Below are 72,089 nucleotides of genomic sequence, written 5' to 3'. Positions count from 1 at the left end.
AAAACATGTTTCAAATCAAACATAATAAACTAAACCTAAATCAACGTAATAAACAAAAACCTAAAACATAAACGATTGAGTGAGGTTGAGAAGGATAGAGAGAACAAGGATTCAGAGTTGGCAACGATTGAGTGAGGTTGAGTTCCTAGATTCAGAGCACAACACTAGTTAGATTGGACCCATGGAGTGAGACTGAGCACCGATTGAGTGAGATTGGACCGATTGAGTTTCTAGGTTAGGTTTTGGGGGTGAACGATTGAGAGTGAGAAGATTCAGGGAACAAAGATTGAATGCAAGTGAGAAGGCATTGAGATGTAATTGGAGGTTAGCTTTTGAGAAATTGGAGATTTGAGAGCGAGATAAAAAAATTGGGTCTTAGGGTTGGAGTGCATTTTGGAAAAGTGAAATGAGAAAGTGGGAGATGAAAGAAATTTACAACGTGCCTTTATAATTTAACAAAAAAACCTGCGACGGTTGCCAAGAACAGTCGCAACAACCGTTTCAAAAATGCACTTTGAGACAGTTATAAGGTAGGGGTCGCTGATGAGGTGTCGCAAATTGATGATTTTCTTGTAGTGGTTATGGAGACATACATTTGCAAATTCAAGTGGTATGGGTAGGGGTGGACAACGGTCTGTGATAGTCGGTTTTCGGGCCGAAAGTTATCACCGAACCAAACTGGCGGCCTTAAAACACCAGCTCATCTCCGCCCGTTCTACGTAACGGTTTTGTTCGGTGTCAGAATTCTCGGAAGCCGGTTTACACAAGTCGGTTGGATGGTTTTCCGATCTATACAAAGTGAAAATAGAAATGTTTCTTCGCATAATTTTCTTCTCTGCACTTCTGTATTTTTACATGGCTGTGTTTGAAGGAAGGAACATGACACCAAGATGTAATAAAATTGGTATATTTAAATAAAAAATATATTAAAATATTGTTACTTTTAAGAAGATTAAGACAATGGAGATGGTAAAGATATGAGGTGACTACACGAGTACATTCATTGGTCAAGGCCATAGACCGTAGAGTTTACACCTATGTTTATTTAATAAATGAATTAAACATAATTTTATATTTATCAATAAAAATTGGTCCAATTATATATTGCCACATGCACTTGCTAGTTCATTGCACTTACTAGGCATATGTAGCCACGTACTGCACAAAACAGTAGCCTTTTAACATTATGAAAAGAAACCAGAGTAAGAAAGGGTCATCTTTTTCCTTCTCACTGTGTTAAATGTCGTTCCATCTCACGTCTTCAAGCTCTCGGTCGGTTTCGGGTATCATACGGATTCAAATTCAGAATCCGCTTTCGACCATACATACCCTTTGAAAATCGGATTTTGGTAGCCGTCCAAACCGTTTAACCCGTTTGCACCGACCCGAGCACCGTCGGACCTTTCGAGACGGGCGGTTTCGGCCGGACGGAGCTTTTTTGTCCAGCCCTAGGTATGGGTATAGTTCTTCCGATTGAATTGAATTTAGATCTTCTCCATTATCCTTAAAGAAATAGAGATGTTCATTAATATAGTTTTATGGGAAAACCTAACTTGTGTCTGTGAGACCTAAGTTAAGAAACTAAATGTATAAGCTTTTTCTTGAAAGTTTTACATTCAATGACTTAAAAATTTCAAAAGTTATCTTTTCAATAGAAAACTTACTCCATCTTTTCAAAAGTTTTATGAATATATAAAGTTTCTTCAAACCTATGTTTTTTTTTCCTTCATACCTATGTTTCTTTCAAACCTATGTTTTTTGGGATTCTTTAAACCATGGAATTTAAATCAACTGTACCAGCCTAATAAAAATCTGGCATTAAAATGATTTAGTGGAGGAATTGCTACACTAATAATGAATTAAAAGAGATGGATTCAAAAAGGATGGTAAGGTTTGAAGAGAGAATAATAAGAATGGATCATGGAAGAAGTTCAAAGCACCATTGAAAGTTACATAATAAAGAAGTACATGAATATGAATGAAATTTATTTATATAAACTAATATGCTGTGATGAAAGAAAAGAAAAAATGAAAAAGAGAGCCACATAACATAACTATCTACCTATCTATCTATCTATCTATCTATCTATATATATATATATATATATATATATATATATATATAGGGTGTATCAAGTGAGAGGAGTTTTAAAATGAGAGATGAGAACATTAAAGGACAACCCTTGGATTAAAACAAACTTGTCAGATCATATTTTTTATTTAATTTGGATATATCCCTTCCAATCCTCATCCATGCGCAACCTGTCTCTTTTTCTTATTTCTTCTTTCAGTGTCATATCTTCTCATCTATTTTAACATCCTCTTCTCTTCAAGAATCATCCATCAAATAATTGTTCAACAATATATTTTCAGTTTCAATTCTTCATAGATTGAAAGAAAGAAACAAAGCGAAATACAACATCACTTCAATTCTTCAATCAATGATTAACTGTTTTGCTGATATAATTTTCAATTTCAATTCAAGAAATAAAATGAACACCAAACAGTCAATTGCAGGAGGTTCTAAAATTAAAGGGAGCTTGTAAATCGAATACATTTTATAATAGTAATTACCTTTTTTTTTTCCTTCTGAATTTTTAATTGTTTGATTTCAAGCATGAAAATGAATTTAGAGCAAATCTTAAAATGCAAGCACGTCAAACCACCGTTACTAATTTATCAATAAAGGAGATAACAAGTAAGAAAGGAGTTACTGATTGAGAAGAAGAAAAAGGGATAAAATATGTGAGTTGAAATCCATAGTTTGCAAAGGGTCATGAGAAGAATAAAAAGTGAGAAGAGAAAGGAGGAGTTACAGAGTGAGAAAGAAGAGAGAGAATGCGGTAATCAAAATGAGAAGGGAGAAAGTAACTGCTGGAAACATGTACGTGAGTTACACGCGCGCGTAATTTTAGATAAAGAGACAAAATTTGCAATTTCAAGGTAACACAAGATCTAAACCGTTAGTTTTAATCCAAATGGTTAATATTTAATGCTCTCGCCTCTCATTTTAAAACTCTTCTCACTTGATACACCCTATATATATATATATATATATATATATATATATATATCTTTGTAAAGGAAACTTGAGTTGTTCTCATGCAAGCTTTATGATGATGTGGCACACTAGAAAAACTTCCTATCATTTCTCAAATCTTTTAATTTCATCTCTAATTAAACACACCACTCATGCAAGCTTTATGATGATGTGGTACTCTAGAAAAACTTCATATCATCTCTCAAATCTCTTAATTTATGTTTTATTTTATTGAACTTAAGCTTAAGTTTTAAAAAAACTTCCACCCTTTCTTATTCTATTAATAGTTATATCTGATTGAATAGTATTAGTTATATCTGATTTAATAGTATTAAAAGTAATCTATCATAACAATACTGCTTCAATAAAAATTGGAATCTATCTCTATCTCTATATACATGTACTCTATATAAAGTTTCTTCAAACCTATGTTTTTTTTCCTTCATACCTATGTTTCTTTCAAACCTATGTTTGTTGGGATTCTTTAAACAATGGAATTTAAATCAACTGTACCAGCCTGATAAAAATCTGGCATTAAAATGATTTAGTGGAGGAATTGCTACACTAATAATGAATTAAAAGAGATGGATTCAAAAAGGATGGTAAGGTTTGAAGAGAGAATAATAAGAATGGATCGTGGAAGAAGTTCAAAGCACCATTGAAAGTTACATAATAAAGAAGTACATGAATATGAATGAAATTTATTTATATAAACTAATATGCAGTGATGAAAGAAAAGAAAAAATGAAAAAGAGAGCCACGTGACATAACTATCTACCTATCTATATATATATATATATATATATCTTTGTAAAGGAAACTTGAGTTGTTCTCATGCAAGCTTTATGATGATGTGGCACATTAGAAAAACTTCCTATCATTTCTCAAATCTTTTAATTTCATCTCTAATTAAACACACCCACTCATTCAAGCTTTATGATGATGTGGTACTCTAGAAAAACTTCATATCTTCTCTCAAATCTCTTAATTTATATTTTATTTTATTGAACTTAAGCTTAAGTTTTAAAAAAACTTCCACCCTTTCTTATTCTATTAATAGTTATATCTGATTGAATAGTATTAAAAGTAATCTATCATAACAATACTATTTCAATAAAAATTGGAATCTATCTCTATCTCTATATACATGTACCCCCCCCCCCCCCCCCCCCCCCCCCCCCCGCGCTTTCTAACTAATCTCTCATACTTATGCCATGTGGCTCTCTTTTGTTCTTGATTCTTTACTAGCCATTCCTTATTATTTATCTTTCATTTCCCATCAGGTTGCAGAAACACTCCATTTACTTCACTTCTTGCATGTTACAAAATGAATGCATTATAAACCATTTTATTAATATGAGGAGTTACATTTTAAAATTATTCATATTCTTAATCAATCCTCTTACACACACGAATTTACTATTAAGCTCCTCATTTTTTTCTAAGCTTATATATATGTTGCTTATGTTATTCTTTTCATTTCTTCTTCCATTTTATTTTTTGATAGTTTTGATTTTCTCTTCAAGCTTTGTGTGTCTGTGTTTCTATTTCTATAATTTTTCGTATTCTCTAATGGATATTTTTTGGAAAAATGGGGAGTTTTGTTGAAAGGACAATTCATATATGAAATGGTGATTGTATTTTTTCATTGAAATTAAAGTCTTTTTTCATTATTATTTTTTATTTAACATTGTTATGAGATCAAGAGTTCACTAAACATGTGGAAGGAAGCATATTAAAAATGCATAAAAAATGATGGAGGAGGATTTGGATGGATCTTAAGAAACTCAAAACTCTCAACACCAAAAATTATAAAGGGTCGAACAAGAGAAAGTAAGAATCTTTATCCATATGTGTTAGTTTAATTTGATCAAGTATTTGTGTCATTGTAATAAGAGAAAATACTCTTATTATATTTTTAATTGAATAGTTTCTTATAAGATCAAGTATCCTAGGTAACTAATTGTAGAAGCACACATTTATTCAAGGCCTAGGTAACAAATTGTAGAAGCATGCATCTATTCAAAATTCTAATGGAATGTTCTTGATCTTCGTGAAATTGGAGAGTCAAAATCATGTTTTGATCATTTACATGAAAATTTAACCCTTGACCATGGAATTGACTGACCTTCATACTTTCCATCCATTGAGTTTCCTACAATTAAGAGTAATTTTGGGTGCATCTTATGAAATTGTCTAACTATACTCACATTCTTTTGGGGAAGTTTTATAATTACCTTATTTTAAGGATAATTAAATGACTTTATTGCCATTTAGTTGTTTTCTTTTAATTAAGGTTTAATAAATTTATTAGCAATATTTTTCGATTTAATTTAATAAAGTTTATATGGATTTTATATATTTGAAAGTGTTTCTATCAATTATTGTCTTCTATATTTATATTGTAAAGTTTGAGTTACTCTTAATATAGCATTGTGATGATATGATACCTCAAAGATCTTCCCATAAATTAAATTTGACTCATTATTCTTAAGCTATGATTATGCATATGCTTCACCTCTAAAAAAACATTCTCCCATATAATATAACTTCTCGCCCTTTCTTATTCTATCTAATCTATTTAATATAATAATTATAACAATGCAAGTAATTTTCAGGTGCAAAACTTATCATCCTTTCTTAATATATTTATAGTTATTATTTATCCTCCATTAAAAAAGGCATAGAGAGTAGAAAATGTGAGAAAGAGTTAGTAAAAAAAAAGAATGAGAAATGAATTAAAAGAAGTGTTGGGAATGATTTTTTTGGAGTGCAGTGTTGGATTAGTGGAGGATGCGAGGTAATTATGTAGCGTATAATTGATGAGTTGTAAACAAATAATTTCGGTGGTCTATTTTAATATATTATAAGTTATGGGAAAAGAATATATGAAGATTAGGAACCATATTAAATAAATTATTATTATTTTACTTGAACCATTTAAAATACAATGTAAATTAAGAAAAAAAATTATAAGTTGTCATATTTTTCTCCAATCTAATTGTTAAACTAAAATTAAACACTATGAAATTTTACCTATTTAAAAAAATATTGTGACATTTTACCGTAAACACATTGAGATAAGGAGTCACTGTATTAGAGATCAAGTAAATAAAGGGAGACTGAAACCGCTACATTATCCTACTGCTATATATGAAGCAGACGTTCCAACAAAATTTGTGAAGCATGACAAGTTTGAGGAGTTGAGGAACAAGATGAGTGCCGCATCTTTGGAGCATGTATCTATCTATCTATCTATCTATCTATCTATCTATATCTTCTTCTTTTGTAAACTAAATTTGACTCACTCTAATGCTAGGATTGTGCCTATGTGGCGCCTTTAAAAAAGGTTTAATTTCTATTCTCTAATTATTCTATCTAATAAACTAATCTAATATGTAACTCCTCACTTTTTTTTTCTTCACAATAATGCTAACTCAATCATACAATAATACATTAGAATACAATGGTTATGATCTCACTCTAGACAAAAAATAACAAAGACGTTATGTTAATGAAAATAAACATCGTTGTTTTTCCATAGCCATGTTTTAAAATCTAATAGTAACGGTTTATGCACCTAACACGCTATTTAGACATTCCATAATTTCTTACATCATCATCATTGGATGTATCTCTTAACATTCCTTCAATTATAACCTACAAAATGAAAAAAATTTAAAGTGTACTTTTTTTTTTAATTCACACTCACCCTTGATAACCACAACTTACGCCACATTCATTTTCACTCAATTCCGGGATGTTTTCACCATGCCTTCTATTGATATCAATTTCACAACAAATACTTTTCTACACTTTTGTTGAAAATTGGTTGGTTATAATTTTTTTTTTTTTTGAAAACTCGGTATCCGATCGAAGTATCGACTAATCCGAGGGGACAAATCCCACCGCCCACTTGCGGGGGCTCCGTTTAAAGTCAGAGCAAGCTCTCGTTATAATTTTAATTAAGGGCTATTCTATTAGCCTTCTATGTATAAATTTCGGTGGTGTTGTTTTGGTTTTGGATCATCATTATCACTTTCTTCAATCAACTCTTGAATGATACTCTTCAATTTTGTATCATTATATATTGAAAAAGCACATTATTTTCTTAACAAGATTGATGTTGTGTTTCATTTTTAGAGAGAACACATTATTTTTTTAACAAGATTGATGTTGGCTTTGTTATAACAAAGTCACGTAAAGAAATTTAAGCAATTGGTTTGATTGGCAACAATATAATACATTTAAAATATTAGAAACAATATTATATTTCAAGGTGGGATGGTTAATGTGGGAAAAATTGATGGATAAAGTTAAAAGTATTGCTCGGGTATGGTTCTTGCGCAAATTAACCCGTGCAACGCATGGATTATATACCTATATATACATGTATTCTAAACTACACTTTGCTTACATGTCACCTTACAATTGCTCATTTTCTAACTTATTTTCTATAAACATTCACCATGTGGCTCTCTCTTTTCTTTTTTTCCTTTTTTCATCTATTTACTAAATATTTAGTATATTCATTCTTATAATTTATTATGTAACTTGTCAATTGAACTTTGTAACTTTCCACTCTCCATTCTTACATCTATTCTACTGTATGTGGCTTTTTTTTTTTTTGTTGATTTTTTCATCTACGGTTACAAATATTTATTTTGTTAACTCATTCCTTTCAAAAACAATAAAAACAATAAAAAAAAACTACTAACACATTGAGTGCCGCTTTATAATTATATATTTATGTGTTAATTGATTAGCCACTCTACTATTCATTTTCCTTACGTTAATATTTTTTTTTTCTCATTATCTTAGATTCATAATCCATTGACATTCACAAAAAAAAAAGATTCATAATCCATTGACATTCATATTATTGTTCTAAATTTCTACAACTATAAATTTGGATTCATATTCTATCTAATCTATATCTTCTATCTATGTATTATGTTGTAGTTTTGTCTTATCTATCTATCTTATATACTATACTACATTGTATTCTAAGTTGGAGTTATTTTTATGCAAGAATTTTGATGTTGTGGCATATCTAGAAAAGCTCAAACTCCCTCTCCTCTATTGTACAGAAACCTTAACATTATCCCTCTCTTGAAAATTTGTCACCATTACACCATTAATTTAATAATGGTGCGTTTAAAGTCTAATGGTACAAATTTGCATTGAATATGTTAACTTTAGGAAGCTCCAAATTCATTTTTAATTTATGAACGTTTTTGTTTGTTATGAAAATTAGAGAAGTTATTCATATATAGATAGATAGATTAGAGAAGTCCACTATGTATTCCTCATCCACATCTTTTATTTGTACAAAACGTTTTAATTACACTATTGGGGTATACTTAATTATTTATAAAAACACACTATTGAAAGGTCCATAGATTATGAGAGGTTGGATGTTGAATGATCTCAAGTTTAATAGTCATATGGAATGACCATTATATGAATGATAGTGGCTTTTATTTTTTTTTTGTGGAAGTGTATTTGTCAAAAATAAAACATAAAAAAAGGGGCATTCCGAGAATTGAACTCGAGACCTCTCGCACCCTAAGCGAGAATCATACCACTAGACCAAATGCCCTTTTTGTTGAATTTTTTGTATATATCACATATTGTACTCATTTAAGAGTCACCTAACTATTTTTTTTTTCTTCAATAAGGGGGCGTTTGTTTGAGGGTTACAAAATTTATTCCCAGGTATCAACTTTCCTAGGAATGTGAAGGTTAAAATTTTATTCCCAGGAAAATATAGAAAAAAGTGTTTGATTAATTGTTTAATTCCTGGGAACTTTTTTTAAAATAATTCCAGGGAACAAGTAAAGTAGGTTTGGTTTGCAATGTAAAATCCTGGGAATGACCATTATAATTACAAAAATGCCCCCGTTGTATAAACCATAAATCTAACCTGTATCAGTGATCCTTCTTTACACTCCAATTTTGCTGGTAATTCGTGTGCAAATCAATTGAGAAGGAGTAATGTTGTGCCTTGATTAAAGATGCTGGTAAACCGTAAAAATGAATTAACTTGTGGAATTTTAGAGATTTTTAAAAATATCATGAAACATAATCATTTTATCTATGCATATTTGTTTGGATCTTGTTGTAAATGTATTCCAGGAGGGAGGTTGGTTTCTTTACATCATTTCGTAAACGGAACTTATAATTATAGGTACACATAGGTATCCTATATTCATGGCTGGAGAATCATAATTATGTGTTAATAAAGAAGCACTCAACATAGAAATGATAAGTTATACAATTTAATTTAAGTGGGAATACAAATTTACCAGATCCTTTGATCTTGCCAACAAGTTCAATAAGTTCATGTAACCTCTTTAATTAGTTGCTACTTTGCTGAATTGTATAGGATCTGTATATTTGATGCACACTGTGTTGGTACTTGGTAGTCACATGTTTAATTGAACATATATATTGTTCATCCCAACTATGTACGATCTATTAAGCACGGATACGGACTCCGACACCAGACACGACACAGACACGTCGACGCCGTTAATAATTTGAGAAAATTATATAATTTGGTATAATTATAAGTGTCGGTGTGGGACACAACACATGTCCGACACTAGGACACATCACGTGTGACACTAAAAAATGGAAAAGAAAATGTTGTATAATGTAAAAAAAAGTCTGTGACCAGAGTGCACATGAACCTAAATTGAAGAAGATAAGTTGGAATTCTCCCATGAAGAAAGTTGGCACAAAAAATGGTTAAATTTATTTGAGCATGACAATTTTTGCTTATGTTTGAAAGATGGAATAAAGTTCATATTTTTAAAGTTTGAGGATTTTATTTACATTTTTAATGTTTGAGCACTAAAAGCACATGATCCTAATCCTAAGTTGGAGGGAGTAAATTGGACTTTTCCCTAAACAAATACAGTTAGACTACAAATTCAGTGCCAGCAGATAACCACATACATAGTGAATAGCTTGGTAATAGAGGTAAAGAAAAAATAAAAATATACCCTATTGAGATCAGAGTGAGGATGTATTGGTCAAGGAGTTCATGAATTGTTCGACTACCATGCTCTTGGAGATCAAGAAACAAGCTCATTTTTTAGAGTCATACAATAGATGTTGCTACAATCAGTCAACAAATTATGCAGAAATTACATGAAATTGTTCAAATGTTTTATATGTAAAACAATGTGCAGTCTGTCACGGATTGCAGCAACATACCAGCATAAACACTCGTCCAAGCACAAGGTATACCCGGAAACGCACAAGAAGAATACAAACAAAACTACTGAAGCAGCGAGATAATAGAAACAATAGTAGAAAGAAGAAAAGAAAAAAACCAGCCAAAGCAGGTCGAAAACAACGCATAAACCTGCACTAAAAATTGGACATACCAGCCTCAAAACTAAATGAAAAGCAATAGCAGCCACAAAAACCTAAAAAATCATAAAAGTATGGAATGGAACTGCACTAAATTGCAGATCCGACAACAAAAACAAGGCTGAACCTACACTGCTCTTTATATCATCAATGATTTGAAATCAACCCCTAACAATAAGCTGCAAGCTTCAGTTTCACATGAAGCTTCAAGTAATGATAGAATCTTATAACAGTTTCTGAATAACCCTATAAACATTATAAACCTCATAAATCATTGTGAGTTGCGCTAACAGAATTGTTTGTCATGTATTATGCTTTTGGATTTAGCTTTAGCCAAAAAACCTTATCATCGTTGCACTTAATGTTAAATTATTATTACAAAACTACAAATATAGCAAAATCACAAACACAATAACCATGATGATAATGACACCCACATTTCTTCAATAGGATCAAAATCATCAACAAGGTCAAACAAACCATTTTTGCTAAAAATTATTCAGGCATCTAAGCAAATATCAAATCAGCTCTTAAAAATTACAAATGGTTCAGTGTTGAGAAAAAGCAATAAGCAACAACAGACACTAGAACATCATAAAATACTCTCTGCAGCAAACAAACATCAGCAAAAACCACAATACAACAGTGCTAAAGAAAAACACATGGCAGCAACAAAAAAAAATGCAATTAAAGCAAAGCTGGTACATAGCTGAAATGAAACCAGAAAGCCTTCACATACACAAATTTCCTATAGCCAACTCAGAACCTGCATAAACCACTCTGATCCAATTTCCAATTCTGCTAAAGAGTGACAACAAAAATTATAAACCAGGTAATTCTTTGCATAAATTTTACACCAGCCACAACCTGTTGAAATAACACCAGCCACCACTGATGTTACACATAAACATAGAATCAGTTCTCTCCCCATCTTCACTATTAAAGAAGATTGCAAAATCCATAAGAACAAACTAAAAAAAGACACTAAAAACTAGTTATGCATAAACTGAAACTAATACGAGACCAGCAAAATCACTTTTTCAAAAAATAAATCAAAAGTTGCACTAGTAACATATCCAATATAGTAAATAAATTTAAAGTATAATCGAAGTGATTATACAACTAATAAAGACCATAATAACAGATTCAACTAAATAATAAAAGGAATTAAAGACAGTGGCTACTGAGTTTTTTTTTACCAAATTCAAAAAGCATTGAACATTCTAAATTCTACCTAGAACCATTGTTACTCAAAACAATGTCCACAAACCGCTTCCTCAATCCAGGAGTATCCATTGTGAAAAAATAGTCTCAAAGGTTATTGTCTTTGGTGATAAGCATACCAGCCATTAGCACTTCTGCATCAGAAAGTCCTTCAATTTCTTTTAAAATAGAGACAATCTGGTTACTCCTATCAGCTGTGTGTTTCTCGTGCACAAAACAAGAAGTGAAGACTTGTTTCATATTCTCAACACCATTAGCATAAATCTCACCCAATTTGTTCAATGAATTTGACATGCTATCAGAAGCATCATCGTTATACTTCACCCTTTTTCCCCCACGCTTTCTGGTCCTATAATTAGTAGAATCACGTTGTGGCTGGTTTGTTGGATTTGAACCCGGAGCAGTAGTGTTAGCTGTGGGTGTTTCTGGCATCTGCGACTCAAAATTCTCATCATCATCATCATCATCATTCAAATTAATTCTTGATCCGCCCTCTTGTGTTGATTGAACATTTTCCTTCTCCATCTCAATAGTCATATCAATGATATCTTCTGTTACAGTACCAGCTGCTTTATCTTTTCAAAATACAATATCCAAGCTATCATAGTGTGGAAATGGTTTGTTATACAAGCCAACTGCGGTAGCGGTAGGGTGAGACTGCATTAAAGGAAAAATTGTTTAGAAATATAAATTTAATGCAAGAAAAATTATCATGAATTTATCAATTGTGGAATAGTATATCTTATATTACCTTGCACCATTGACGATAAATCTCCTTCTATACTTTAATCATCTTTTTAGCATCATTCCACCCAAAACCACTTGCACCTGGACCCAACATATCTTTGATTGCAGAATATTGTCTTTTAAGCAATTTCACTATTGATTCAATATGTGGGGTAGCTTTTAGTGTGCAACCTGGGAATTTGTTGTGAATATATTTCTCAAAAGCTTTAGTATACCCAGGTTTAAATGAGTTTGCATCAGCCTTCCAACCCTCGTCCACTAATTTCAACAAACCTTCCACCAATACTCCATCTTCTTTAGGAGTCCATTGTCGCTTTGTGATTCTTACATTTTGATTTTCAGACGACCCGTCCATCTATTCAACAACTCAACAAGTGCGTGCATGTCAAAATATATAACAATAAACAATAAATAAAATCATATTACAAGTACATATTTTACAAATAAAAACTCATAAAAAGAAACATATTTGATTAATAAAACTTTTAAATCAAAGTCAACAGTACACTGAAAATAAAAATTACAATCAAATTGAAATGTCAAATAAAAAACATGAAAATTTTCAATGATTTCCACCTCTCCAGCTATTAAATATATCTAATGAAAAACTATCTCTCCATTGACTCCATGTCGTACTTGGCTCCACCGTAGTTATCATGTCACTGGACATGACTTCATCAGAGAACTCATCATCTCCTAAATTCAATTCCAAAGGATCCAATGCCATTTCCTTGCGAATATGATTATGTAGAAGACAACAAGCTGCTATTATTCTTCCTTGAGTTTTTACAGGATAAAATGACTTCTCTCTCAATATAGCCCAACGTCCTTTCAAAAGTCCAAAACATCTTTCTATTACATTCCTAGCTGAAGAATGTTTCATAATGAAAAATTCTTTAGGTGTAGATGGTTGTAATCCATTCCTCCACTCACTAAGGTGATACCTTTGACCTCTATAAGGAGTAAGAAATCCTTCTCCATTCATGTATCCAGCATCACATAAATAATAATACCCTATCATAAATAAAACTGAAGTTAAAATCCATAAACTATGCAAGACATATTTTATTTTTATATTAATTTATACTATTGTACCATGAGGAACCTTTAAACCATTTGGTCGAGAAATAGCATCTCTAAGGACTCTAGAGTCAGCAGCTGATCCCTCCCAACCAGGCAAAACATATATGAATTGTAAATCTGGTGAGCATATACCTAACACATTTGTAGCTATCTCACCCTTCCTTGTTCTATATCTACTTTTGTCAGCTTCCGGCACATTGACCTTGATGTAAGTGCCATCAAGAGCTCCTAAACAATTTTTAAAGTATTTCCATCGTTCGTCTGTGTTGCCCTCCAAAATTGGTTTAGGTTGTTTTAATAATTCTTTATGACACTTCAAAACTGCCAATAATACATTACTGAAATGCCTACTAATCGTTTCACATGACCTAACAAATTGTCTTCTAATCAATCTATTCTTAACATGATGTGCCAATATATGTAAAAACATGGCCACCAACTCCTCCACACACATGTGTCGAGTAGGAAGCAATCCACCAATAACTTGCAACATGTCACATAGTTTATGGAAAGCAGCTCTATCCATCCTTGTATTTTCAATGCAAGCCAAATCACTTATGTAAATAATTCTACGAAAATGGACTTCTCTAATTAAACTTCTTTCATAAAAATTCCATGACCTTTTTTGCTTTTTTGAACGCTTACTTAACTCAAGGTAGCATAACACAATTGTCATCAACATAAAGTAATTCAACATCTCCATATATATCATAAACATTGCTATAATTTTTTTCTTCTTTTCACGTATTTCCATCAAATGTGTCATGATTAAAAACAAAAAATTGCTGCACATCATAATACTATATTAGAGACATAGGAATTACACCATATATAACATTCTAAACAGAGCACAAACATCCAAATACATAGTGATTCCAAATTTGACAAATCTCACTTTCTTAGATAATATTTCACACTTGGGAATATCATGATGGAAAAAACAAAAGAATGTCAAATTGTGCACAGAGATATAACATTGAACATCATACTACTTGACTTAGATTATGTACCACATCTTACAGATTTTCACTATCAAATTGCTAAGTTTTAACAATACAACTAGGAGCTCAGTTGTTGTATCCTATGGCTACACGGTTCCAGGTAAGGCTGGACAAGGACCCGCGACCCGGCCCAACCCGGAAAAAACCGAAAAAAACCCGAGCTGAGTGGGTTAAAGCGGGTCCGTGAGTCAAACGGGTCATAAACGCGGGTTCACAAGGGTATACATGGGTGTAGGCGGGTAACGGACCTTCACCCGCGGGTACCCGAACCCGCTCGTATTGGATTGTTAAAACGACGTCGTTTTAATATTGAAGAGTGGGGAGACATACTCACTAACCCTAGAAGACTCATTCTTCATTTCATTTCTTCTCTCGCCGCACACACACACTCTTTCACCTTCCTCTTCAAACCCTAGTGCCAGTGCCGCCGCCGCCGTCGCTTCTAACCACAACCACCTCACCATCAAATCCTCCTACCAACATGAATCACCACTTTCCAACTTGATTCCCTTTGTTTTACGCCTTTCTCTGTCACTTAAAACAAAGGATTTAAGTGACAATCGAACTTGAATCATCCACGAACCCAGATCTTGATCTTGTTGACTCTCTGTGTTACTATTCTCAAATCAAAGGTTAGATTTTCTCTTTTTAATGTTTATCATTTTTTCTTATTTTTGTTCGATTTAGGGGTGTGACTGTTTTTATTTTTTGTTTCATGAATCACGTCTTTGCTCTGCATATGCTTCAGATTCAAAGGTTAGATATTTTGTTTTTAATTTTCGTAATTTTTATTTTTATTTAGGGTTTATGAATTTCTGACCACGTGCTTTTGTTTTTGTTTCATGATTCACATCCATGCTCTACATATGCTTCAAATTTAAAGGTAAGATCTGCTGTTTTTTATGTTTGTATTTTTATAACCTTTGATTTAGTGTTTCTGACTATTTGCTTTTGTTTTTGTTTCATGATTCACATAATCTCTGTCCCGCGCATGCTTCATGTAACACCCCGACTTCCCAACAATTATATTTATAAATAAAATCAGAGTTTAAATCAACAACGGAGTGTTACACTGCTTTTCAAAATTTCTTAAATAGAATATAAAACTATTTAATTTAACCTCAATAAATTGCAGCGGAATATTTTTCGACATTAAACATCCTTCACTAAATCTGGCACGAAGGCCTCAACATAATTAATTTTCAAGGCTTTATTCCATCACAATAAAATTCCAAAGACATGTTCCAAAATTGATACATAAGGAATGAAAATGAATATATCTAATCCCCATCCCGAACGTATCAGAGCCCTAGACAGTTGAGCCACCGCACCTACTACTCAGAAATACCTGCACGTTACCCACGGTCGAGGCAACATTCAAACAGAAGGGGTGAGATTCACAAACAATAATAATAGATGTATATATAATCATCAACTGCATTTAACAACTTAATTAAATAAACATAATTAACAATATATAATCAACAATGATATTCATGATTCTTCAACTTTAACAACACTTACTAAATCAACCAATAGTGACAACAACGACTCAATCTCTCCGTCAACGACAACGACCACTACATGGTCTACAACGACATCTACAACAACCTCAACAACTACATCAACAGCAACTACATCAACGACAACCTCAACAACAACAACTACAACGTGGTACTATTTTCAACGTGTTGAATGACTAAGCATTCCGGAGCATAAGCCCCCAACAATTTGAATGATGAACATTCCAGGGCATAAGCCCTCAACGGTTGAATGACAAAGCATTCCAGGGCATGAGCCCTCAACAATTTGAATGACAAGGCATTCCAGGGCATGAGCCCTCAACGGTTGAATGATTAACATTCCAGGGCATGAGCCCTCAACGGTTTCCTAATCATGAAGGACTCAACTTGTGTATATCAGCATACAACTCAACTACGACAACGACAACATAGGCAACGACAACGACCGTGCATAATAACTATGACTCACTCCCCAACTCGATCAACATCAACCACCTATGACTCCGTTACTTGGAACGACAGCTCGCCACTTACAACTCGAACCAACACATTGTTCATTCTAATTGAATGCAGTTAAGTATAAATCAGCGATCATTAACAATCATAATCAATCAACGGCAACACAACAGTATACGACAGCATGATATAACAATATCTTATACAATTCAATGATGTCTAGCATTTTCACATAATCTAAGTATTACTTATACAATTTTATCACATTAATAACCTCAATTTGCCATGACCAGCTTCACAGTTCATCATTTATATCCTATACGTCTTTCATTGTTATCCCAAAGTTCAACTCACAACTACTCGTGTGACAAAACCACAAGAAACCTAAACACGGCAGTCTGTAAAGCACTAGCTCGCGAGGCGAGAGCCTCTACTCGCCACGGCGAGTTGGGGTAAAACGCTCAAGAATCCATTCTGTCTCATTCCCGTGTTCAATCTCATTCTAAAACTTTGCCTAATCATTAGAGTACATGTTCAGGCCCTCATAAACATCCAAGGTTAAACTCACAGCTCAAAAACACAAAATCTTGCAAGCTCTCTGCCCACACTCGCTACGGCGAGTAAACTTTCTCGCTATGGCGAGCTGCGAAATGCAACTCGCGAGGCGACCACTCCTGCTCGCGAGGCGAGCGATGATCTTCATCACTCGCTATGGCGAGGTTCATCACTCGGGAGGCGAGCGATGAATAACAGTACGGCCAGGTTACAGTTTTTCTCAAAAATTCACCCAAACCCATTGTTCTCACCTTAAAACTGATTCTAAACACCAATATATGAAACATCTAAGGTCTGTTCATCATTACTACATCAATTCACCCTAATTCCATCATTTAATCATCAATTCTCATCATAACCCTAATTCCCAATTATCCAAATTGTTCATAACTTTTGTTAAAACATAATCAGAATCATATACACTAAAATTAATGTAAGTTAGCCTCACCCTTACCTTAGATAATCGAAATCGCAGCCCTTCTTTGTTCTCTTCCCTTTTCTTGACTTTTCTCCCTTTTCTCTGTTGTACGTAAAAACTGCTTCCCTCACTTCTATTTTCTAATTCTTTTATAAATATAATCTTCCCAATATTCACTTTACTCCCCCTAAGTTTACTTAATTCTCGTAAAACCCCCAAACTCCAATTAAATCCTATTTCTCACTTATTCTATTAAATAATAAAATAGTCATTTAATAAAATATACCACACCACAAAATCAACGTAAATCATTTAAAAATCATATAAAAAGACTTTAAATCAACTAAAAATAATTAAATAAAAATGGGGCGTTACACTTCAAATCTGAAGGTTGGTTTTTGTTACATTTTTCATATTTTGAGCTTTGATTTTTTCACTTAATGCTTCTAACATTTTTTTTTTTTTTGTTTCAATCTTATCTCTGCTGCTTATGCATCTGCTGAAGATTTGAAGGTACATATAGTTTTGTCCCATGTTTTAACCTTCGATAATAAAGATATCTCTATGTATCTTCTATTTCACCGCTAACTGATCTTTTGATATTATGTCTAGGAAAGATGAATCAAGAGGTTAATAGCATTCAAAGCCCAGGTGCAAGGACTGTAGCAAGTGGAGGAGTTAATGAACAAGGAGAGCATTGTAAGTATATTATGTTGCCTTGTCATTTGTGTATACTGTATGGCTGCCGAATTGTTGATGCTCATGCTTGTTGAGTTTATTCATGGCTTTGATGCACACTTTGTTAAATTTATGCATGATTTTTAATGCCTATGGCTGCTGAGTCGTTTATGCTCATGTTTGCTGATTTTATCCATGTCTTTATGCACACTTTGTTGAATTTATGCATGACTTTTAATGGCTATGGCTGCTGAGTTTTTTATGCTTGAGGACAGGCTAAATGATTACTATACACACTTAAAACTTTTTTACACACCCTTAAACATTATTACAGTCATAAAGTTGGGGTAAATGATTAATAAACACACTTTAAATCTAATAAACACACTTTATATCTATTAATACACACCCTTAAATATTTAATACTCATCTAATAAATTTTTAAATAATGAAGCTGGTGCGGCAGCATCAACTCAAACTATGATTAATGAAGCTGGTGCAGCACCATCAACTCAGGTTGCTGGACCTGAACTAACTAATACTCAACCATTAAAGAAGAGAAAGGCTAATGCAAATGGTCCTAGGAAAACAGCGGCTTGCTGGGAACACTTTATAAGGTTACCTGATAGTGAGGTTGACAAACCAACTGCTGCTTGTAAACATTGTCACCAAAGATACCTGTGTGACCCTAAGACTCATGGTACCACCAACTTGAACACACATATGACTAAATGTCATATCCTTCAATGTTTTCTAAAAAATGGCCCCAACCAAACCATTTTTTCATATCCAGCTATTGAGGGTTCTAGTTTGGTTCCGGTTAGCTCTAGATTTAACCAGCTTGCTTGTAGGAAGTCTTTGGCAGTTTATATAGTTTTAGATGAGAAGCCATTTAGGACAGTTGAGGGAGAAGGATTTAAACACTACAGTAATACGATGCAACCTTTGTTTATTATTCCTTCTAGGAGGACAATTGCCAGGGATTGTTTTCAGTTGTACTTGGATGAAAAACTAAAATTAAAAGTTTTCTTTAAGTCTGACTGCAACAGGGTAGCACTTACTACCGATTGTTGGACCTCTCTTCAAAACCTTAACTACTTGACCCTTACGGCACATTTTGTGGATAATGATTGGAAGTATCAAAAAAGAATAATCAGCTTCGCTGTAATCCCAAACCACAAGGGTGAGACTGTAGGTAGGAAGATTGAAGAGGAGTTTAGGGATTGGGGGATTAGATGTGTGTCCTCTGTAACTGTTGATAATGCATCAGCTAATGATGTAGCCGTGACTTATTTGAAAAAAAAGATTAAAACAATGAATGGGCTGATGGGGGATGGGTCTTGTTTCCATATGAGGTGTTGTTCACATATCTTGAACTTGGTGGTTTTGGATGGTTTGAAAGAAAAACATACCTCCATTACTCGTGTCAGAGATGCTGTTAGGTTTGTAAAATCTTCTCCTCAAAGGGTTGCCAAGTTCAAAGAGTGTATCGAATTTGCTGGAATAACATCTAAAAAACTAGTGTCTCTTGATGTTTCAACTCGTTGGAACGCAACATTGTTTATGCTGAGTAGTGCTATAAAGTTTCAAGTAGCTTTTGAAAAGCTTGAAGACGAAGATTCTAGTTATAGGGAATACTTTGGACCTGTTGGTCCACCAACGAGTGATGATTGGGAGAATGCAAGGGCTTTTTGTGTTTTTTTGGAGATGTTTTATGAGGCAACACAATTGTTTTCAACCTCCCAACATGTGAGTATACATACAGCCTTTCACCAAATTTCCTCAATTTATGTTGAGCTGAAGCGTGCCACTATGGACTTAAACTCAATTTTTGCAAGTGTGGGTATGGAAATGATGGCTATGTACAACAAATATTGGGAGAACATTGCTAACATGAACAATCTTTTGTATTTTGGCACCATCTTTGACCCGCGATACAAGTTGAGATATATTGAGTGGGTTTTTAATAATGAAATGTATTATGATAGACCTGTGTTTGCCAAAGAGTTGGTTAAATCTATTAGGGAGAATCTAGATAAATTGTACTTTTGGTATAAGAAAGCCCATGACCCGACTATCAACAATGCACAACCACTTGCTAGTGGTAGAGAAACAATTACCCATGTTGAAACCAATACAACTGTTGCCGCCCGCCGCCCTTCGGATATGGCAAGGGCCAATGCTTTTGACCAACATTTGGAGGAGCAAAACTCAATTGACCTACAGAATGAGCTTGATGGGTATATTAACAGCAAGTGTGTCAAGCGGACTGATAATTTTGACATTCTTGTGTGGTGGAAAAATAATTCAAGTCAAGACCCCATTTTATCTACCATGGCAAAGGATATTTTGGCCATACCGATGTCTACAGTTGCTTCAGAAAGTGCTTTCAGCACAGGGGGGGAGAGTCATAGAAACCTACAGGACCTCTCTAAAGGAAGAAATGGCAGAGGCATTAATTTGTACTTAAAATTGGTTGAAACCGTCGTTCACTTACTTTAAAGACTTGCAACTTATGGAGGAGACTGAGCTTTCTGAAGACATCATAGCAGGTGAAATATTTTTATTATTGCTAAACAACAACCATATAATAAATTTAAATGATTCTAAAAATTTGCATACTTGAATATGTGTAGAGTTTCAAAAAATATCTGTTGGAGAAGGATCTGCAAATGCAGCTGCTGCTGGTTGCTCATCATCACAACCACCTGACTGTGTATGATGAATTTGGATGTAAGTTTACATATTTTTATGTTAATCTTTTTTACAGTTTGAAACAATTTAATTTTTGTTCAATATTGTCTAATACTCTGCTTTTCTTGCAGCTTTTGATTTTTTGGCTTGGCATAACAACTTTTTGTCATAGGTATATTATTAACCCTCTTTTAATCTAATAATATTTACTTATGTTGAAATCCTAACATATCTATATCTATTTTATTGTGTAGTGTTGTTGCCTTATGCATATAATTTAAAGGTGGGATATGAATGTTTTTTTGGACGACACCAACCTTGTTATCACATAATGTTGTGACTTTTTGAGCATAAGTAGCAGCATAACTTTTGTGATTATGAGCAGCTTTGGAGGTATAAAATCTCAATTTATTGTTTTTGTTTATTACACAACTGTGTTTGATTTTGTTCACAATAAAATCTTAATTACATATTTCTATTTTGTTATCACAAGGACTATTTTGTAGCTGTTTTTACTATTATGGCTATGGCTGATTTGGAGAACAGTTTGTTGAGATTTGAATCATTGGTACTGCCTCAGGTATGGTCTGATGTGGGAGTTTTTTCTGAGTGTTTTTATCTGCTTAGTGGGTCTGTTTGTTGCTGGTAGCAGCGTGAGTATTGTGTTGGTTTTGAGGCAAGTATGTGTCTTTTTGTAACAAGGGGCCTTTGGCTTTTCTTTTGATTTTCTCTTCTTTTGGTTGAATACCGATATCATCTAATTTTGATTATGCAGAACCAGAAGATTAATTTGAGTAAAATTGAGCAGCTTGTGATTTTCATTTGTTGATAATATGTAGGTATTTTTCCTCAAAGTCTTGTGGTTTGAATTGGTATCAATATTTTCATCATTTTTATGCTATTGGCTTACTATTTTTGTATTTGCAGCTTTTGTTAAGCCTGCCATTGCTCTCTATTGATGTGCAAATTTGCTTTGAATCTCAAAGTATCAAGATGCACTTTACTTTGGATGATGTAAGTATTTTATCAAGTTTAGTTTATTTGTTCTGGTTGTATAATTATAGTTTATCTAATGTCTTGTTTTTATTGTGTAGATGGTGCTCCATTTGAATTAACTTGATATTGAACAATGCATTATATAATGCATAATGCTGCTACAGCTGATACTAAAGACTTTTATTTTCCATCTGGATGATTGTACTATTTAAATCTTTACAATGGGCTGCAATGTTATTTATGCATCTCCTATCCTTCTTTATATGTATTGTGTGTTGTATTGATAATTTTAACTTGTTAGTTTTAATCTAGTACAAATTTAAATGTCATTGTTGTTTGTGTTTGATAATTTGAAAGATGGTCAACAATTGATCCTCTTTGTTTTAAATATCTAGTTCAAATTCTTAATTTCACATTATAAGTTAAAAATCCAGCAAATCTATATAAACGTGGCAGATGGCCTCATTTTTATATATAAAAAAACACAACAATTTAAAAAAATTCAATTGGGCTTTCAAAATCATGTTGGGCCAGATAAGGTCCAACCCGTATATATCTGCCCGGTAACCCGCACAACCCGGTAACCCGAACCCGAACTACCCGCTTACTAGTTTTGGGCACAATTGGGCCAGAGGTTTGAACCCTTCGGGTTGGGATGGGCTGCCACTTTGGGCCCGAACCCGCCCGATGTCCACCCCTAGTTCCAGGTACACAATGTATTTAATGATTGAGATTATGAGCACTTTGATACTCCACATACATATATAATAACTATTTTCTTTTTTCACTTATTTTAAAGGAGTTAAATTCTGATATATACTTCATAGTTCATACACTTTAAAATCTACAGTTTAAAATTCTGATACATAATTTTCCCGTACTAGCAATTTATTATTGTATTAAATCTACAATTTAAAACAATTGAATTTGTACATGACTAATTCATTAAGTAACAATGTTGGGTTAAAATTCTCACAAAAAAAGAACAAAAAGCAAACAGATAAATTATGCGACATCAGAAGCAATAAGCAAACAGAGAAATGACAAATTCATTTAGTAACAAAGCAATAAGCAACATCAGAAGACAAAAAAAAAAACAGAGAAATGATATAAATCACCAAATCTATGTTGAGTAATGGAAGAATTAAAATGAAATTAGATGGTACCTTGAAGAGAAGAGTGAAATCCAAAACTCAAACAGCAAGCAGTTGATGAACACTACAAAGATCATGGGTTTCCTTTTTATAGAAGATCATGGGTGAAAAAATTAGCGGGAATAGCAGAGAAAAATTTAGCGGGAATGGCAAGGGAAAATATGGTATTTTATTCAAGATCATGGGTTTCCATTTCCTGGGAATAAAACTTTCCCAAGCTATCTCATGGGAATAAAAGGGATGGAAAAAAGGGTGAACGTGGGGAAGAAATGGGGGAAAACATGGGTAGATGGCTTTCATGGGAAATTGCATTCCTTGACATATTTGTGTGGTTCCCACTTACCAAACAAAGGAATGTTTAATTCCAACCTTAGATTCCTTGGAATTATTTTTACTACTCTCAAACAAACACCCCCTAAATTAAGCTTCATTAAAATTTTGAAACAACAAGATTCCAATTTATTATGAGTTGGAACAATAATCATTTACATTTTGAAAGTTAAATACATGCTATCAATTTACATAAAAAAAATTAGAAATCAAAAGTACGTTAACAAACCAAACTTTTAATCCTAACAACCAAACTAAATTCTTCTACATACATATGGTTAAAGTAGATATAATAGTCATAAGAAATGGGGGTTTGAATTGTGACCCTTTTAAATTTTAATCATGTATTGTACTTTAAAGAATAATTCTTAAATTGAAATTTGGAATGGTTAAATTGAAAACTGAATTCATAATGTTATGAACTGTTAGTGTAAAAAAAAAACAATATACTAAATGTAAATGATTGTGTGTGTTGTGTTTACTGAACGTAAAGAGTCTAAGGAAGAGAAGAAGAATACACAAAATTTATAGTGGTTCATCTAATATGGGCTAATCCACTTATTGGGAAAAACTCAAGTCCCACATCGTATAGATGAGAGTTTATAAAGAGGAGACACTCCTCACCTCACAAGCTGGATTTGTAAGGATGCGTTACGCCCTAAATTTCAATATGGTATCAAAGCTTGTCGAATTCAAGGGCTGCCTAAACCTATTCATGCACCAAGCCCAAAGAGTGTTGGGCGTGACGGAGGTGTATTGGGAAAAACCCAAGTCCCACATCAAATAAATGAGACTCTTGATGAGACTTTATAAAGAGGAGACACTCCTCGCCTCACAAGCCGGTTTTGTAAGGATGAGTTAGGCCCCAAATTTCACTACCCCTCACAATCTTGTAAGAATTTCCACTATGATGCTTGAGATAACTTCTCAATTCCTGCACCGAACAATCTTTTGAAAATTTAAGGGCTGCCTAAACCTATTCGCGCACCAAGCCCAAAGAGTGTTGGGCGAGACTGGGGTGTATTGGGAAAAACCCAAGTCCCACATCAGATAGATGAGAGTTTATAAAGAGGAGGCACTCCTCACCTCACAAACCGGTTTTGTAAGGATGAGTTAGGCCCCAAATTTCAATACCACTCCTCACAATCTTGTGAGAATTTCCACTATGATGCTTGAGATAACCTCTCAATTCCTGCACCGAACAACCTTGTTCCCTTATAAAGAGGAGACACTCCTTACCTTACAAGTCGGTTCTGTAAGGATGTGTTAGACCCCAAAATTCAATACCACTCCTCACAATCTTGTGAGAATTTCCACCATGATGCTTAAGATAACTTCTCAACTCTAGCACCGAACAACCTTGTTCCCTTAGAACAATTACAACCTGTATTCTCTACGCCTCAGCAGGCTCCCAACCAGTGGCGGAACCATAAATTTTATCGAGCCTAGGCAAAATTTTGACCTCAAATTCACATGTGCCACAATATATAAATAGACATAAATCAAAATATAATAGGCTCGTTATTTTGTCGATAAAAGTACAATTTAAAATAAGAGAGATGAAACATAACTTGCCAAAATAATTTGTTGGGGGAGCCAAAATAATTTGTAATATAAATTAAACAGTTTCATTAAAAAACAATGAGTGATTAATAGTCTAGTGATTTTTTTGAATAAACTATAAAAAATATACTAGAAATATTAAAAATAGGCAGGAGCAGGACTCAAACCTGTGACAATTCGCTGAAAGCTCGGTCACCCTTCCATTGCAACCAACGAAAATTTGTGATATATTTATGCCTAATATCGTATGTATAGGAAATCTGGGGGATGTCATGGCTCTCATAGGTCCCCAAGGAGATCCGCTCCTTAGTATGGGTTGAGCCTAGGCTGTGTGCCCAGGCTAGCTGGGTGGTAAATCCGCCCCTGCTCCCAACTTTTTTTGCTAAGTCGCACAAGACTTTACAACTTTCTACTCAACCTACACTTTAATACTCTTAAAGTTAGATGAGATTTTTCTCTTACAATTTATTTAGAAGTTTGAAAGAATTAGGACAAGATGAAGAAGAAGAGATGAAGAAGATTATCTTTAAAAAGATAAGAGAAGTTTGCTTCACACTCTTAAAGATTTTAGGAATCTTTAGAGATGATTTGTGAAATCATTGTTGCTATGAAGCTTTAAACACTTTTAATAAGTTGTTTAAGTATGCTTGTTAGTTGTGTGCAACACACGGGTTGTTTAAAAACTATATGAGAACTCACTGATTCTTCAAAGATATGTGTGTTGCTTGGTCAATAAGTTAAGGAAATATTGTTTCCTTAAACAATAAAGGACGCGCGTACAAGTAGGCAAGAACTCAGGCACACTGAACCGTGCCAGGATGTTGGAACATAGTATCCAACAACTTACACAACAAGGATATTTATTTTAGCAACAATGCAGCCAATACAAATACCCAACAATCTCCCCCTTTGACAAATTTTTGGCTAAAACAAATTAAGGTCAACTCCAAAGAATAAAGAGGGATACAGAAGACTATTTCTCCAAGAGCATGAACACATACCTATGAAGAAACAGCTAGCACAAATAATCTAAAGGGATACCTTAGATACACTTCCTCAAGTCATCACGAACACATATTCAAGAAGAAGAAGTAGCAGGCAGTATCACTAAAGAAGTAACAGACGTGTGCTTACTAGAATACCTCACGAGTCTTCAATCACAGCTTCTGCTGGTAGAGGTATTACACTTATCAGAGACATGCAGCAGCGAATAAGATATATGCATAGTCTCATAAGAGCAGAGGAAAAATAAATTCCTATGCTACAGAGAGGAAACACAAGTTCCCACAAACAATGGATGTTTCGACATCCTTCACAACATAGACCAGAGGAAAAATAAAAACTTATGCTACAGACAGGAAACATAAGTTTCCATACAGTGGATGTTCACACATCCTTCACCATAAAGAGCAGAGGAGAAATCCTATGCTACACCAAGGGAAGATAACTTCCCACAGACATGAGTACCTGCCACACATAGAGGCAAGGAAAAATAAATTTCCAAACCTACAGAATAGGATGTTCCAACAACCTATACCACATCATACATGATCACCTATCATGCATAGAAGCAAGGGAAAAAATAAATTTCCCATACTTACATAGCACTGTCACTAACCACAAATAGAAGCATGAAAAACAAATTCTCATACTTACAAGTGACATGCATGGATGTCTTCAGAGTATTGTCACCAACCATAAATAGAAGCAAGGGAAAAATAAATTATCATACTTAAAAGTGACAGACATGGATGTTTAAACATCTCGCTTAACATCCTTTCATCCAGCTTGGACTAGCACAAGCACACATAGAAGTATCACTCCCCCTGAATATGAGAACCTATGAGTGACTACTTACAAGAATATTCCATTACTCCCCTGGATACATGCATATAGATATTCTGAACACTCAAAAACTCCTAATGCATAGACAATAAATTCAGAATCTGGACATAGAATCTTTCAAGGAATATTCACCAACTAGCTGACCTATCAACAAACCTATCAATGGTCACACAGAAACACCTAGACTTTTAAAAGTCATACACATAAACATGTTCCATAATATAAAGCAACAGCAGGGAACATGTACACTTGAATATTCTGAGAAAAAATAAATTCTCAGATCAACATAGAGATGTTGTAGCACCAGTGCTAACATCTACACTAACCTTCACAGACATGTTCCAATATTCCAGAGAACATCAGCAAGGAACATGTACACAATAAAAGCTGAGAAAAATAAATTCTCAGACAATATAGAGATGTTGCAACATCAGTAACAACATCTACACAAACCTGAAATAGTTGAAAAGTAAATGCAACAACATGAGAATACAGGCAAACATGCATAATAGGCATATCATACATAAAGCTGCAAAATAAATGCAGACACAAAGATACATGCAGAAGCACATATATAGGCATAAGGAGTATAGATATAATAGTTTTCTCCCCCTTTTTAGCCACAAAATATACCAAACAAACATCAGGAGTATTTCAGTGCAGTATACCCCACAAATCAAAGACGTGCAAAAAGAGATTTGATAACACGTCTTACAACACATATGATCAAGTCTCCTCATGTAGGCAAATTCCCAACTTGCCCCTTAGTTTTTCAAATTGTTTAGCATCTAAAGCCTTGGTGAAAATATCTACCAGTTGCTCCTCTGTGTCAACATGCTCAAGTGTCATAACCTTTTCTTCAACAAGATCTCTGATGAAATGATGTCGAATGTCAATGTGCTTTGTTCTGCTATGTTGAATAAGATTCTTGGAAATGTTGATATATAGCATTTAGGTTGTCACAATATAAGGTTAGAACATATTGTTCAACATTATACCCCTTCAACTTCTGCTTCATCCAAACAAGTTGAGAACAAACTACTCCCGGCTGCTATGTGTTCAGCTTTAGCAGTAGATAGAGACACACAGTTTTGTTTCTTACTAAACCGGGAAATCAGATTATTTCCTAGAAAGAAACATCCTTCAGAGGTAATTTTTCTGTCATCAACACTTTCTGCCCGATCTGCATCACAGTAACCCACCAGCTTAGAGTCTTCACTGTATGAGTATAAGATCCCATAATCACTGGTGCTATTGATATATTTCAGTATCCTCTTCACTTGAGTAAGATGACTCATCTTTGGTTCAGCTTGATACCTTGCACACACACCTACAACAAACGTAATATCTGGCCTGCTTGCAGTAAGATATAGTAAACTCCCAATCATGCTTCTGTACATGCTTTGATCAACTGATATACCACTTTCATCCTTTGTCAGCTTCAAGTGAGTGGCAGCTGAAGTTCTCTTGTGAGCACCATTATGCAAGCTAAATTTCTTCACAATGTTCTTGGCATATTTACTCTGAGAAATGAAGATAATATCCTCCATTTGTTTAACCTGAAGCCCAAGAAAATACGTCAACTCACCAACTAAGCTCATCCCAAACTCAGACTGCATTTGCTGAATGAAATGTTGAACCATCTTATTCAACATTCCACCAAAACCAATATCATCAACATATATCTGAACATTCTTATGTGATGTACTTTTAAGTAATTTTATATTTATACCAACTAAATTTATCAAAGACTTTAATTTAAAATTAGTAGCTTTTAAACTATAAACTATCATAAACTAGTTTTTCAACTGTCAACTATCTTATCAGTCATTAGATATAGCTTGTAGATTTTTTTTACCAAACAAAACCTTAAAAAAAAATATTTTTGTGAGTTAAAATTTAGGGTTAAATATGTTTTTGGTCTCTATAAATATACAAACTTTTCATTTTAGTCCCTCTAAAATTTTTCTTCAACTTTTAGTCCCTATAAAATTTTCAATAACTACTTTTGGTCCCTATTTTTATGTAATTTTTTGTCTTTTTTAATGAAATTGTGCAGAAATTCATAGAATAATGTTAGTTATCTTCTATTGTGCATGAGTAATAAAATTGTTATATACTTATCTTACTAGAGTAATACACGTAACTAAGATTTTTTTTAAGGAAGATTTTTATTATTTTTTTTGTTACGTAACAAAAAGAAACTGAATAAAAAAACAAACTTAACTTGTCTTTTTTTGGTAACAAACTGTACATTAATATCTATATATATGGTAAGTTGACAATCATAATTTCTCAAGTTTATATTTATATTATTATATTTTTTTAAAAGAAAGCTTATCATATATTATTATACTTGTGTATGATGATGTTTAGATTATTTATTTACACCTCGAATGTTAATTTTGTCTTATATGCAATATTGATATTTTTTTTAAGGACGAATATTGATTATACTATATATATAATTAATATATTATAATATTATTTTTTACATCTTTATTAATTTTATAAAAAAAAATCTTGACAATTGTGATTCGATTCTTTGATTTTTTTGTTAAATTAAAAATATTTAAAATTTCGATAATTGCTTATGTAATGTCACATCTAAACACTTCAAATTTATGTAAGTACTTTTTAGTGAAAATATTCAAACATAAATAGCTTATCAAATACAAGAGCTTATGATGTACTCTAGCTTTAATATTATAAGTCATAATACTATAAACATCTATATAAATTATTTATCCAAACGGAACCTTAACCATAAAATTTAAAATAAAGGATCGAGAGGAGAATTAAGTTAAGTTTAAGTATAAACCATAACAAACCCGCAGAATCAGCTAAAGAAGCGGAGCGTTACCCTTTAACCACTCTCAAATTCCAATTTCACAGTGAAAATCACAGCATACCACTTCACTCTCCATTCACACCCAAATGAAACCGATAATATTTGGCGTCATCTCTCCCAACAACTATCCCTAATCTCTCTCCTCCTTCTTCAAAACATTCAATTCCAATTCTAAAATTTCACTCAAACTAACCCTATAAAATAAAACCCTTTTACCCCTATCCCAATCTCAATTCTCAATTCAAATCTCAACAACAAAATGAAAGCTTCATTGAAATTCCGTGATGAACAAAAGAAACCCTTATTAAGAGCCAAAGTACCCTTAAGTATTCTAGGAACACCATTCCAAAGTGGAATCGTTGCTGGTGATTCTAAAGAATTAACACTTAATCTCTCAACTTTCTTCCAATCCGGTCCAACGTTGAAACTCGCCTACCGACCCAACGACTCACAAAACCCGTTTTCATTGATCGTGAAAACCGGCACTGGACCGTTCGGTTCACCGATGTCGAGTTCTATGCTGATGAGTTGCGAGTTCAATTTGCTGAACCGGAATGATAAAACCGGTTCGCCTCAACCGCTTTTCATGCTTCATTTTAAACCTAGGTTTGGGGATTTTTCATTTAAGAAAACTCAGAGTTCGATTTTAGATGTGAAGGGTTATGCTTTTCCGCAAAACGGTGGCGTTTTGGGGAATGATGATACGAAATTTGAGTTTGTTGAATCTCCGGTGATTGGTGGGTTTAGTGTTGGGAAGGTGCCGTCGGCTGGGGCTATTGCGGGGTTGTTTTCGGGGACTGAAGTTGCGGCGAGGACTAGGGTTCCAATTAGGGGACGTGCCGCGGTGAATTTTAGATGGGGGGTTAGGGTTCCGGCTGAGGTTAAGGGCGAAAGCGCGTTTGGAAGGGTTCCGTTTCTTGTGATGGATAAAATTGGGGTGGAACATTTGCCGGCAGAATGTGGCAATTTAAAGAATTTGAAGAAAGGAAAGGTTGGTGCTGCTGGAGTTGGTGTTCCAACGAGTGCTGATGTGGCCGAGACGTGTTTTGCTGTGAAGAGGCAAATGGAGGTTTTGCAGGCGGAAAATGGATTGCTGAGGAATGCTGTCGAGGATCTTCGGAGAGAATTTGCTAGTGTAAGGATTGGAGGAGGGAAAAGCTTCGAGGGGAGAAAGAATGAGAAGAAAACCGGGTCAGATTTTAGTGGTTATCCTGGGAAATCGACCGAGGCTGATGCGAGCAAGGAATTGGAGAAGGCGTTGAGGGGAGCCACCACTGTTGGAGCTTGAATTCAAAATAGATGTAGTCGGCTTTATGGTGCAGTCAATTGCAGACCGTTAGGTTACGAAAGATAGGATCCAAGTTCGTTTGAATTCTTGTCGAACCGTGCTTTTATTTTACAATTTTGTTTATAATATTTCTGGTGGAGTAGCATTATGTTTTTTCTGTCACAAATTTCTAGTGTCAGTTTTGGAACTGCAAATTTACTTTATTGTCATATGAATAATGATGATATGAATGATGATGATGATATAAATATTTTAATTTGGTTGGTTTATCATATTCGATTCGAGGCATGTTCTTAGTTTTTATTTTTTCAATTTTAAATAAATATGTTGATTTTGTTGGTTTATCATATTCAATCAGAAATGTTAAGTTCAGCTATGGAGATGGAACAAAATTGAAATCAAATTGGTTTTAGTTATAACTTCTTAGATATCAGTGTCATCTTAGAATTTAGGCTGTATAATTGTTTCGAGGTTGGCAAAACACTCGAGTAGATTAGTTCTGAACACAACAATGACTTCCTTTTATGTTTTTTTGTTTTGGAAAGTGATGCAATGTTTGAAAAAAAATCTGCACAGTGGATACTTATTTGTTCAAATGAGATCAATGAGCTTATCAGACACATTTTTGAATGGAAAAATAATTCATTCATTGGGGACCAAAGAATTCCAATGTTGCAAGAATGCAAACTAAGCATCTTCGATCCAAATCTCTGAGGATCTGGATTTGAATCACTGAATGGCACTTCGAAATCGTGTGTTTTTAGCTGTTTATTGTCTCTAACGTTATTCAGATCTGGTAATAATTATGCTGATTTGGTTGACAATATAATATGCACTTATGCAGTAGGAATAGTGCTGTGTGTATTTTCAACTATAAATAGATTATTATACATTTATTTCTTAAGATTTTCAGTTCAGAAATATAGAGGGAAAGGAATCAAATTTGAATTGATAACTGATGATAATGTAAAATTTGAAATTTAAATGTTTACTCTGTTCATGAATTTAGATACTACATCAGATAAGACAAATCTATTGCAATAATGGAGGGCTGCAAATGAGACAATTATTGGCAATAATATAATTCAATAAGAGGGAAATAGACCATTTGAATTTGAAAAATTCAACAAATGCTGCCAACTGTTTTTTAAACCTCATCTTCAAAATTAGGTAAAGTACATTTGAATTCTATTAATTGAACATAAGAAAAATAAAAGTGGACTCGCGCCATCTTGTCTGTCTTAGTTTTAAGTTCAGAGTTGATTTTAGTACCTAAGGAATGTAGAGGGATATGAACATTCTTCAAAATCAATTTGTTCTTAGAGCACCATAAATCCCACTAAAGAATGGATTCAAATCTACAGTGTCTCAAGTTCCTCGTTACACCTGGACGAGACTTTGTCTAACATACACAAGTAAATCACTCTTGTACACAAGTCTACTTTCTTCCATTTTTTTAGAGGAAAACTTAACCTTCATGTGCACCATAGACTTGACCCAACTTAAATACTCCAGATATCGAGATTGACACGGGTAGGATGAATTGGTTGAGTAGCATTATTTTTACCGAGTGCCATTTTTACCGAGTTGAATCCGGTCTTCTGTAAGTGTCTAGACATGGGCATTGTTCATAAGGATGTAAAGGATTCAATATGTGATGTTGATAACAGATTTAGAAAATCCTAACACTGAGGCTAAATACTCATATCCTTATCACCTTATGCAACATAGCTTACATGTTACTTTTCAAGGTGTTTGCCAACCGTATGAAAGTGGTTATTATGCCTTAAACGCATCTATTACATTCACTCTGGCTTTGGTGAGGGAAGATATACATTGGCCAATATCATAGTCTCATACGATTAATCCATTATATGAAACACGCGTCTGAAGGAAATAAGAGAGTTCTTAAAATTTGATATTAGCATAACTCACACATGGTCATGGGATGGGAGTGATGGAATTTGCTACTAAATGGATTTTCTATGTGATGATTTTTCTAATCAATCTCTGTGGTTAAACACAAAGTAGTTACTCTCATTTACTCTATGAGAGGCCTCCATCGTGGAGATTCCCTCTCAACATACCTCCTCCATAAAACCGAAGCAAAGAGAAAAAAAGATTAAAAAATTAAAAAATTAAACACACATTCTTAGGCATGCAATCCTCAAATATTAATAAAGGATACTCCAAAGGTCTCTAGGAGGAGTCTTCAAATTTATTACATCAAAATAACTATGAATTAAACTATGGTTAGCTAACCAATCCACCCTTCTATTTCCTTTCCGCCACGTGTGCTTGATCTAGATCTACAATTCAAGTTTATGAACCCTTAGATACGACACATCAAGATGGCGGAGGCCCCATTAAGATTGTATCTCCATGTGACTATGTCAATCAGTAATTTGGACTAACTTTCTACAATGAGGTGGGTCACTCCTCCTCTTTGAGCCAAATCCATTCTTGCGTACACACTACACATTTAAACATGCAGAGTATCAAACATACCAATCTCCGTAACAAACCACCGCATCCAACAAGATCCACCGACTTTTTATAAGTTCCATCACAGTTAATCTTGATCCAATTCAGGTAGACGCTTGAACAAAAAGAGATTTCTATCGTACAAAAATTTGTAAATGACACATGAATTAAAACATATAATTAATTTTATATTAGAAAGATAGATTATAATCTACTTGCAAAATTACTCTTCATGAATAGTATTAAAAAAAGAAATTACAACAATAAAAAAATATATATTAATAAAAGAAACTTATTTGTTTCTTCAAAAAAGATAAAGTGGGAAAATTTATTTTTGTTGAAATGATAGCTTTTTGTGGGGTCATGAGAATACGTACAATAGTGTTTGAACATTGAGTACCAATTTGGTTATCGGTTGAAATTATTTTGAACCCAAATTATCGGTAGATAGAATTATCTCTGTACAAAATAGGTTTGGACTTGTACATATCTTTTACAACGTAAATTCCATTGTATACGATTTCCACTTCCCATATCATCAATTCCCTAATCTTATGTAAAGTAATGATGATTCTTGTATGAATCCATCAATCAATCAACCCCTTTTCACAAAAGGATCTTTATTCTTCAATGTTCCATCAAAGCAAAAAAAATGTTGAATTGTGATGGATTCAACATAACACAACACAGATCTCTTGGAATTGGAATTGCTCAATTTTCAGGTACTGCTCTTATCTTTTGATTACATTTTATGTTAGATTTGCTAAATTATGTGGTCTCTGATTGTTTAGATTTGCTATCCATTACCAAATAGATTGTTTATACTACAATAGACTTGTATGAAACACTAACAGATACTACTGACACGTAGACACCAATAATAATTTAAAAGAATGGAAGTAATTGAACGTGCCGGGCACCGATAAGTCAGACACTGAACACACCTTCAATTTGAAGTGTCGGTGCCACATAGATAAACCGTTTGTTTTAGATTGTTTTTGTTTCATAAATTGCTGAACTTAACTATCCATTTGGGAGGAGTTGATTGGATTTAAAGTAATTAGCACACAAATCTTGATGGATAGTGAAGTGAATATAATAACAATCCTTCAGATTCAGACAGAATCAACTAAGTAGAATGAAATGGCATTCTTCATTCCTCTGTTCAGGACCATCAGAGACTCTTAATTGCTGTGCTAACTTTGAGGATCGCGTCTATTACTAATTGTTGTCACTCATCCTTATGGAATCGGATAGTATTTTCATGCTCTCATGGCTCTAGGAGTAGCACTTTTGCTGCCTTGAATGCCTTCTATTCTCTTGGTTAATTTTACTGATAGTGCTAGCATCTACTTCTATATTAAAGTTCTTCAATTCCCATTGCTATTATGTAAATTGATCTGACTAGTTAGTTACGTCCGCTATCGCAACAAAGTGTGGTATAACAGTCCTTAGGCGTTGTGCAAGAACCTGTAACATTGCTAACAATCTGATAACTACTGTAGTGGCAACATTGAAAACCCGATTTACCCACAATTGATAGCTGTGCTTTTTTTTTTTGGGGGACTTTTGAAATAGGTTTGTGCATCTGCTCTATACTCACTTGTTTTCGTAAGTAAAACGGCAAAACGCAGGCGTCTGCTCGTCACTCTTTATTATATTTTCGACAACCATTTATGCAATTTGTAGATACCTTCATTTTACAGTTTTGTGCGCAGGCTGTGTTCTGTTATAGGTTTCCCCTCTGTGCAAGCTGTTTTGACTAATATTGGCTGCCCCTTGTTGTGTTAGTTCTCTCCTATGAAGCACGGATATAGACACGGACACCGGACACGACACTGACACGCCGACACAACTAATAATTTGAAAAAATCACATAATTTAGTGTAATTACAAGTGTCGGTGTCGGACACGACACCGGGACACGTCTAATCCGAGGAGTGTCCGTGCTTCATAGGTTCTCTCCCTCTACCCAGTGCTTTATAGATATTGAGGTTGAATATTAGTAACAAATCAATAATTTATTAGTTGCATAGAAGCAAGTAATAAAACCGTGAGGTTGAATATTAGTAGCAACCAATAATTTATTAGTAACAAACTATGCTTAGGGGCTAAAACTTTGTTTGAGCTTTTATGTATATAAATTTCTTGTATCATTTTAGTAAACTTTAGCATAGCAGCAGAGCACCAACCTCTGCAAGGAAGGTTGTACAATCTTTGTAGCTACAGCTAATTAAAAGCCTGAGATTGACTACATGATGTAGATTTTGCCACACATGCAAGTCTCCATTATAGTACAAATTAATGTCAAACCATTTTAAGCAACTTTAAGATGAAGCATCATTGCACGGTCAACTTTTTTGGCATAAATCGGTCATCCTCCGCGTGCAACAACAAAGACTAATCCTTAAATAGACAGCTAATTCTCTAAGTTTTTTAACGTTGCTGCATATCCAAGGCTAAATTTGAACCCAGGACATTGGTAAAAGTAGATGAGACCCATGTCAAATCATCTAAGAGCTCTTGGGTATTGCATAGTAATTTTGCTTTATGAATCTATATATTACATACATAAATTTTCCTTTTTCCTTCCATTACATGCATATTCTTATACTCTCCATGGTCTCAATAATTGTGTGGCAGGTACTAAAGGTTTAGAAAGGGATTCAAGACATTTCACAGGCTCTGAAGAGAAGCAAATTGAGAAAAATGCACCAAACTACTTTTCATTTCAGTTTTAACATTTTAAATTTGCATTAAGATAAAACAATTTATGTGCCAAATAAATGAGTCTCTATATCCTTAATTGTAGCTGAACACAGAATGCACACGTGGGCATTTTCAGAGACAAAAGTCTGGAGAAATGAAAATTAAAATGACAGAAAGTGAATCTGTAAGAGGACTTTCTTTGAACATTTTATGCTGTTTAGTTGCATATACATTTCACACACAGTCAGACTTCTACATGAGACTTCAAGAGTGCAAACAATCATCTTCCAGGGTCACGATTGTCTCCACCATGCAGCTGATTTACGTGCTCTAATCCTCTTTCCAGTAATTGTCCATGCGAATACGGTTGTTCTCCATCTGTTATATGGCAAAAAAATAAAAAATAAGTTACACAATTTACAACCATGATAATTACTTGTGAAAAACATACAGTTCAAATCTATTGTGAGTTAATCCTTGGCGCTTGATGGACACCTCAAGCATGTATAACCAATTGTGCAAACAAAGCCACCACTTAACATAATACACACCACTTGTTGATTCTCAAATATGCACTCAGTGTTAGTTTGGCTAGCAAAGAATTACAAGAAATCATTTTTTTTCTGCCTCTTTATCCATACAATCACATTATGATGCAACAAATAGTCCACTGATTACTCTCCTTACCTCTCACTTCCCTCTTTATCCAAAATGCTAAAAAGCTATTGTTTATTTTCAAATTGGAGAATTGCTATAATATGTTCTTATGGCCAACACTACAAAATGATATACTTTATATTTCATTCAATAACAGCAAACTTTTGTTAACTTATCATGAACAGAAAAGTTGATTTCAATATACAAGTTGAGTTTCAATAAACTAAACGTATGAAGCAAAATTATGTAGACATCTAATTATTACCACTTTCACCATCTGATGCATCTGCAATCCTCGAAATTGCGTCGACGAGAGCCTGCTCATGCTCCTATACAACATTACAATCAACAATCAGAAAATATGAACAATAACCATGTGGCATTAAAGTTGACAATAAGTAATTTCATGATGGTTAGCGACTGTACTTTCAGCATTTGCTTTGCTTTCTCAAGCTCCACAGAATCTGGATGACTTGCAGCAAAAACCCTTTCCACCTGTTATATAACATAAGCGGCATTAAAAACTAAAGAACTTCCTTATCTTTTCACCCGTTTCTCAATAAGGTTTCTTAGGTAAGTCATATCTACCTCCTTAACTAATGAATCTGTGTTTAGCAACTCAATTTCGTCCGGAACTCTATTTCCAATACCATTTTGTGGCGGCATGAGTTCTTTTCTAGAGTGAAATCTTGGATGTCCTCTCCCTCTTCCAGCACCTAAAGTATCACCACCATGGCCAAAGAATTTCTTAGCTCCACGACCTTGCCCGCTATGTCCACCTCTGTGTAGTATGCCCGGTTCTTCACCTTCCCATCGTATATCCTCGGGTGGTATCTGCAATCAATAAGCTTTTAGCTCATCCGAACCAGAAACTTGTAGCAAAATAATAAACATGATTTATTTTGCACAAATAGTTATCATATTCAGAACGCCCAAGGGTGTAAGCACATTAAAATCATTACTGCATTTAAACCTATATTTGCTTAAACATCTCTATCCAAAAAATGCCAGGACAACAACTTAGTCTAAGACATATACTATCCAGACTACATACCATCAATAATAAGAATTGTCGGTGTTTCGTAAAAAAACTGAATTGTTAAGGTTGAGAGAAGGAGAAGAATAGAGCTCTGTTTGCAAAAGAAGGAGAAAACAGAGACCTGTGTTTGCAGAGAACAGTTTGCACTTGAGAAGAAGAATTAAAGTTACTTAACATACATCAAAATGACCAATATTCCCTTAAAAATGAAGCAGAATGGTTAAAATAGAGAGGTCATTTAGGGATTGATTGCAAACCATAGTTGCAAACATGGAAACACAAACTGTGAACAATTGTGCTGCGATTCTTGGCCACAACCACCGCTCCTATTGAACGCATATCGCCGGTGAACATATCACACTTGACGCCGCCACTGGACCCTTTTTTGCAATCGCACGCTATAGCAGTGCAATCTACACCATAGGGCATTGGAGAAAATGGGCATCGAGTGAGGTGCCACACAGTTTGATGTTAACTGTTGGTTGGTGCTTTATTTGATGTAAGTAATGGTTAAAACCTAATCAATTATTGTTCTACCCATTCCCAAGTCTCATTTGCTTTATTAATATCTTAATTTCTTGCTTTATTCATTCGATGTTATTTGCTTTATTCCCTATGCAACAACAGACTGGGAATAAATACCTCTTTGAGATCAACCCATTCCCAAGTCTCATTCGCTTTATGAATATCATAAACCAAAGCATGCCGGCCCTGCAAAGAGTAAAAAACAAATGAGTAAGAGTTTCCTAAGAAGTTATTAATTTTTCTTTGAGATGATTAATATACATTGCAATTCAAGGTTCAGACCCTAATCGCATCTGAGTGTTTTCATTACATCGGGGGGGGATGACTTTCTATACTTGAACATTAGAAAAAAGGCATCTTAAATGAGAAAACAAATTAGACCAATCCACATAATTAACCCTACACACAATACTATATCAACCCAGTGAAAACTCCAACTAGGAACACTAACCTCGTAATATATCTACATGTTAAAAATGGATTTTGACAGTTCTGAAGACCTAAACATACCTCAGCATGGTTGTAATCAGTTATGAGAGCTTCATAGAAGTGATTGTCTTCAGGCCATCTAGTCCAAACTCTCTTCCCAATCAATGGATCAGCAGGTGCATTCAGATTACTAGAAGAATTGCGATTTGCGAAATGTCTAGCCCCAGTGGGAGTAGAAGCGTACTGTACAGGCTTCACTGAAGACAAACCAGGCAATGACTGACCCTGCAAAATTTGGTAGAAAATTAAAAACTAAATGGACATCAATAAATTACTTTTCTTTGTGATAGTTGAGTAAATAATTTAAGTAGAATGGAATTAGTCGACTTTTAGCCACTGGCTATTAAAACCATCTCCTACAATTGCAGTATGAGTACAAAGATACTAACAGTACTGTTAATGCTCACATCACATCACATAAAACAAGAGAGGGTAGTACCGAATGTGATGTCTTCGGTTTTTTGCGGGAAGCTGAAACGGTTGGACTGGGTAAAATGTCATGAACAGGCTGAGATGTGGTGCGCCTTGGAGGTTGGTAAATGCCAGTTTGTCTCCAATCCCTGATTGCATTTCGCATCAGATAACATTGTGAAAGAAAAAAAGGAATCTGAAACTTTGGATATTTTTAGCTGTCATTACAATTCAGAATTAGTCAGATAACTACAAATATAATACCTTATGCGGTGGATTATTTCATCGGAATTAACCCTGCCAAGAAGCTCCCTATGTTCGTCATCTGAAACCCTTAACTCTTTTCTGAGCTCAGTTATCAAACCTTCTTTTTCCTGATTAATAAATAAAAATAAAACACATGTTATATATAATTCTTCAAAACAAGACCAATATAAAAAGATAATATAAAAGATATAGAGGGAACTAGCTAAATATACACACCCAAGTAAGAGCATCGGACTGAGCTTTAAAAGCACGCAAGACAGCGGAGTATGCATCTTGCTCAAGTTGATGAATTTGAACCTCCATGTCAGTTTCCCTGTCCAATCAATAGCGTGAAACAGAAGCTACAGCAGATTTTTCATATCCCACAACACTGGTACCTCTCAGAACTGTATTTTGATTGAAGGGAGAAAGACCATCATCAGTACTTGAATTTTTTTATGAAAAACGAACACACATATAAAGAAACAAGGACATCATTGTAAACTACCAAATTTAACTTTGCCTAAATGTATTGATTCATCCATTCTTGGTAGAAAAGATCTTTGTGAGTACTCATAACACCACTTCTCAGTTCAAGAAATAGAGGACTTTTCTTTAATTTGCAGTATTCTACTATCAAGGTTATGTAACACAGCTCTGATGCTTTTTTTTTTTTTTTTTTTGTAATTGTTAGTTGAACGTGCAATATCTTAGTAATAACTATCTTCTGTTACTTGAATCTTTTAGATTTTGTTAGTTGGTGATGTTATAAGTTTCTGTTCATAACCAACTACTGTAACTGTTTGTAACTAACTATTTTAATGCTCAGCTATTTATCTTGGTTCTTATAGCATAGATAAGACAGGCATGAATAAACAGCAGTTGCTCTGAAAATATTGTTCCAAGTTTTCTCTAGCTTTCTTACATTTTCTATCCTACATAACATGGTACCGGAGTCATTGATCTAAAATGACCTGTGAATATCCTAGCTACCACAACTACCACCACATTAATCTCAAACCATTGCAAGTTCTGTTTTAAGATTCAAGACCACTGGCACCCTAATCTTCATTGTTTTCCAGTGCCATTTTCTGATTTGAATACCTACTCACAATTTCGGAAAAGCTTGATTATCACAACATTATTACTTGTCATCGCCTAAAGAGGGTGCAAATTACTTATATAACCCTTCCATGTTCAGTACAGATTGGTGGTTGGGGCATTCCAATAACACCAAGTACAAAACATCATCATTTATATGCATCAATTTTCACAATATGCAATTTCTTGATAAAATTTCCAACAGAAATCATCCTCAACATAAACCAGGGGTGGATCTCACGTCGAGTTATACTAAAACCGTACCACTCGCGGATAAAACAAAAAGCGACAAAAATCCGGTGCCGTATATAGGCGGAACACCGCAAACAAAAACCCCTGGAACCGCGAAATTCCAAACCAAAATAACCCACCTCCCTCCCAACTAGACCTGAAGCTAAATTATACTTGGTGGTAAAAAAATAACAGCAACCAAAAAAACTTTGGCAGTACACTAAAACCCAACCAAGCATACTATTGCTTCAAACAGCAGGTCCCTAACCAAAACAAAGCGCTGACATACTATTCGATGGTTCTTGATTAGCCGAAGAACTAGCTTTGTCTCTAGAAAGCACGGGAAAAAATTTCTTCATCCTATAAAACACACAATCATTGGTACAAGTAACTGATATAAGATTTTCTTGTGCTAATAAGTTGAACAACCTTTAGTTTGAGAAACAGTGGCCAACCCCAGCTTCTACTAATCCAATTAACAAACTTACAAAAGTATTTAATATATACACTTCTAAGTTCTAACAACAAAAAAAAAAAAGTATTTTGATATAACGAAATCTGTCTATATGTGACAAACATGTACAAAATGAGCTAGTATATGCATAAACAAATATTAAACAGTTAAATACCTAATCTAAAGGAAATCAAATTCCACTAGTAACAGAGTGGATCTTGTTATTGTTGTTGGGAAGTTTTCCATTTACACGGTCACGAAAGCTCTTTAGAAAACTGGATTCCACAAGAAGAAATTGCAGGACACCTTAATCTAAGATTATAAGAAATATATCATTTGAATCTACCACAAAGACAAAGGAAACTCTTAACAATTTTAAAACCCTAAAACAAACAATTGGAGAATGAGGGAGAAATTGGAGAATCAATGGCTTACCTTAGAATCAATGAAGAGTTGTTGCTGTTAGTTGAGATTGAGAGAGATTGAAATTTGAGAGAGAATGAAAAGAGAAGAGAGGCGTACGTGTTGTAAGAAGGGAAAATGAAAGAGAAAGTGTGAGTGAATGTTATATGTGCTGATGTGTTTTATCTACTATTAAAAAAATATATATAGTGAAAAGCATGTGGAGCTATAGTCCCACATAGCTCCTACATACATCCGTCCCTGTGTCGCACCCACCTTGAGATTTTTTATTTTATTTCTCATTTTAGTTCACAGTTTACGCTTAGCCAATTTCTATTCCTTCTGCTGATTCTGGAATTTTTCCAGACTCAATTATTTGGTTAAGTGTTACATTTTCTGTTTGTAACTAGCTACTGTACTGCTCGTGTTTTCTCTACTAGATACCAACCCTCACGGTAGAGACAAACAGAGATGAATACAAAGCATTTTCTCTCAATATTTTCTGAAGCTTTTCTTTTTCTCGCTTACACTTTGTATCCTACACAATAGTTTTAAATATTATTTTCCAAATTTAACTGCGGTCCGCGGTCATGCACAAACAACTATTTTTCCCCCTCCTTTCATCCCCTTCACTTCAAACTTCAATTTGATTAATCTTTTCTCCAACTGTATTTATAACTGATAACCGATACTACAGCTGTAACCAACTCCTAACTAATTCACAACTGCCCAAACGCTCTCGGCTTTAGCCCCAATCACATAACAACAGCGCACGCAACTCATACAACTATGAACCATCCCTAAGTCTAACATTGATTCTTCAATTTTTTCACCCCTCAAATTAAATCTTGTTTTCATTACACTAATACATTTTCTTCTATTTTATGATAATGTCAACGTAATCAATTAAATCTCTCCAAAGAATTACAATTTCAACAATAAACCCTAAAAACACATTCTAAGCATCAATTTTCACAATATGCAATTTCATGATAAAATTTCCAACAGAAATCATCTTCAACATAACCAAACAACAAACTAAGAAGCAGTAGAAACCTCGTACAACTAATTAAGAAAAAAAAAATCAACATTAATTGTCAACATATTGAACATGTTAGAAAAACAAAACCCTAGAATGTGTGATTTGAACGAAGAACACAAGAAAGAGGAACAAAACTTACCGTTACGGTTGGAAATTGAACGGTCGTTAAATAACGACAATGTTGAAAGAAGATAGCGAAGAAGTGCGTTTTTGCTCTGTTACAGTGTTGAGTAGTTAGAGAAGAAAGAACGAAGGAGGGTTTTAGAGAGAGAAAGAAGAGAGAGACAGGGACAAGTTCAGAGGAACAAAGACACACGTGTATTTGAATAGTGTTGAGTAGAGATTCAAGAAAGAGAAAAAAAAGTGAAGGATTGAGAAAGAAAATGGATTTGTTTGTGTTTTATGTTGTGTTTGTTGAGGTGAAACGATGATGCAAGAGATGAGAGGGGTGTGTGTGTGTCTCTATTTATAAAGAATTCGTCACTCCGATCTGGTTGGTTATTCAGGTAATGGGCTTTTTTAAGTTTTTATGGGCTTTTTTAAAGCCCACTCTCAGGCTTTTATGGGCTTTTTTATTCAGATTTGCTACGGTCACTTGAGGATTTTGATCTTATCACTTTCAAAATTGCTCATTCACATCTGAAATTAGGTTATTAGCCCAAGTGGCAGATAATTACCTCCCGCTATCGATGGCAGCTAACTGCCGTTGGTTTCAGCTATGCTGACAGAACAACAATTCTTAACAGAATTTCTGTTTTTTAAGCACTAAAACGTCCATTTTTTTCTTTTCCAATCATCGACTACGGTCATTCACCGTATTCATTCATCGCATTCAATCAATTCATTCATTCAGTCAAAATAAAAAATAATGCAAAATCAAAATCAATTCCAAAGACAATGCAAATGTTATAGATAAAAACACGAATACGCAAATGTCATTAATTTACATTAAGAGCCAACAATTTCATAAAAAATAAAAATAAAATAAAAAAAACGATAATTTACAATCACAAAAACCCTAAAAAATAATTGACCATATCATGGGCCCTTCTCCTTCTCAGGGGAATCTGTAGCTCGGTCGTCGGCTGCATTTCATCCTGGATCCTCCTCAGCATACTTTGATTGTATTCATGTGGATCACCATCATGCAATGCCTCCTTCTAATGTCGTAGACGTTTCACATAATTTGGAGTGGGTTGGGACGCTCTCTGCATACTCCTACTCGATAATGACCTCCTCGTTATGAGACATAATACACAAAAATATAATTAATTATTTAAAAATATACATTATTTAATTATTTTCCTGTGTAAATATACCCAAATACAATTTCAAAATACTCATATAATTAGGGGTGAGCAAAAAGAACAATGAACCGAACCGAACAAAAAATAACCGAACCATTATAATGGTTCAAGAACCGAACCGTTAATTTATTAACAGTTCTTGAACCATAACCGAACCATCTTGAACCGAACCAAACCGTTTGAACCAAACCAAACCACTTGAACTGTTTTTTTTTTTTTAAGGAAACCACTTGAACTCTTTGTTGGATCTTTCCAAAAAAAACAACTTATTTAAAATAGGTTATTTTAAAAAGCTTTTTTTTATGCAAAACACCTTATTTTAAAAATAGCTTATTTTATGAAAACAACTTGTTTTAAAAAAACAGCTTATTTGAAAAACAGCTTATTTAAAAAAAAAAACTTATTCAAAACAGCTTATTTTATGCAAAACACCTTATTTTTAAAAAACAACTTATTCCAAACAGCTTATGTTATTAAAACAACTTATTTTAAAAAAACAGCTAATTTTATGCAAAATAGCTTATTTGAAAAACAACTTATTTTATGAAAAACACCTTATTTTAAAAACAGCTTATTTTCAAAAAACAACTTATTCAAAACATGTTTTGAATAAAATAAGTTGTTTTTAATAAAATAAGTTGTTTTGAATAAGCTGTTTTAAAATAAGTTGTTTTCATAAAATAAGTTGTTTTTAAAAATAAGGTGTTTTGCATAAAATAAGCAATTTTAAATAAGCTATTTTTTAAAATAAGTTGTTTTGCATAAAATAAGCTGTTTTGCATAAAATAAGTTGTTTTGATTAAGTTGTTTTTAAAAAGAGATCGTAACAAGCTATTTTTAATAAAATAAGCTTTTTTGAATAAGCTGTTTTTCATAAAAGAAGCTGTTTTGAATAAGCTGTTTTCAAAAATAAGTTGTTTTTCATAAAATAAGTTGTTTTTTAAAATAAGGTGTTTTGCATAAAATAAGCTATTTTGAATAAGTTGTTTTTAAAATAAGTTGTTTTTCAAAAAATAACTTGTTTATCAAATAATTTGTTTTGAATAAGCTGTTTTTTTTTTAAAATAAGGTATTTTCATAAAAAAGTTGTTTCGAATAAGCTATTTTTTAAAATAAGCGGTTTTGAGTAAACTATTTTTAAAAGAGATAGTAGTAAATTGTTTCAAATCCGAAGCAAACTAACCGCGAAAGTAAATATTAATACATATTTTTTTTACCGTGTTTAATCTTATATATTACATTAATTTAATCTATATTATTATTACTTAATATCTTTCAAAAAATAATCGATAATAATTTTCATACTATAATTTTTATTTCTTAATATATTTTGCATTAAACTTATTATTTTACTGTGTTTGTGTAATAATAATACTAATAAAAAAAATTATATTCTTAAAAAAAAGTAAATAAAAAAATATTTTGCCTTTTGGATAAAAGAAAGGATGAAAAAAACACAATTAAATTCACAAAAGGATAAAAAAAATACATTTCGGTTCAAAATATTGGTTTTGGTTCGGTTCAATTCATAGGTAAGAAAACGGTTAACCGAACCATAACTTTGGTTCAGTTTAGTTAACTCTATACCTAAAACGGTTCGATTCGGTTTTCCCAAACCATATCAAAATTTCGGTTCAATTCGAATCGAATTTTTAGGTTAACCGAATCATGTCCACCCCTACATATAATCAACTAAGCATTTTCCATCCGAAACAACATGCTTTTAAAGGAACCAAAATATCTTAGTCTACTAACAATAATAATAAAAAAACGAAGCTACTTCTAATAATTTGAGTTTCCAATGTACATGACGTTACAAAAAAGACAAACCAAACGTCTTGTTAACGAGTATCGCTGGAACATTCTTTAAGCATTATAAAAGACGAAATTATTTCATAAAAAAAATTAAATGTTTCAATTTCCAATGCATTAATTACAAAAAAATTCAAAAGAAATTACCCTTTAAAGTCTTAAAGAGTGTCCCGAAAACACTCGCTAACATTTTCCTTTTAATTAAACCAATCACAACTCACAAGCAAACAAAGAAAGAACACATGGTTTGAATTTCCACCAAAGTTCCCGAGTGGCATATTCTTTAAATAAGTAAAAGTCAAGGGGTGAACTAGTAAACTAAATTTAGTTTAGAATCATATATATTAGTATATCCCTCAATGTCTCTTCTAACAAGTCACGTACCCAAATAACTCATATATGGCAAAAATGTTTAGCCCTTCTCATTTCAACACTTCACACCCTCTTCCAATTTACTCACTAAAATCATCATCAACTTCTTCATCTTCAACTCTTACCTCTACAAAGATCAAAAACCTAATTCACACTCTCATAGTTTCTAGCATGTGCCGTATTATTCGTGCACTATCCAAAGTCAAATCATCTTTAGTAGAGATTCTTAAGGACAATAAACCCAATATTCATCTCCCTTACTCTTCACATAAAAAACATTCTAGCAAGACAAAAAAGATCATTATGGGATCATTTAGGCTTCACTATAATTGGGCTTCTTCAAGATCTTCTTCACATGTTGTTATGCCGGTGCCATCTCGAGTTTTCGAAGGGTTGCCGAAAGCCGTTACTTTAAGTGAACATGCTAAGAGTCATGACAATGGTGAGGATTGTTGTCATGATTCTGAACTTGCTAGTTATCTTCAGTGGCTTGAGGAGAATGATGATATTGAGGGTGATGGTTATAAAGGGAGTGAAAAGGAGGGGGAGAGTATTAAGGATGTTGATATGTTGGCAGAAATGTTCATTGCAAATTGTCATGAGAAGTTTAAGGTTGAAAAGGAGGAATCTTATAGAAGGTATCAGGAAATGTTGGTTAGGAGTTTGTAATAAGAAGACACGGTTAGAAAAGAAAAAAGAAAAAAATTGAAAACATTTAGAGATGGAATTAAAGATGCATGTCTCAGCATAACTCAATTAACAATGACATGCATTATTATATGTAGGGGATACATTTTTTCATGTATAATTCTCGATCTCTAGCTATTTCTACTTCTTAGTAGTAATGTTGAAAATGTTAGTTATTTTTACAAATTAGAATTTAAGTCACTTGTTAATTACCATTGGGTATAGGTTATTGTAAATATCCTTTGGATGTATCTATATTATGTAATTAAGGTTTGGTTTATGACCATCTAAGAATTGTTCTCATATTTTCCTTTTTACTTTTATCATATCTATGTGTGTTTGGTACAGAGTTTACAACCTCAAAAGTACGGCTGGCGTGATTATCAAAGCAAAACTATCGTGATTTTATGACGCTAGCCTTTGAAGCTTTTGTGCCACCGTGATTTCCCACCGTGGTTTTGAAAAAATTAAGCTATTCCAAACACACACCATGACATTGTTCTCTATTTATATATTTTCTTTAGAGAGTGTATACATCTAATGAGGTGTCCATCAAATATATTGTTGTTTCAAATTATAACTATCACATCTTCATCTCTGTTCATTATTTGGTTTTTTTTCTTTCTCTTTGGTATTTATATAAAGTTCACTATTAGTTGTTTGGACTGGCCAGTCTTGTTCATGTACATATCTTGACTGCCAAGTCGAATTGGTTCATCTTTCAAATAAAAACAAATTTGTATTGATTAACAACTATTTGTGATGACAAGCAATGATTTTGAAACGTGTACTCTTCATATATAAATGGTACATGAGAACCTACACTTTTGGGTTAGCATGTTATCACTATATATATATTTTGGGTTAAGTATGTTTTTCTCCTTATAAATATATCAACTTTTTATTTTAGTCTCTCCAAAATTTTTCTTTAAGTTTTAGTTCCTATAAAATTTTCAATCACTATTTTTTATCTTTATTTTTAAAATTCAGTATTTTTTGAATAAAATTATGCAGAAATTTGTAGAATATTATAAAAATATCTCAAAAAAAAAGTATTTTTGACAAAACATAAATTAAATATGAATTTTTAACTGTAAAAATATAAAAATTTATATTTAATTAAGGTGGTATTTAGGATGCACAAATACCAAATTTGTGCACCATACAAAAGTTTTTTTTTTAACCATTAGATTAGATGAAGAACGCATATTCATCATGGTCTGTCAGTATCATAACCCCCTCACTTTCTCTCTCTACCTTCTCCTCTCTCCTGCAAGAGCAAACTTCCCTCAACATCATAGGTTTCACCTACTCCTCCACCACCACCAGCCAATCCACCCATGCACCACCATCATTATATGCTTAACAACATGAAACCTTGTATGAATTGGAGTTCTAAATTGAGTTATAGCAGCTTTTATTCAAGAAACAAAAACAGTGGAATATAGTAATCTAGAAGAATTAACAACTTTATGACCGAATCAAAAATTAACAACTTCAATCCCAAATCACCACCAACACTGGCGCCGAAGATCTTGCTTGTTGAAAAACAATGGTCGGAAGAAGGACGAGGAAGCTAACCATAAGGATCTAAGAAGCTTTCAATTTAGAAAATAATTAGATAACCGTTGGAGGAGAGAGTAAAGGGAGCGAATGATTGTTCCATCGGGTTTTTTGAGCGATGGGTGGTGGGATAGAGTTTTTGCGGCGGCGGTGATGGTGGTGGATGGGCGGGTTAAGTGGTGGTGATGGAGGAGCAGGTGAAGCCGATGGTGTTGAGGGAAGTTTGTTGTTGGAGGAGAGAAAGGGAGAAAGATATGATACTGACAGACCATGATAAAAATGTGTTTCACATTTAATCTAAAGGCCAAGAAAAACTTGTGTATGGTGCACAAATTTAATACTTGTGAACCTTAAACGCCACCTTTAAGTAATGTTTTGTTAAAAAATTCTATATTTTTTTTAATAGATTCTAATAATCAATAGTATATATATAAAGTAAGGTTTTTTATGTCACTTCCACGTTTATTTAGCAATATTTTTATTATTTTTCTAATTTTTCAAAATCAATATTTAATTTGGCATAAATATCTCAATAAACTTTTGATCTTATCCATTAAATATTTTACTTAACTTTTTTATTGAATTCCTAATATTTTATGTAACATAAATATCTCAACAGAAATAACACAAATTCCTAAAAGTTAATTTTATTCTATATGTGTTAATATTTTTACTAAATCCAATTAATTTTATCTGTATGTGCATTTATAAAATTACGAGTATTTATAATATGGTATATTTTATTATATTTGTGTGTATTTATTAAGATATTCATCTTATATCAATCCGTGATAAATTTTATTTGTGGATATCATACATATAATTTTTTTTATCTTCTTGAATATGTCTAACCCGGGCAACGCCGAGTAAATACACTAGTATTATAAGTTTTTGAGCAAAATTTTATTTAAAACTATGAATTTTACATATGAGTTTACTTGAAAGGAATGTTCAAAAGTGAAGATAGAAAACTTTTGGAAGTCTAAAAGTCGAAGAATTTTTTTTAGGGGGACTAAAACAAAAAGTTGACATATTTATAGGGATCAAAAACATATTTAACGCTTATTTTTTTTTTATCAACAGTTATAACTATAATTTAAAGGATTAAATATGATTTTGATCTCTATAAATGTGAACAAGATTCAAATCACGTAAATTATGTTAAAAATATGAAGATCTTACCTAAAATGTTGGCGAGTTTATTTATAGTATATATGTTGACTCTTTGTAAATAGTTGAAAACCTACTACATGTGTGGGGTGAAATTTTAATAATAACGGCGAACTATAATGATTTTGATAAAACTATAATATAGATTTTAACAAAATTACAATGTCACTATAATTTTGTCAAACTCATCGTTCATTCAAACAAACTTAATCGTTCACCTCAACCATGCAACCATACACTTCTCCAAAAGTATAGCTTCCCAAGGAACGTGATTCACGCAGTAAATTTTAAGAATCATAAGAAATGTGTATGTGTATTGATGATGATTAGTATTAGTTACTTCATCCTTGTTTTTTTATTTTTTTTCACTTTAGAGTTCCAACATATAAAACTTTCCTTCAACTTTTAGTCTCTATAAAATTTTCAATCACTATTTTTAAGTTAATTTTTGTATTTTTTTTAATGAAATTACGTAGAAATACGAAGAACATTTGTAAAAATATCTCCAAAAAAAAATTATAATTCTTTAATAAAACATAAATTAAATTTGAATTTTTAACCGCTGAAAATATAAAAAAAAATCATATTTAATTTATGTTTTGTTAAACAATTCTAATTTTTTTGGAGAGATTCTTATAATATTATAAATTTTTCTGCAAAATTTTATTAAACAATTTGAACTTTACATATGTGTTTACTTTCAAGGAAAAAACAAAAGTGAAGATGAAAAACTTTTGAGAGACTAAAAGATAAAAAAAAAAAAAAAAAAGAAAGAAATTGACATATTTAACCCTAATTAAAAAAAAAAAAGGTTGTTTAGTCTCCAATTTGAGACTAGTGGGTACAATTTTGATTTGTTTATTATTAATTAAATTAGCAAAAGTCATCAATGGCCTTTTTCCTCTTTTTACGTCCCCTTTTCCTCTTTTTTACGTGTTATATTTCACAACTGATAAGATCATTGACCTAGTTCCTCAAAAAAAATAAAAAATCATTGACCTAGTATCAGTGTGCACATGACTTTTGGATTAAAAAGAACAAATGTTAGATCAATCGCTATAAGTGAGTATTGCCAGTATCTGATTTGTGTCTGCTTGTCTGGAGGTGGGTCATACTATGCAACTACCTATTTAATTTCTTACCGTCTTCCGGGGACTATGATTGTAATATATTAATCAACAATTATACATGTAAATTGGATATTTCATCATAACCCAAATTTGCAAATGTATATGCACTCTCCACAATAATTTACTTATCTATATGAATGACAAATTCGAACTTCCCAACCTTACGTCAATTATCAGAGCCGGCCTTGAGGGGTGCAAACAAGAGCTGGGTCTTTAAATTTTGAAGACCTAAATATTTTTTATTTTATTTTATATATATTGCATGTAAATAAATAATATATAGAAGCGGCGTGATTAAAATATTAGATAAGTTGACATAGCCCAGGGGCATGAATGGAAATTAGCATTATCTAGGTCATGGATTCAACACCCAAAACTTAATTTTTCTGTTCTTTTTTCTTCTTTCTTTAATTAATTTTTCTTTTCCTTTTTTTGACTCATGTTCTTCTTTAATTAATTTTTTTTCCTTTTCCTTTTTTCTTCTTTAATTAACCTAGGACTCATGTTTTTTTAATCAATTTTTCTTTTCCTTTTTTCTTCTTTCATTATATTTTTTAGTATGGGAGGCCTTTTTGATTTGCACATAAATATTATGCATTTGAGACTTATTTTCACCTTTGGGTGTACCGATATATAGAGCATCTTGTATTTATCTTTTAAAAAATATAAATAGAACATTGCTCTTTTGAAAAAAAATACGTTTTGATTTTATCATTGACCTCTTTTCATTCCCAGAGCCGTGCCTCCGAATTCTCAGGGACGGCCCTGCCAATTATTGCTTGATGTTTTGAATTAAACTCCCAACTGCCACTCCTTTAGTATTTGAAAGCGTAGTAATTATCATCATTACTTGCGAATCAACATGAACCTCAATCTTCTGAAAACCATGCGATTGACCATCGACCCTTATATTAGAACTCTCTTTATTCTCATAAACTCATTTAACACATCATTTACTCTCAATCCCTCTCTTCATGTCAAATCCCCTAACTATCACTTCAATCACACTACTCTCTCTATTTCTATCTCTCTCAAGGTGTTAACGAATTTAAGTGTACAAAAATAATTTTTCTAAAAATATACCTTGATTGCAGAGAGGATTTATGATTACATAGATAGATTTAGATCCTACGGTATGTTTGGAATTGTGGTATTATGGTAAAATGAAGTTAAATTAAATGGAAGGAGTCAATTAAGTTTTTTCTTAAAATGGATGTTATATTATTTTATTTCCTTTTTTCTGTTTTATCTTATATGGGCAATCCGAGCATATTCTAAGGAAGGTAACTTTTAGGGTACATCTCACAAATTGAGGTGTACATGTATTGATACTTTTACTTAAAAATTTATAAATTATTATAATTGTCAATGATAGAAAATAATTATTTTTCTTTAAAAAATAATCTATTTAATTATTAATTTAATGATTTAATGTAACTCAAACTTTTTAGTGTACTGTAGAATTTGGCTCTAGGTGTAGAGTATATTCCTACAATCTTAACCGCTTCCATCACAAGGGTTTGCATAGAAGGGAATTTTTTGGAGGATACTGAAATGGAGGACTTTGGAGAAATAAACCTATATTCAAAAAGTAATATAATAGATAATAATATAACATTTTAATCAACAACATAGCTTGAAATATTTTTGTGGTTCCAATTTGTTTAATGTGTGAAAATATGTTTACTTATTAATATATTTTATCATTGATTTCTTCAAACAAACATTAATTATCATTGATCAATTAGGGTGTTTATTGCCTTGTTGACATGTTGAATATTATTTAAGTCAGTGTTGTAATGATATTTATATTCTATTTTTTAAAATTAAATTACAAGTATACTACAATGAAAATGATTGCGTTTCTAATTAATTTTTTTTTTTTTATCAAGTAGTTTAGTAGCAAGAGCTCACACAATTAAATATGGAGAAGTGAGGTGTTTGGGGTTCAAACTCCAGCCCCTGCATATTACATGCAATATCTCTATCAGTGAGGTGTCTGAGGTTCGAATTCCAACCCCTCCATATTACATGTAATATCTCTACCAACTGAACTACGCTCACGGAAATAATCAAAAAGAACTTAGAATGCTCTATTCAACAAAAAGTTGACGAGGAAGTTAATAACTTAATATTGGACATAAACCGACTTTATTCAATCAAAAGGAAGTTGACTTAGTTGCAATGTTTGAAACTCCCAGCTCACAGGAAGTATTGTTTGAAATTCGCTGCTGCTTTTGAAAATACAACCTTCATTATTTGGTGTGTAGCTATTGTCGCATACTCTATTTTGTAGTGGCTTTGTATGTTTTGTTCTAGTTGCTCAAATAAATTTTTGCTTGTAAAAGAAAAAATAGTTACCCTCAGCATAATAATAGTTATATAAATATAAAAAGGGTTAAGTAAGTTTTTAATTAGTATTTAGAAAGTTCTGAGCTTTTAAGATTAGTCACTACTAAATTTTAGAGGATTATAAGCAGAGGTGGAAATAGATCAGGTCAGGTCAGATTTTTTTCTTAAATAAGGAAGGCTTAGACTTTTTTAGATGTCTATTTAACTTAAAAGGTCAGACCACATTCTATTAGAAAAGCCTTTTAGACTTATTAAGCAGGCCTACTTATGTAAATATGAATAATATTATTGATTATTATATTACATACTCTACTGTTAATTAAATTATAAATTTGTCAACCTTTAAAGTAATTTAAGCTTATTAGTTTACATTATTTTTTCGCATATTTAAATGTATTATTATAAATTAGAATTGAAATATGATATAATATATAGCAAAGTTCTCTAAAACTTCAGGTTAAATATCGAAAGAGAGTTTAATATCATTGATCTATTAGTTCGCTGATCTATTTAACCTTGTATCATTACTTATTTAAAGATGTTCATATAAAATAAACTTTTAAACAAGCTAGCAGGCCTAATCAGACTTTCATAAGGCCAGACTCAGGTCTAAAAAGTAAGCTTATGACAGACCACATGATAGGCTTAGACTATACAAAAATTTGACAGGTCAGACTTAGGCCTTGCAAAGCCTAACTCGACCTAGCCTATTCCCATTCCCACAGTTACAAGTAAAAGATTGTGCATTTATTGTAACATTGTGGTAATTATATTAAAAATAATTACATTTGTAATAATGTGAAATGTATAAAGATAATGATAAATGAAAACTATCAGCATTAATGTAATGTTTTATTAAAAATATTATATGGAAAAATCGTTAAATATTTACACCGTATCTATTGCAGATTTTATTTGTCTTTATCAGTAAAACCAAATTTTCATTTATTGATATGAGATGCGTCAAAAAAGCATGTACTTATATGAGAAAATTGATGTGGTAAAATTATGTATTATAGTTGTCGTTAGGGGAAGGAACGCTAGAGAAGGCAAGTTAGCCCCAAACTGGAAGAGGCCGTACAATATCACGGCTAGTATAGGAAAAGGAGCGTACACATTGGAAACGCTAGACACTAATATAGTTAGGTGGCATTTAGGATGGGTGAGGGAAAGAATTTCCCACCATAGGAAAGTATATTATGGCCATTAGATTAAAGAGTAACATATATTTTATTATGGTCCATCCACACTATATCTTTTTGTCACTTTATCTTCAACCTTAGGATTATCATATCAATCCATGAGACCCACCACCACCAATCTGTAAAACCTTCGTTACATATTCTTGCAACCCTTTTACAAATATTTGAACTTTGGGTATGAAATCATAAGAAAAATTTGTTCTCATGTCCAAGATAAAAAATCACAACCAAACAAAAACATGAAAATATCTGATTTTTTTTTTTCTAATACTTTTTAGATTTAGATAATTTCGAAGATCAAGATGAACAAAATCAAAACTTCAAACATATTTACAAAAATAAATTTTGCAGTGATCAAGAAATTCACAAAATGAAACCATTGAATCGAACAAATCAATGGACAGTTTTCGGGTTTTTTTTTCTTCATTTTCTTTTCTTCAAATTCAATGGTGATTTTATTGTAACAGTAAGGAAACGAACTATTGGAAGGGAGAAAGAAGTCACCAAAGCATACACAGAAAAATGAGAAACCTAAGTTGTTGTTGCTAGTGGTGGTGGGTGAGTGTGGGAGGATGATGGAGGAGAGAGAAAGGGAGGTGGAAGTGTAATTTAGTGTTGAGAGTATATGACAATAGGGTGCTCTTATTTTGATCCAATGGTCAAAAAAATACTTTCCTATGATGGGGAATTCTTTCCCTCACCCACCCTAAATGCCATCAGTTAGTTAAGTACTTTAGTTTTTAGACAAATTCTATATTACATCTTGTCTTTAAATTTTACTTATAGGACCACTTGTAATATCCATTTGCTTGATATTAATAAAATGAGACACTTTTCTCCAAAGAATTTCCATCATTATTTGTGTACGACATGTTAAAGTTCATAATCCAATGCAAAAATTAAAAACCCTAACAATAAAAAAGGAAAAATATAGCTATTGAAACAAGGGTGATCGTCAAACAAAGCAAAGCCTCAAATTCATTCGAATTCACTCGAAAATCCCTAAGTTGAATCAACCATTTGAAAAACAAAGGCAATCGCCAGGCGGCAAAGGGTAGGAGTCGTGAACGTCCACCTCTTAGGGAGGACAAAACGTTCATCTCAAACCAAGTTTTAACGTGTAAGAAGGAGCAATCTGCAGACGACACATGAGCCTCACCTCAAAACTAATGAAAGGAAGCTTTGATGTGTTTCTTCTGAAACACGACCTCGTACATAAGAAGGAAACAACCATTGTAAGAGCTACACATCCCTTTACCATCCCCAGGGTGTTTTATTCGCCACTTGCCTTCCAAAGACTTATCAGCAGCACCAACTCCACTCAAGCTCTCCACGTCATTAAGGGAAGAACGTGTACTCAGAACGCCTGGGTTTACCCAACTATAATTCCTAACTTTGAAGCAAAGCCCGAAAACCATCAGGGGCATCTAAGGGATTGCTCATCCCAACCTCACCAAAGGTGCGCACAAAACCTATGTGCCATTTCTCATAACGAACATGGAGAGAGCAAAGATTCCCAAACTCCATGAAATAGATCGAGTTAGGATCGATAAAGCTAAAACTTACATCCCTTTCTGATACGAATTCCCTCACCCTCTCACCCTTCTTCATAGATAAGGAACTAGAACAACATTCGCTTAAACTTTATGGGTTTTCTAAGGTTAAAAGAAAGGGGAAAGGAAATACCTTTAGCTTCTCTGGAAAATTCAAAAGTTTGAAGTCATTGATGCCTAATAAGGGATACATAAATGAATCCGTGAAACCTCTGAAGAAATTTTGAAAAAACACCCAAAAAAATGAGAGAAAGAATGCAAATAAGTCTAACAAAGCGGCCAAATAAAGCCAAGGCCCAGATTTCTCTTAAGAAGCATTGTGCGGTGCACGAAAAGCTTTGTGGGCGGTAATTCACAGGAGTTGATATCCAGTGGAGTCATGAATTTGTTGGACTGAAAGAAAAAAAAAGGAAATGCTATTGAGATGCAGGGCTTCTACAAGCAATTCCTGCATCTAAAAGCACAACCTCTCTCTCTCTTGGAAAAATGCAGTCTCATTATACATTTTATTCAACTTTTTTCGTCATATGTCGAATAAAAATTCAATGTATGAATTTAATGTTAAAAATAAAGTGATTTCTTAAGAGTTGTGGGTTAGAGTGGATGAAAACTTATTACACATTAATATAAAAAATGAAGTGAATAAATGGTATGCACATGTGTGACTATTTAAGCTACCTATTGATAAGAGCACTATTGAAGATGCTCTTATTGAAGATATATATTGGTAACCGACATAAGTTTTTTTTTTTTTTTTTTTGACATCTAGTCATATTCATAATTGAATCTCAATTTAAGTGTTGTATGCTTTTTTCATTTTTTTTTTCAATTTTAGAAATAATTAAATAATATCTTTGATAGTCTATATAACATAGGAACTCATTAACCTAGTACATATTGTTTTAAAATTTAATCCTTTCGGTTTGATATATGATACTTTCAAACTAATTTTTTACAACTAAGTGGTGCACTGGTTTTTAAGTGACCCTTGAAAACAACTTTAATATTGATGTTTCTCAAACCATTTAGGTTAGTTTAATGGTGTTGATTTGAACTTTAGAGTATGCTACACTTGAAGTTTTAGGCAAGTTGACAGTGAGATTAAAACCCTCAGATTAGTTGATCATTTCGTTGGATACTAAATTTTCAAAAATTATTTATGCTTCTGTTATGTTTCAGGAGGCCAAAAACAACGTTTAAGCAAAAGATGGACCGATGCCGTACTCACCTAAATTTTAAGACTATTACTTTTTCCACCCTATGCCTTTCCTCACGCGCTCTATTTTTTTGTTCCAATTTTACCCCTCGTTCGGATTTTGTATTCCGCAAAGCATTGTTCGAATTTTGCAGATGTTTTCGGATTTGAAAATCCGGAATACTGTTTTACCAGAAGTTTTGCAATTTTAACCTTTACAATTCGTAAAATAAAATGCGAATAAAATAAAAAACAGAAATAAAAGACACAAACATAAAAACAATTCATTTTATTAATATATGAACAATACATTACAATAATTTTCAAGCTTTTTAAGCTTATTACATAAGATCCTAAATCTATTTCTAATCTCCTATGAGCCTAATTCTAATCTCCTAAGAGCCTAACCACTGGTATGGGATGGGACATACCAGTAGTTTGCCTATTGGAGGAAAACCGGAGGAGGAGGGAAGAAGAGGGCGGGAAGAAGAAAACAATGCCCCTGAGGGAGATGGGGGGTGCTCAAGCTTACGACCAGACAGGCCAAGCTAAGAACCACACTGACCCACATGACCCTCAGATGAACCGCACTTCGTTGTAACGCGGTTCCATCCTCATTGACCGTTCATACAAACCCTGAAAGTTTTCAACGAGACCCTTATCTATGAAACGCCAACGATGAAAAACCATGATTGTAGAAGGAAGAAGAGGAGGAGAGAGTGGGAGAGGATGGTGTGAGAAATGGTGGGATTTGGAAGGGGGTGGGTCAAAAATGGTTGGGAGGCCATAAATGCAGTAAAAAAATGCGTTTTACCACGTTTTTTTTACTTGACCACCGACGAAAATGTGTGGTGCAGACCACCGGCCATGACTAGTGCATTCCGGAATATACAATCCGGAATGCACATCTGTTTTCCGGATTAATGCAATAATGGTGGTGAACGAGGGAAAAGTTGTACTTCCTGTAGGGCTAAGGACATTCTGGAATATAAAATCCGGAAAGATTCAGAGCCATTAATGTGGGTTTTGACGGTTACAACCACTTCCATCTTCAACAAATACCTTCATTCTTCACATCACCTCTTTTCTTACATTTTCTTCAAATGTTTTTAGTTTTTTAGGGGTGTCGATGGTGTCATGGTCATTGTTGACCGTTCATAGGAACCCTGTAATTGCAATGCATTGCAGCTTGTGTGGGGTTCATATAACGGTCAACAAAGACCCTTGACATCAAAGAAAGACACAGAAAATTACATAACATCTGGTTCGGATTTATGTTTCTGAAAGTCACTAACAATCTGTTCCAGATTATGTAATCCGGACCAGAGGTATTTTAGTAAATTTTGTAGGGTGCGCGAGGAGGCAGCAAGATGAGAAAAGTAATAGTCAAATTTTAATATAAGTTTGTTAGGGTTGTTAACATTCTCTTACTAATTTGTTACTAAATTCATTCATTGTATATGACTGTATAATCTTGTACTACATTTACTATGGAAATGATTATGAATTGAGAAATTAACCATTTTGATTTTTTTCTTATCTTTCTACTTAAGAGGCCTCTCTATGGAAATTCATTTTTTTTTTTCTTTCTTATTTTGACTGAATTGAGTAATCAATTTTGCCAGCCATAGCAGTTTCTTTTCTCAATAACTTATTTTTTGTTATTATAAAATTGACTGATATGATCTATATGTTATAAATTTTTAAATCAATGGTGAGTCTCGTAAGATGCTTGTTTGATAAAAAGTTGTAATACTATATATCTAATTGTCTAATATGTGTAATTTGTTGTCTCCTATTTTATTTCTTATGAGATTATTATGTCTTGAAGACATTAAAATATAAAGGTCTTCGGTTCACACTTCACACCACATGTTTGAATTGTTTATTTTATCTTTATTGAATCACTAAAAATGACTCCACTTGAGGTAAATTTCGGAGCAAACTACAAAACATCACCATTGGCGAGCAGTCTCTCTCATCTGTCCTTTCTAATCCAACAATAACCTATCACTAATCACTGATAAGGATAATGACGAAGAGTGACAAGCAAGCCAACACATCTCTCCCATATAAAAAAGTTCAGTATAGAAAAAAGTCTTCTTTCAAACACGTCGTTTAAAATGATTGAATAATTATTGAGTAAATGGTTACTTTAATTTTTGACTTGCACCTTGCTGTTACCAAAGTCTCTCATTTAGAATTATATATAAAAAAATCTATGACTTTGCACTTCCGTTATCACTTTAGTCCATGACGTTAAATAATTATGTTAAGTGATGATGTGACACAAGTTTTATAATGACATGACATATGAGGTGTCACATGGACTAAAGTGAAAGTAGAAACTAGTCACTTTGAAAACTGAACCAAAAATCAATATACCCAAATTGAATCTCAAATCCTTAAATCCCTAAAATCTCAAATCCCTAAATATCATCTAATTTTCCTTTTTGTTCAAAATCAATCTTCTATTCTTTACATTCAACCAAAGTTATGCACCATTTAATATCAAGAATCCTAACATAATATGAACACATACATATTTTTAGCTCCACAAAAATTATTATAGAAAAGTGTAGAATCAATTAAATAGAATTGCTTTTTAGAGCTTTTTACATAAAAACCAGTTGAACATTTTACCCACCAAATGACCTCGGATTCAAACAAAGGTAACATAAATAAACTAATAGTTTTACTCTTTGGAGAATTAGAGAAAAATCAATCAAGAAATTTTAAATGATGTAATTTTTATCGGAACAAAACCACATAAGCAATAAACTTCAAAATCCCATTAGAGAGGAACAAAATGAGAGCAATTTGCGAATAATAAATAAGTTGATGTTTAATGAAAGATTGATTTTTAACAAAAGAGAGAATTAGATGACATTCAGGGATTCAAGGATTTGAGATTCAATTTGAGGATATTGAATTTTGGTTCAGGAACTAAAGTGATCATTTTCTACTTTCACTTTAGTCTGTGACACCTCATATGCCATGTCATCGTAAAATTTGTGTCACATAATCACTTAACATAATTATTTAACGTCGGAGACTAAAGTGATAACGGAAGTGCAGAGTTAGAGACTTCTTTGTATTTAATCCTGAGTCAAGAATCTTTGTAACAACGTGGTGCAGAGTCAGTGACTAAAGTGACCATTTGCTCAATAATTATTTATTATTTATTATATGAGTCTTAATAACGAGTGTTCTAATAATGTAACTATTTAAGGATTTTAAATTAAGAAATTATTAATTAAAAGAAATAAAATATTTCAATTTCTAAAACATTAGATATAGATTTTTTTCGTAAGAATTTTCATTTAAGATTGTTAAAGAGTGTCCTAGTGCTAGTCGTTAACATTTCCCTTATACTTTCCCCGTCTTAAAATAATTGTCTTTTTATAATATTTTTTTCTCTGTCTTAAATAATTGCAACTTTAAAATATCAATTCAACATTTATTATTTTTTTGCACTATTATACTTTTATTTATTGAATTTCATCCAGCTTAACTACTCCACTAACTACAATTAATTAGGGTATTTTAGTAAATGGTATTAATTTTATGATTGAAAAATTAATCATTTCCTTAAAAAATGTACACAAACATTAAACGACTATTATTTTAAGAGACGAAGGAAGTAATATTTAAAAAAACGTACGCATATAACCAAGTTCGTTTGTTGCCTGCTAGCACCTCGTCTGACTTGAGTGTCATAGCGTCAGGGCCGACCATAGGCATAGGTCGGGGATGCGGAGGCCTATGGCCCATGTCCATAGGGGGCCAAAAAAAACTTTCTATAAAGGGAGATTTGATAACTAGACACAAAAATAGGGACACAATACAGACACCATCGTAGAACACTGTTCAAAAATACCTTCTTTTTTTCTTTTCTCTCTTCCCTGCAACTATTTCTCCTCTCTCTATCTCTCCCTCCTCTCACTACCAAAAAAAAATCTCTCCCTCCTCTGCAAATCTCTGTCATCCCGAGTTCACCGACCACTGACGCCCCACTCGTCGTCCGATGGCCGCCGTCGTTCCACTGTTTCTATCTCCGACTCGATACCACTCGTCGCCCTCAGCCATCGTGTTGTCCTCACCACTACCACCTCATCCTTCTCCTCCGACCAACTCACACACAACCACCACCACGCTTCCTTAACTCGGATCTCAACCACCATGCCTCCTTCTTTTCCGGCGATATTGGGTCTTTAACATCAGTGTAGGTGACAGAGAGAGAGAAGAAGAAGGACGATGAAGTGGGTGAGGGGAGAGAAGAGGGAACAGACACAAGAGGGAGGAATGATCTGACAATATTGTCCTTGCACTTTAAAGAAAATTACAGAAAATACCATTGGTGTCATTTTTGTGTCAAAAAATGTGTGTTCATGTATCATTTCTGTTTAAATGGGGGTGTATATAGTAATACTTGGTTTAAAGTGGGTATATATATAGCAATAAGCGCAAAGAGAGCCCAAACATTTACTAGAGTTCAGCCCATCAACCGTTTCACTCGTTTTGTTATAACCAAGCAGCATTTCATTTTCACACCCCCAACCCATCGCTTTCATTTTCAGCCCCGAACATTTAATTAGCCAAAACGCAAAAAGTAAAATGTAGATTGCAGAAGCAACACGTAAAAGACAAAATATATACTCTTTCCTATATACCAATTTTTTTATTTTATTTTGAGGATACTTTTTGGTGTTTCAGATTGAAGCTAACCAGAATTTGTATTTAGATTTCTAAATATAATATGACTTTCGTCGTGAATATTTCATGTTTGACACGTCAAATTTGGTTTTGTATGATTTTTGAAAAGTAACATATCATATTCTATGACAAATGATAAAACGTTTTTATGTTATTGGGTATAAGTAAAACAATAGTAGACATACCAAATTTTATATAATTTTTAATATCTGATTTGATAATTTAGTTGTTTTACTACCTCTAAAATGTATTTAATTAGGGAAATATATATTATATGATAACCAAAACCGACCAATTGGTGGGATATAAGAGTTAAAAGAGAAGTGATATTTGTATAACAAATTTAATAAAACTTTTGGGAGAACTTTCTCTCAATTTTTTTTTTCTGTCTCTATTCATTTAAAAAAAAATCAAATTAAAGTGGATATCCCAAAATAGTTGTAGAACTATAATTTCTCCAAATTAAATGAATATGTACCTTTCCAGTTTTTGTAAAACAAATGCATCTTTTCATCTATTTGTTCCACGGAGTGACATTCCTACAACTTGACTTTCAACTTTCGACATTCAAACACGTTGTCTTTGTATTTGTTCTACAAATGTTATTTTTTGGTAAACTATTCTTCATTGTTCTTTTTTAGATGATTGGGAAATGGTTGGATTCCATGTTATATGTGTTCAGAAGATAAACAAAGAGTGCTAAAAGGGTTACCTCTCAAATTAATTGGTTCTTCCTCGAAGCGTGGACATATTTCACTATAGATAAGAAGTTAGCGACTTGAAGAATGAGATGCGAATAAAACTCTCTTTGACAATGGCTTTACTTAACCAAAGAGAGGGGACCGGAAACAATTATAGTACTCGTGTAAAGTACTTGTCAACTTGGACAAATTTCAACCCAATTTTGAAATTTATAGTTTTGATTGTGATAGAAATGATGAAAGCAATATTATCAAATTATGAGTAGGAAGAGAATGAAAAACATTAACCATTATAGTAGCATTTTATTGTGCTTAAAACACATACAGGGTGAAATTTTGGAAGTTAAACTGAAAATTTATATGTTTCAAGCCATATATTTATACAACCGGCGAAAACTGATTAAAAAATGCTTTATAAAAATCACATTACAACCTTGATTGAACATGATATGTAATATAGGATCGTTCTCGGCTAGTACAATGTTAACAAAATGCCTAGCTCAGTATCATAGGGTTTTTTTGTTTCACTGAATTGACGTGAACTTCACTTTTATCATCATTTTGTATCCATGAGCTTAACTCATTTGATAAGGGATAATACATAGAATATGTAGGGGCTGAGGTTCGAACCTCAAACACTTCACTTATTCTCTTTTAAGATGAATTTCTCTAGACGCTATACTACTTAACAAAACAAAAAATTGCATAGCTAAGAATTTTGTACTATATATATTTCTAAACTCTATGGAGAAACTCCATGCAAATGAGATTTACTCATATTGTAAATAAGTTGCAAAACCTTGGTAAAACAATTTCAAACCAAGATTGCACTTGAAGCCTATAGCTAGAGTTTTGATGTTGTTAGCCTTTTTGTTTCTCTATATGTGTTGTTTAGATTAGATGTTGTTAGTCTAGCTTTTCATTTTAGATTTTGTTAAAGCACCCTAGTGAAACAATTGGTATATTTTCATTTTGTGTATTTTCTCTGCATGAATAGATTCATCCTTGTCTGAATTGTCTCATTTTAGTCTCTGACTTGATATGAATCGATTCATGATGTTTATGAATCGATTCATGTTTGAATCGCATCCTTGAGTCGTATCATTAAATTTTCTGACTCTCTCTGAATCGATTCAAATCAATCCTAAATCGATTCAGACCTTCATCTGGGCAGCTTGAATCGTTTCACATATCATATGACTTGCATCAATCTCCTTGTGTCTGGACTTGTCTTTCTTGGTGTCTGAATCGATTCAGTTGTTTAATGAATCGATTCACTCAATTGTTTTTGTGCGAAAATTTAGTCTTACCACCCTTCTCTATAAATAGTCTTCTCCTCGTAACTCCAAAATTATTGAATCATTTGAAACTATTCTCTCTAGGTCTCAAAAAATCATTGTTCATACATTCTTCAAGATTAGACACTTTTTTCTTAGAATCACTTTGTTCTTTGAGTCTATAGATTCTCTAGGGTGCTAGTAGGGATTGTAAGTTGGTTCTCTCAAGAAGATTGACTGGGTTTAATCAAGGCTTCAGAGTGAAGTGAATAATCTCATTCCACCTCCAAAGGACCTGGGGATCTTTCTAACCGTTCTTAAAGTCGAAGGGGTTCGTTTACCAGACGTAGCATCGAAGGCTTGAGTGAAGAGTTCTAAGGGGTGCACGAGTATTCAAGGATCCGAAGATTCAATGAGCACCAAATTCAAGGGGTACTTGAAGTTTGGGGGAGTGTTCTACATAGGAGTTGAAGAATTAGGTTTTAATTTCAAGGAACTCTTGTAAACACATTGCATTCAACATTTGTTACAAAGTGGGCGACCTTGGTAAAGGTGTACTTTAGCGAGGACGAGAAAGAGCGAACTACTATAAAAATATCGGTGTTATCTCTCTTTCCCTATCCTCTTTACTTTTGACTATTGCATGTGATTAATTGAATAAATGTTAGGATAATTGCTAGTGTTGATCTAAGTTGTTTTTTATTGAAAATTAATCTAATTCATTGAATTAGGTTTCATATAATTTGCTTAGATCAATTGATTGCAAACTCTATTTAATTCTTCAATTACACATGTATAGGTTTAATTCTTCAATTGATAGCTTAGTAATTTTGTTCATATAGGTTTGATTTGAAATTGTCTATAAGTTTTGTATTTGTTCAAGGATTATTTAAGTTTGATTGTATAATAAGATTTGTATTGTGAATCTATCAATTCAAAGATTAAATCTTATTGCACATTTTTGTGTGTATTTGATTCATTGTTTGTGATTGTTCGAGCACGATTCCAATAGTCAATTTCGTTAAAATTGGTTTTTATTAAAACTCTGGAAAATCTTTTAAAAAGCTATTCACCCCCCTCTAGCTTGGTAACTAACTAGCCATATATACCAACAAGTGGTATCATAGATCTTGGTCTCTTCTTATGGCTAACTACTGGAAGAGTTGATCCATATGTCTAGTAAGGAGCCCAAGGGGGCGAACAATAGATCACCTATTTTTGACGGAGTATATTATGACTATTGGAAAGAATGCATGAGCGTTCACAATCAATCGGTGGATATGGATGTGTGGGACGCCGCGGCCAACGGGCGGTTTCAACCGCAAGTTGTTGTCGACGGTGTAGCACAAGACGAGCCAAATGCTGATTGGAGCGATGATGACAAAAGGAAGGTCCAATACGATTTGAAGGCACAAAATATTCTCATCTCCTCTCTTGGGGTTAATGAGTATCATTCCGTATCTCATTGTAAGACCTCCAAAGATATGTGGGATGCATTGGAAACCCTTCACGAAGGAATCGATGAAGTTAAACAATAAAAAATTAATACCCTTGTGCAACAATATGAGCTTTTTTGCATGAAAGATGGTGAAACCATCTCCTCCATGCAAATGAGATTTACTCATATTGTAAACAAGTTGCAAAACCTTGGTAAAACAATTTCAAACCAAGATTGCACTAATAAAATTTTGAGATGTATGACAAAGGAATGGCAACCCAAAGTTACCGCTATCAAGGAATCACAAAATCTCAATGCTCTTAGTATGATCACACTCTTTGGAAAATTAAAGGAACATGAGCATGAGATTAACCGATTCAAGTCAAGTGAAGATAACTCTAAGAATAAGGAAAGGAAGTCCATTGCTTTAAACACCACTTCGTCCGTCTCTACCTCTTCGGTTCAAAATGATGATGAATCCGATGACGATGCTATAAATGAAGAGGAAATTAGCTTGTTTGTTAGGCGGTACAACCGTAACATTAAAAGGAATGGGTTAAAGCAAAATGACAAGAATCTAGTGAACTTTAGAAAGGCCTCACGAAAAGGAAAAGAATCGGATAGTGATGAGAAAGTGGTGAGTTGCTATGGTTGCGGCAAAGTAGGACACTACAAGAACGAATGCCCGGAATTTGCTAAAGAAAGAGGAAGATCCGGATTCAATCGAAACTCTAGAGGAAGAAAGGCCTACATTGCATGGGAGGAAGAAGAAGTTATCTCCAATACTAGTGATATTGAAAGCAAGGATGAAGACGACCTATACTTCATAGGTTAAATGAAGAAAGCTAAAAATGAGGTAATCTTCTCGGACTCTGATTCCGATTCTTACCCCTATTTTAAACCCACCTATAAGGACTTACAAGATTCTATTGAAGAAATGCATGCTGAATCTCTAAATGCTTTTGAGAAACTAATTTCTCAAAAGAAAACCATTTTGAAATTAGAATTCGAAATTTCTAAACTTAAGGAAGCATTTGAAAGTTTAAGAGATAAGCATGCTTTATCTGTTAATGAGAAAATTGTAAGTCCCACAATTGAGTCACCTAAAACAAAGTCAACCAAATATGACAATTGGATGGACTTTGCTAGTTGTGAGATTTTCCCTAGTCTTCATGAAGAGATAAATTCTCTAAATAAGAAACTATAGTGCGTCTTCAAAGGTACCATGACTTTGGCTATGAACTCAAAAGATGAAAGAACTCATTTTAAAAGACCTTACACCAAATATTCTTAGGTGAGGAAAAATAAGAGTCATAGAAAAACTTATGTTCCTACAATTAGGTGTCACTATTGTGGTATAAGTGACCTCACCACACCTCATTTCCACATTAGGAGAGTTGAAGTTCCTAAAGGTGTAATGATGTGGGTGCCTAAAACTACTTGTTGTAAAATTCATCCCAAGGCTCGAACTTGTGTTGGAAGCCAAAGGAATCCTAATTGATTTGTGTAAACGTTTCTTGCAACTTTGAAGGAACTCCTTCCCTCTAGGTTGTCCAAGACACTAAAATTAAGATGTGCTCTTTTTTCTCACTTTCGTATCTTTTAGTGCATCTTAAAACTCACAAATCAACTATGGTATTCCTTGTTTTCTCTTACTTCCAAAAGATTGAGAAATGTTTGTTTGTTTTAGTGTGTGTAGATTTGATGATGAATGGAGAAATTCAAGGACGATGCTCCACAATAAGCTCCTTATCTCTTAAGGACATCATGAGCAAAAGTGTGATGAAGACGTATTCGAGGACTTTAAATACTTAACCTCTCCATTGCCTTATCATGTTGGATAATCACAAGTGGCCTCTCAATCACCATTTCATCTTAAAGCCCTCTAGCAAGGGAGTAAGTTTTATTGGTAATAGGTAAAGTTTTCTTGGAGATTCAAATGTGTTTTGATCTCTCCTTGACAACTAATTCTCACCTCTATTTTATTTTTTAATATCTTCTCTCATATATTAATTGTTATTATCTTATGAGTAGATGTTTGTTGATCATCTCTTCATCCTTTGCATGTTATCTTCCTTTTGTATTGTATCTTGCATGCTTGCTTGTATGTCAATTGCGATTGTCTACTTGCTCTTATTTAGGATGTTTTAAACGCTCTCTCTCTCTCTCTCTCTCTCTCTCTCTCTCTCTCTCTCTCTCTCTCTCTCTCTTTGTGTGTTTAAATTCTCAAAATGTGCATTCATAAATTTTTTTTCTCTTTGAATCGATTCACTCTCATTTCACTATCAAAATGAATCGTATCATTAAAACAATGAATCGATCCATATGCGTAAAATCTGATAACTCCTTTGCATCCTAGCCGTTCATTGCAAACCACAACTTTCCCTCTGATGAGATAAAACCGCAAGTGCACGGTCTTACCGAAGTAGTATAAAAGAGTATCGTTCCGACAGGGAGTAGTTCAATTTAATTAACCTTTAGAGATGATTAGAAGAGAGAAGAGAACTGTAAGTTGGGGGTTTTTAAACGGTTAAAAAGCAATATAATAAAAGAGCCTTGGGATCGTTGATTTCATCTAAATAACAAGTCCTTCTCAAACCAAAACCATAAGCTTATAATGTTATGTTAGACCTAATTTCTCAAGACAATTTCTCTTAAGTTCCTCTAGCAACAAGGCCTATTTCGCTGACTTGATTACTATTGGATTTTGGTTCCTCTAACAACCAAGCCTATTTCGCTGACTTGATTGTTATTAGTTCCCTTGAAGATCGAAACTATATGTCTCAAAGATTGCAAAGCCTATTTCGCTGACTTTGCAATCCTTGTCTGAATTCACTTGTTCGAATATCAAAGCTCCACTTTCGTTTTATGAATTGATATTTGGAATAATGGACGAACAATTATCAAACCCTCCACTTTCGTTTCCACAGTTTGATAATGGTTAATCCATGTTAAGACGGTGAATTCAGATAAGAAACTAGGGTTACATAAGATTAAGGCTTAGGGCTTGGTTTGATTACGATTATGTCATTTAGACTTATCCAACAATCCCAAGACAAGAAGAAGTCTACTCACTCATGTTCATCGTAGACATGGGGGAGAAGAGAGAAAGCATGAAAGTAAAAGACAAGAAAATAAAGGAAAGGAAAAGAACTTTATTTAGAAAAGCAATTGTCACTTATTGTATTCCAAGTAAAGATGAATATTTGTGATGGCTAGCTACTCTATTTATAGTACACAATTGACTTAAAATCTAAGCAAGTATATTCCTAGAATATTCCTCGGTAGATTGTGCGCCAAAATAGAATAGCTTGGAGTCCAAGCAAAAGCAGCAAAAGATCTCTGGAGGGTGGCACGACCGTGCCAAGGCTAGCACGGGCCGTGCCAGGCTTCTGACTTGTGGGAGATATATTTTGTTTCCCAATCTTCGTATTTTCGTGTCCAATCTGCTCCAAATCCCTTTCTTTTGCTCCAAGACTCACTCCATCCAATATTCTTCCCTGAAATATAACAAATTGCATTTTAAAGTAAACTATTCTAAAAAGGAAATAATACTAATATAAAACTATATAAAATCTAAATAAAACTAAACTAAAAAACATATTAAAATAACATATAATTGACTCATCAAACTCCCCCATACTTGAATCTTTGCTTGTCCTCAAGCAAAAGGCATAAACATAGTAGCATCAACAGTTAAATCAAATGACAATTAATTAAAGCACATGTCTCCTCAAGGGCTTAAATCCCAAAATGTACACTAATCACAAACTCAAGTATTTCTTGAAATCTTTATTCTACCCAACAATCAAGTTTCAAGTGAGTGTGTGTGTGTGAAGTCCAACCCTTTTCTTGCTCCTGTATAAGATAGGTATAATGAGGAAACATGGTCTAATCCTAGCACTAAACTAACCAAGAAAAATTCCTTCTACAATTCATATAAGAGAGATGGGAGTTTTTGAGAATCTTTGTTCTTTTGCCATACGCACATTTTAAGTTCTTTATTTAAGGAACAACATTTTCACGTAGGAGGTCGGAGGGCCTACCCCCTTCCCCAATCTAGATTCAATGGTATCCCTTAAAACATCGTCTTCACGTAGGAAGTCGGAGGGCCTACCTCCTTCCCCAATCTAGTTTCAACAATGCTTTTTAAAGTTTTTTCTCAAGATAACAATCACCTTCACGTAGGAAGTCGGAGGGCCTACCTCCTTCCCCAATCTAGATTCAGTGATGAGATCTTGGGATTATTTGGCTTTTTGGCTTTTTATGAATTCCCTTATACTCACTTATACTACTGGCGCTTTGAGAGTCTTTAAAGGTTAATGCACCACTAAGATTAGAACGCGTTTCCTTAAAATACCTATTCATACATTTACTCAAGGGAAGCAACTTTGTGTTTTTCTCATTGGAGAATTTTATTCACTTTAAAACAAGATGTGGTTATATCAAGAAGACTTAAAACACAAGAGTTTGCTTTTATGCACAAGAATCAACAAAATAAGAGGAGACAATGAAAATTTTTGTGTCATGATTTTTTTTTTCAATAAAAGTTAGCTACTTAACTATGCCTTTTACAATAAAACAGAACAAAAGAATAAAGTTCAAGGGAGTTTGGAAACACTACGACTACTGACACTTTATTTAGGCTTCCCCCACACTTAGGAGAAGCATTGTCCTCAATGATTCAAGAGAAAAGAAAAATAAAAGAGAAGTAAAGGTAGAAGAAGAAGAAGCAGAAGAAGAAGGAGAAGGATAAGAAGGGAAGAGTGGAAGAGGAAAGCTCACATTTTTATCATTGAGGTCCATATGGAGGACCTTGGAGGTGAAAGTGGTGCATCATGTTCCGAAGCATTTGGTTATTTTCTTCGGATATGCGGTTGCCCCTTTGGACATCATGCCTTATGCTCATGAGTTCAACACCTTGCCTTTGTTGCTCGGTGTTTATTCTTTCAACCTCGGTAGTCATCCATGCCCATCTTGCATCCTCATTTGGTTCATCTTCATGAGGGTCATGGTATGCCTCATCATGGTGCAGTTGTGCACCTTCCTCTTCCTGATGCAAGTGTGCATCCTCTGTTTCTTCATTAGGCTGCTCTATGTGCACCTGTGGGTCATCAGCAACATACAACAAATTTGCTTCCACCTCGGTGTTAGTTCGAGATGGGTTAGGCAATAAAATCAAGATGGGCACATTGAGTTGGAGTGTATAGACAAAGGGGACTCGAGTTTTGATGAAATTCATAGAGATGAGAGTTTCTATGTTTAGTCTATTGTTACCCTCGATCTTGTTTATCCTTAGGTCTTCACTCACACCGAATCGCCCAGCTATGTATGTTATGATACCACCAACTACTATTTCTCCCCTACTATCGGACCTATTTCCTATAAGGGAAAGGTAGTCAAGCAAGTAAAAACAAGTGTTAATGGGTTGGTTGTGCAGCATAGCCCAAAGCATGAAGAGTTCATCATTCCTAGTGTTCCCTAGTTCTTTCCGTCCCCTAATGGTGCAAGTCATAACCCTTTGAAGGTACCTAAGTACGGGGTTGTGAATGTTGCTAGCTTTGTTGGCACGTGTGTTAAATTGGTCAAGACCGGTGATTTGCTCCCAAAAGGCGGCGGGTTGATAGTCAACCGGTTTTAAATTTTGATCCCAAGAGTCGTGGATGAACCCCGCATTTGCGAAGCCCATCTCATCACAGAAGTGCTGAAGAGACATCTCGTAATCAATATTCAAAAGCCGGAATGAAACTCTATGGTTAGGGTTATCAAAGTTCAACCTATCTTTCGTAAAAACAATAGAACTTAAAAATTCATAGGTGAAATTTTCATATCCTCGCATAGGTCTCAACATATCAACCCATCCTAGCCTTTCTAGCAATTTTAACACATTTTCTTTAATACCTAGCTTATTCATGTCATGGTTATCGGGGTACCTGCAAGGTTGTAGAGGTTTAGAGATTAGAAGTTTGTACCTATCCCTTTGCTTGTTGTCCCGGAAGATGATGCCATGATTTTTGGCTTGTGCTTTCTTCTTTGGGGGAGGTCCTCCGGATGAGCTTGCAACTTCCTTTCCACTTCTCTTTGAAGTCATTGCCTTGACCTTGCCTTTGGTGTGGTGGTTTGGGTAAGGGTTGTTTTGGTGGAAAAGGTTGGATTAGTGTTGTGGGGAAGGTTTAAGTGAGTTTTGGGGGTTGGGTTATGAGATTGGTGAAGAATTTTAGGTTTTTGGGTTAGGTTTAGGAGGGTTACAAATTTGGGGATGTTGTTTTGATGGATGAAATTGGTTTTTGAATGGTGGGTTATGATTGGAATGGTGTTTGTGATTGATTGGGTGGAGAAAATTTGCGAATGGGTGTGATTTGGGGGTAGTTGTGAAGGTTTGTAGTTGTATGGTTATGGAGGTTTGAGAGAGAAGGTGTGAAGTAGAGAGAAGTTTGTGTTGGAGAGTGAGGGAAGAAGAAGTCCAAAAGGTAGGGTTATATTTACCTGTGGTCGGGCACGGCCGTGCCAAGCTTGGCACGGGCCGTGCCAACATTCTGGACCTTGGCCATTTGTTTGGTCTATGAGGGTCTGGCACGGCCGTGCCACTGTGAGCACGGGCCGTACCAAGGTTCTGGAAGGCTAGGCTTCAAAATTTTCTGTTTTCTTGAATTTTTCTCGGACAATAACCTACAAAATAATTAAAAGAAACAAAAAAACAAAAACAAAAGCAGTTAAATGCGTGGGTTGCCTCCCACGAAGCGCTCGTTTATTGTCATTAGCTTGACGTTAGGAAAGTGTCCTTAGAAAGGATCAAAGAGGTCATATTGTGTAGTTGACGCTAGAAAGCGTTCTTTCACATTATGTACTTCAATCATGTTACAAGAATAAAGAGCGGGACCTTTCATAACATTTTCCAGCTCGAACCCAATCATTGCATCACTTGCTTGAAAAACTATCCTTCCACTCTGAACATCTATTATAGCACCTGCAGTAGCTAGGAAGGGTCGTCCTAA

The 72,089-nt window shown here is 33.6% G+C and overlaps 4 protein-coding genes, 3 long non-coding RNA genes and 1 other non-coding gene across 15 annotated transcripts; 5 read left to right on the top strand and 3 right to left on the bottom strand.

The window, feature by feature from the left end:
* Positions 1-8,570: 8,570 nt before the first annotated feature.
* TRNAP-AGG (transfer RNA proline (anticodon AGG)) lies at positions 8,571-8,642 on the bottom strand. The gene has a single exon. It is a non-coding gene; the product is annotated as a tRNA-Pro (tRNA).
* A 4,200-nt stretch (positions 8,643-12,842) lies between these two features.
* LOC112416406 (uncharacterized) lies at positions 12,843-23,252 on the bottom strand. Of its 2 annotated transcripts, none has more exons than XM_024770135.2 (2): positions 13,490-14,491; positions 12,843-13,408 (listed from the first exon to the last, which is right to left on the bottom strand). In XM_024770135.2, the coding sequence occupies exons 1-2, from the start codon at positions 14,271-14,273 to the stop codon at positions 12,957-12,959; spliced, it is 1,236 nt and encodes a 411-aa protein (XP_024625903.2). In that variant the 5' UTR covers positions 14,274-14,491; the 3' UTR covers positions 12,843-12,956. The 2 variants fall into 2 exon arrangements, 1 of the variants encoding a protein (XP_024625903.2); XR_005642130.1 differs by lacking the exon at positions 13,490-14,491 and adding an exon at positions 22,965-23,252 and having other exon boundaries at positions 13,297-13,408.
* On the top strand, positions 14,802-18,405 carry LOC25483512 (uncharacterized). 3 transcript variants are annotated; one of them, XR_003006846.2, is made up of 5 exons: positions 14,802-15,110; positions 15,227-15,234; positions 17,936-17,943; positions 18,043-18,129; positions 18,384-18,405. It is a non-coding gene; the product is annotated as an uncharacterized lncRNA (long non-coding RNA). The 3 variants fall into 3 exon arrangements; XR_005642135.1 differs by lacking the exon at positions 14,802-15,110 and having other exon boundaries at positions 15,193-15,234; positions 17,821-17,943; XR_003006844.2 differs by lacking the exon at positions 14,802-15,110 and having other exon boundaries at positions 15,227-15,361.
* Positions 20,580-22,105, top strand: LOC112416401 (uncharacterized). Of its 3 annotated transcripts, none has more exons than XR_005642133.1 (8): positions 20,580-20,660; positions 20,745-20,841; positions 20,934-20,974; positions 21,057-21,195; positions 21,296-21,382; positions 21,578-21,637; positions 21,730-21,816; positions 21,897-22,105. It is a non-coding gene; the product is annotated as an uncharacterized lncRNA (long non-coding RNA). The 3 variants fall into 3 exon arrangements; XR_005642134.1 differs by having other exon boundaries at positions 21,578-21,641; XR_005642131.1 differs by having other exon boundaries at positions 21,296-21,637.
* A 6,279-nt stretch (positions 23,253-29,531) lies between the features above and the next one.
* On the top strand, positions 29,532-31,085 carry LOC25483511 (uncharacterized). The gene has a single exon (XM_013612207.3). It carries the CDS (start codon positions 29,801-29,803, stop codon positions 30,827-30,829), a length of 1,029 nt encoding a protein of 342 aa, XP_013467661.1. The 5' UTR covers positions 29,532-29,800; the 3' UTR covers positions 30,830-31,085.
* A 2,571-nt stretch (positions 31,086-33,656) lies between these two features.
* LOC112419337 (uncharacterized) lies at positions 33,657-36,454 on the top strand. The gene is made up of 2 exons (XR_003009549.2): positions 33,657-34,035; positions 35,957-36,454. It is a non-coding gene; the product is annotated as an uncharacterized lncRNA (long non-coding RNA).
* Positions 36,014-43,064, bottom strand: LOC25483510 (protein EMSY-LIKE 1). Of its 3 annotated transcripts, XM_013612206.3 has the most exons (12): positions 42,759-43,064; positions 41,611-41,634; positions 41,351-41,450; positions 39,627-39,796; positions 39,408-39,517; positions 39,172-39,292; positions 38,754-38,957; positions 38,361-38,429; positions 37,268-37,513; positions 37,106-37,174; positions 36,945-37,008; positions 36,014-36,400 (listed from the first exon to the last, which is right to left on the bottom strand). In XM_013612206.3, exons 4-12 carry the CDS (start codon positions 39,711-39,713, stop codon positions 36,303-36,305), a joined length of 1,068 nt encoding a protein of 355 aa, XP_013467660.1. In that variant the 5' UTR covers positions 39,714-39,796; positions 41,351-41,450; positions 41,611-41,634; positions 42,759-43,064; the 3' UTR covers positions 36,014-36,302. The 3 variants fall into 3 exon arrangements, with proteins under 3 accessions (XP_013467660.1, XP_024632690.1, XP_024632684.1); XM_024776922.2 differs by lacking the exon at positions 41,611-41,634; XM_024776916.2 differs by lacking the exons at positions 41,351-41,450; positions 41,611-41,634 and having other exon boundaries at positions 36,024-36,400.
* A 3,043-nt stretch (positions 43,065-46,107) lies between these two features.
* Positions 46,108-47,091, top strand: LOC25483509 (uncharacterized). Its single transcript, XM_024777772.2, has one exon. It carries the CDS (start codon positions 46,138-46,140, stop codon positions 46,777-46,779), a length of 642 nt encoding a protein of 213 aa, XP_024633540.1. The 5' UTR covers positions 46,108-46,137; the 3' UTR covers positions 46,780-47,091.
* Positions 47,092-72,089: the final 24,998 nt, after the last annotated feature.

Source organism: Medicago truncatula, chromosome 1 (assembly GCF_003473485.1).
Source record: "Medicago truncatula cultivar Jemalong A17 chromosome 1, MtrunA17r5.0-ANR, whole genome shotgun sequence".
Lineage (NCBI taxonomy): Eukaryota > Viridiplantae > Streptophyta > Magnoliopsida > Fabales > Fabaceae > Medicago > Medicago truncatula.
This window is presented reverse-complemented; position numbering and strand designations above follow the sequence as displayed.

Excerpts from the sequence above, each read along its gene's own strand:
- LOC25483509 (XM_024777772.2), top strand. The coding sequence starts at position 46,138 with ATGGCAAAAATGTTTAGCCCTTCTCATTTCAACACTTCACACCCTCTT.
- LOC25483511 (XM_013612207.3), top strand. The coding sequence starts at position 29,801 with ATGAAAGCTTCATTGAAATTCCGTGATGAACAAAAGAAACCCTTATTA.
- LOC112416406 (XM_024770135.2), bottom strand. The coding sequence starts at position 14,273 with ATGATGTGCAGCAATTTTTTGTTTTTAATCATGACACATTTGATGGAA. Across the intron at positions 13,409-13,489 it reads TGGTTTAAAGGTTCCTCATG|GGTATTATTATTTATGTGAT; the intron begins GTACAATAGTAT and ends TATTTATGATAG.
- LOC25483510 (XM_013612206.3), bottom strand. The coding sequence starts at position 39,713 with ATGGAGGTTCAAATTCATCAACTTGAGCAAGATGCATACTCCGCTGTC. Across the intron at positions 38,958-39,171 it reads AACCGAAGACATCACATTCG|GGTCAGTCATTGCCTGGTTT; the intron begins GTACTACCCTCT and ends CAAATTTTGCAG. Across the intron at positions 36,401-36,944 it reads TGCATCAGATGGTGAAAGTG|ATGGAGAACAACCGTATTCG; the intron begins GTAATAATTAGA and ends GCCATATAACAG.